The following is a 69,451-nucleotide window of genomic DNA, read 5'->3' as shown; positions in this document are numbered from 1 at the left end:
TACATCGGCAATTTTCGGTCAAAATTAGCCGGATGGACTACATTGACAAATGATCAAGAAATTTATTACTCATTTGAGATAATTAAAAGGTTTATGAATAAATTGGCAAAAGTACATGACTTTCTTAATACTTTTTCCCTTTTTTTAATGGCAGATATTGATCTCTATCTTCTTTTTGCCTTCGTTTATCTGGTGTAGGCCTTGCTTGATCATAAAAGAAATTAAAACAGAATGTGAGTAAAAGTTATCATCTTTCAAATTGCAGTATGGCCTTCTTTGCTCATTCCTCTCCTGGTATCAAGCTCATTCATTTCATAAGCACCGCTCCCTTAGTTGATCTTATTATCGCGTAGTCTTTACTGTTGGAGCCAAAAACATCATTTGATTGAGCCTTTTCATTTGTGCGATTCTCGGTTTTTTTTTTTTTTTCGTGTAGTGGCAAAATTACTGTTCACGGTCCATTTGTCTCGGATGGACCTATGAGTCATCAAATCCGTCGTCGGGTCTACATCGCACATACACAATTGTCGACCTCCTTTCAAGGATCAAACTAGGATCAATAGGAATATAGGATCGATTTCGCCGTAGTTTAGGTGCCGACATTCTCCAAACTCGCGACATTTTCACATACAATAGCTTAATTTGACCGCAGTAGAACGTATGAATCCGTGGGATAGTTCTTAAATGATTTGTATGGAAAGAGACGCAAATCAAGGACCGTTTTCACATTTTGCAGCCTAAAATTGGCACAAAGGTTGGAATCATCCCAACACCATGATCAATCTCAGAGAAAATTTCTTGAATCTCGAGATATCATCGTCTCGGCTAATCCTATAGGAGCAAAGCAGCTACAAGATGATGGAACAGTTACATCAGTCTGAGGTTGGGCCGGTCTCGTTCTGGATGGCCACGCCCACGGCCACTATATCTGTAGGTTTTCTTTTTTCAGAGAACTTTCATCAAACGTATGGCATGCAGCCCATCGTCTTCTTCACCGCTCTAAGTGCATGGCCACTCGACCTCGGCACGTTCTTAGCACTCCTCGTTCCTCTCTTGACCACTTCGACATCGCCGGATCGGAACATGGTCGACGGAGTTTTCCGACTCTGCCTCGTCCTGATGTCGGTCAGCTCCATCTCCGCCGGCAACCTCTTCAGCCCGAACAAGAACAGGTACCACCTCGACTTCAACGGAGGCGTCAGGATCTTCACCTTGGCGAAATCATACTCATCCACGCACTTGTTCGGCATGTACCCATACCCGCACTTGTACTTCTCGAGCTCCAGCGGCAGCGACTTGGAGCTCGACATTCGCCCAGGCCTCGAACAGCTGTTTCTCGATTTGTTGGAGAGGAGAGATCCCCATCTGAACAGGAAGAAGCCTCTTTTCTTCTTGGGTTTGTTCCGGTCCTGATTCTTGCTCTGGGGCTTTTGAGTTTGGTCTGGTGGCAATCTGTACGGGATGATTTTCCCGCAGAAGACGATCTTGTTGTCGGACGGGTAAGTGAAGGAATTCGAGAAGTCCTCGCTCGAGAATTCGAAGAAATCTTGGTCCGCAGCCGAGCTCCGACGCTTGCCCGCGTCAGCGAATTCATCGTCCCAACCGGCCGAGCTGCTGTAGATGGGAAGATCGCAGAGCGAGAGCGCTTCCTCATTCTCTTCGTCCTCTTCTCCGTCTTCCTCGGGCGGGCGATGAGGATCAGCGCTCACTTCGAGTTGCTCCGGATGGAGCTCTCCCGAAGAAACCATGGCGGGCCGGCCGGGTGCACAGTCAGAAGGGAAGTGAAAGAAACGGTCTTTGGTGTCTGGCATCTGCTTGAGGGAAGAGAAGAAGAAGATGACTGGCGTGTGTATATATAGAGGCCATGAATTTTCAAAGGCTGTTTGCAGAGAATTCTTCTGAACCTCATGTTAAAATGGCGATGAGGAGGAGGAGGGGGGCTTCCACAGAGGGCGGGGCCCTCAAAAGAGAAGGACGCTTCTTGTCTGTGGTTGCTCTTCTAGAAGAGCGGGCGAGGTAAAGGCCAAAAGCGTGTTAAACACCTTCACGGAAAAAAAAAAAAAAAACACAAAGTAATCACACCAAGTCAAATTGAAATGTAAGACTTTTAGTGCTTTAAGGGTTTACCATAGATACTTTACGTGTGATTCACGTAATTCGTACTTTTCGAATAATCATCTAGTGAAGTGTAAATTGATCAATATTCGGCTCGAATCGTCGGAATAGAATTGAACACAATTAAAAGTTTAGATCTAATATGATCCGAAAAGGTGGGAATGTACTTTGGCCTTGAAATCGAAGAAGTTAAGTCGGGTTTCAGACTTTAAAAGATGTTGGTTTTGGCACCATTGTTGTCGTTTTCTTTATTTTTCGTTAATGTTTTAGTACAGCCCGATATAATTATTTTAAAACAAATCGATATATATATATTTTTTTTGGAAAATTCATGAAAAAGCAAATGGGAAGATTTCGATTATAGCTCACAATTTGGTTCCATTGGTTTAAGAATCACATTTTTTTTTTTCCAAATCAATCGGGTCGGGTGGGGTCGAATGACGGTCGCTCTTATATCCAAATTTAGATTGAGTGGATCCGAATTACCCCCAATTTTGTGCAAAGAAAATCTAATTGGCAATTCCTAATTTTTTTTTGCTTTTGTACCCTGATTCTCGAGGGCTGCGCCTTAACTGTGTGTATACGAGTCAACAAAAGTAGTTGGCAGGCACACACAGCAATGCATGGCCCCACAATTGGGTGTCGTGTCGCGGACTTGTCTGAAAGCATCTCGTCCGGCCCCACTTGGAGTTACATCCGGAATTAAATTCCCCGATGATGTTACGGCCCGATATTTTTTTTTTTCCACCCGAACCACTCCAAATTAATATATTTATGATAAATTTATCTTAAATTATTTTTTAACCACCAAAAATTCTAAACTAGTACATCTTTGATAAATTTACTCTAAATTGATTCATCTATAACAAATTTATCCTATGTTAATTTTCGTTAAATTTTATTGTCAATTTGCTGATTTGAATGACACGTGACAATTATCGTATGTACACATTTGAGATTTTTACCCTCTATTTATCACATATGTATCAATTTGAGATTTTTCATGGTATTAATCCGATTTAACATAAGCTAACAGAGGATAAATTTGTCATATGTGTACCAGTTTGAGGTTTTTGATGGTCAAAATAATTAGTTTAGGGTAAATTCATCACGGATATACCGGTTTGGGATTTTAAGTAGTGAAAAAAATAGTTTAGAGTAAATTAGTTATAGGTGTACTAGTTTGGAGTTTTTTGTGATCAAACAATTAATTTGGGGTAAAATTATCACATATGTACCAATTTGATATTTTTAGTAGTATTAACCACTTTTTTTTCCTGCTTTTTCCCCTCAAAAGGGTTTTTTTTCTTCTTTTATGAAATATTCCAAAAATTATTTATACGCTCGACTAAATAACAGTTGAAACGTGCGACTCCCTGAAATTACTATATAAAAGAATTATTAAATCCATCCGCAATGCAAAATATAAATTACCCAATAATTAGCATCTGATTTTTACATTCGACTCAGAAAAGATGGGTAAAAGATGGGCCTTTTTTTTTTCTACTTAGTTGCTCGCAAAAATCATTCCTTGGTTCATTTGAATAAGTTTCGCCTCCTCCTCAAGGGGGAGAACCCAAAAGAATGGACATCGAAGTATGGTTCACACGAAGTTATGTGCCTCTTCTTCCATTTGAAATAACAATTTTACTTTTGACCAAAAAAAAAAACATACAAAGGACAAAAAAAAAAAAAAGACATAAAAATGACAAAAGCTATAAGCTCATTTTAAATAATTAATTTTCATGTTGGTAGAGTACTGAAATCATCTCGTGAAATAATTCCTCCGAGATCCCAATAGAAATGGACAGCTGAATTGCAACCCAACGTATGTCGACCGTAGTAATTTTACGTTAGTTAATTGTTGAAAGTTACCCAGCTGAATACATGTAAAAAAAAAAAAATTACGATCAAGATTAACAGAAAATCAGAAATGTTTGACAAAACAACAGACCGCGACAAACAATCCGGACTTGTCCTACTAAGGTATGATCAAGAATGTACAAAGATCAAGACTAGTAGGGTTTGAGTTACCCATATTATCTTAGTATGGTCTATCTCGTATCGGATCTTTTGTAATCTCTAACGCACTGTTTGTTTCGCGAAAAAAATGAATGATTTAAAAAATATTTTCCTAAAAAAATCGCTTGAAATAATTAGTCAATAAAAGATGTTTTCATCATCGAAAATAACTTATGTCTAAACATGTTTGTGGACTATGAAAGTAATGCAAAACCATAATTTTTAGGAAAATACTTTCAAAATAATTGATTTTTTGCAAAATAAATGAAGTCTGAATCTTTGGCATATTTCCTTATCGTCTCCTCCACATTTTTGTAAGTATATCCCCGTTCCTTTCAATCAAATTGTCCGATCCCTAATTGTATCCGCCCTTTGTTTCCTCGAGGCAATAGTTCACTGTACATTTTCAGGTCCGTTCTCTAAATCTTTAATAATTTTGGGAATGACGATTTGTCTAATGAAGTATCATAGCACATGACAATGATGAAAATCTCGACGCAAGTCCAGTTTTCCGATTTGAGCACTTCTGCTCAATTCTTCTATCCCTATTATTCATGTGATTGCATCTTTCCCGTTATCGCTTATCATATCAATGTTAGTCACATTCATCACCTATTTTAGGAATGTAAAGGATTATCAAACAAGCGAGAAAAAGTGCTAAGAAATATGCTATGCATGCATTGTTTGGCTGGAAACTTCATGATAGAGGAAATTATTTCCCATGAAAATTATTTTCAAAGAAAACAGTTAGTTTTCATTTGTTTGATAGCTTAGCAAAAAAATGATACGTTTCTTATTAAAAGGAGCAGTCATTCTTTCCGAATTTAAAGTTGTTTTCTTTTTTCGGATTATGAAAAACGGTTTTCACAAATCGATTAATTTCTTATCATCCAAATCTCGAAAAAATTAACAAAGCAAATTTCGAATCTCCGTCGTACAAACGGACATTAACAATTCCTTCCGTGTCTTCCCAGGCTTAATCTCGCGTTTAATCTTTCTTAAGGTTTGACTTTCGAGCTCTCGAGTTATTGCAGGCCGGCCGCGCAGGTGACTACTGATTCCTCGAGGAAGACGAGCAAATTCAACTAAGACTTCTCGAGCAAGATCGTTGACTATTTGTATCTTTCACCAGCGTGGCTTCTAGAAGGAGGCAGCATCTTTTATTCTCGCTTACCGGGTCGGCCGCCCGGAACGGGCCGGACAAGTGCTGACAAAAAGAAAAACGCTGCATCTCTGCCTCGGGAAAAATATAAAAAAAAAATTCTAAACTTATTACATCGATATCAATTTAGTCCTAAATATTTTAATTAACCCAATTCAGTTCTAAACATTTTTGTATTGATACCAATTCAGTTTATCCGATCAATTTTTGCTTAGAATCGCTAACGTGAACTTCAACGGTGCCGCATAGAATGACCGGTGCTGACGTTGATATTCTTAATAATGTTTTTTGCACAAAATTAATTTTAAATTATTTTTTCTTTTATTCTTGAACTTTGGCTTTGGCGGCTGGCCCTAGCCGGCGGTCGGTGAAGCCTGCGGCCCTCGTCGAAGGGCGAGTGAGGGTTGCCGATGGCCCTCGCCGGCCAAAACCAAAGTTTAAGAAAAAAAAGGAAAAAATAATTACATAATAAGTTTTTACAAAATAATATTACTAAAAAATATCCATGTCAACACTAGCAGTCCTACATGGTATCTTTGGTGTCTACATCGATGATTTCCTGCCAAAAATAGATGGATGGACTAAATTGGTGTCAATGCAAAAAGGTATACGACTAAATTTGTCCAATTAAAAAGTTTAGGACTGAATTGGTACCAATTCAATAGGTCTAGGACTTTTTTAGTGCTTTTCCCTCTCTACCTCGATGCTCATCATCCTTCTCACGTCTTTTGCAAGAATATTTATTCGGCTTGTTTGTTTAAGATTCAGTAAAATCAGATAAATAGATGTTGACTTTCCCATCAAAACGTAAGAGTTCATTCCAATTTGAAGAAATTATTTATAATAAAAAAAAAAGAAAGAAAGAGATGTGCGAATCTATGTGTCGGTATTTGTAAGTTGTGAAAATTACTAGTAATTCGTATTTAAAAAAAAAGCTAAAATGGGAAAGACTAGACAGGTGGTATGAAATATGATATAACGACGTATATTCATCAACTAAACTTTTTTTTTATCGGGCTCCACGTGATATTTTTGTTTCTCGAAAAAATAAATTATTTAAAAAAATATTATTCTGAAAATGATCGCTTGTATCGTTTATAAAATTGAATGAAAGGAAAATATTTTCGATTCTTTACGAAATTATTTAGACATAAATTGTGCGATAATGTGAACTTTTTTCGTCGACTAATTAATTTGGTTGATACAGACGATTATTTATGAGAAAAACATTTTTTTTTAAATTATTTATTTTCCGTGAGACGAACGAAGTCCTGAACTCGTTAAGAGATCCGTCGATCATAAAAGTTCTACACGGGCCCCACATGTTCGACGATTGAATTGCCCTCTGATCTATTAAATCAAGTCATGCAATTATGTCTGTAAGTATTCGAATCGCAGCACCTGATGCTTCGTTTTGGGAGAGAAAGGGCGAGGAAGAAAACGAGAGATGAGATGGAAAATACATGAAAGATTCTAATTTTTTCGCGCTAAGGAATTAGAAGGAAAATGTGAAATTTTCTCCGCCTACCTGGTCCTTCCTTGGGGTGACAATTATTCATGTTCTAAGAAGCACCGACATACCGTGTCGGACATTGAGACGAGGGTCAACGAGCGGTCAACGCGCGTTGGATTCCCGGCATGCAATCGACACGCGTGTCGGGAATGGAGCCTTTTTCAGAAATGACGTGTCGGCACGTCGTATCGTTTATCGCGGGTCGGTGCTACTTAATTCCTGCTAAATCGAGAACCGCATCGAACCAGCCTTACCAGTCCAAATCAATGCTGGTTCGCCGGAGAATCGAGTAGGTCCACGATTTCAAGACCTGGGAACCGGCGGAGGTTAGTTTCATTCCTTATTTTGAGCCTCGAGTCCAAAGATTCTGCCTGGGAGCCAAACAAACCGGGCCGGTTCCCGGGTAAAACAATTCTGGACCGGCTCTATATCGTTCAATACATATTAAGAGCAATGAGCCGGAAATGGATCAAGAAGAAAACTGTGTCTGAAAATTTGCCTTTTGTCACAGAATTTAAATTAGTCCCTGCTCAGGACCCTTCACTTCCATCACCGGAACTTAGGACGAGCAATTGGATCGTGCCATGCCGGGCCGAGCCTGGCGCGGCCCCTCGTCTCTCCGACGCCGGCGCCTGGACAGAGGCCTGCCACACCCATGGGCTCTAATGGCCGGCCCAGGTCCATTTCTTCATATTTGATTAGTGTCTTCTTGGGAACTAAGAGTGTAGTTTCGATGGAAAATAGAAAGCTGAATGTCCTTCCGCCATTTAATATTATAACCCGTGTTTTGGACATACAAGCAAATTTGAAATTAGAGTGAAAGTTAATGGTTTTTTTTTAATATACAATATGTATCAACATATTAGAATTTTACATTTTTTGAGAAATGATGTGTCGACCTGTTGTGTCACGGTATCGCGTGTCGATGCTACTTAGGTTGTCGCCGGAGACATCAACCTCGTCTTACGATCTGGAGAAGCTTTCTCGATGTCGCCATCTCCGTCCTCTGTCTTCACCTGCTTGTCCATCATCCCCATCGCATTGTGGAGCTGTGGGCAACCAAAGCGTGGGAAAATTTCTCGGGCTCGTTGGGTCCTCGGCTTATGAATAGTTCAAGTCCAAAACAAAACGAGGATGCTCCGTGGCTTCTCTAATCCAAAACAAACTAATGGTGCCCGAGTCCTTCTCCCTCTAGACTCGCTCTCGCTCCCTCTCTTGGACGGCTATATATTAGACTTGCCCTCCTCGATAGATATTCTTCGATTCTAGCATTAACCAAAATATCCAACCCGAGTTGAACGAGAACTTCGATCCTTTGATGAACTCCGATCCTCCGAGGAATTTGCGCTGGGCGACGGGCCAACCAAAAATATTTTTGCCATTTGGCAAGGAGAATCTCATTAGATTTTCTTCTTCATCGTTTGGTTGAAAATTGTGGACCCGGCCTATCCTACGTGGCACGGCTGGCGTCGATGTGAAATTTATTTGAACTTTAAAAAAATTGAATTTTTTAATAGCCTTTGTATCTTTAAATATTTTTTTTATTCTTCCATTTTTATATATTTTTTAATAAATATTTTATAATTTTAATATTTTCACATATTTTATATGTGAGGCTCCACCTCGCCCGTGGCTTGCAAAGGAGGCTGAGCCTTGGCGAACTCGGGTGACGCGAGGCAAGGCCTCGTCAACCTCAAGCTTGGCCTCACTTGGCCAAATCTAGCGAGGCGAACCTCACCGGCCTCGAGCAAGTTGAGCTTAGCCTTGAAAGATCCGGCTAGGAGAGGCGAGGCCGAGCTCGTGCCTCGCTCGTGGTCGATCGCCAGCCATTGTTCTGGCCGGCAACCGATCGAAGAAGAAAGAAAAGAAATAAAGAAAAGCAATGCAAAGAAAAGATAAATTTATTTAAAATTTATTCAAAAATTAGAAAAAAAAGTACTAAAAAAATCGATTTTTTTTAAATACTTGAAAAGGTAAAGAACTGTGAAGGAGTGGAGGAAGGAAAGAGAGGAAAAATGCTCTCCTCTTTTCAAAAAGAAAAAAAAAACATTTTCCCCACTTTTGAATGTGTTTTTTTCCGTGTGAAAAATATTTTCATTGATTAGCTTATTTTCTGCGAACCAAACCTTGAATAATCCGGAAAACATTTTCTCGAAAGTTACTTTTCGCGAAACAAACGGAGCCTAATTTCTCACCTAACTTTTCCCGAACAATGTGAAAAGCACCCTTCATTCCATCACCGAAACTTAGGACGAGCAATTGGACCGTGTCGGGCCGCACCCAAAAGAAACAACGTGCCTGGACAGAGGCCTGCCACATCCATGGGCCTTAATGGCTAGCCCGGGCCCATTTCCTAATATTTGACTAGGGTCTTCTTGGCCGTAAGGTTCACCACTACTTAAGGCAATCGCTAAGTTCTTGATCTTTCTCCAAATTGTGTTGTCCGGACTCGTTGCCTTTTATATCTTTCGAATCCGCAACTCTTTCCATTAGATAAGTAAGAGAGTAGAGAGTATCTTGGCAACGAAACGTGTAGTTTCGGTGTGAAAATAAAGGTTACTTGTGGAAGCTAAATGTCGGAAGAAATACTGTTCTGACCATGCAAAACTAGCAACATTAAGAATGCATCTCTGGCCAGCCAACTGGAAGAATAGTGGCAAGTTACTCTCGGTTCAAAAGTATCTTAGGCAAAATGGAGGCAACCCACAATCACCATCACAATCCAAGGCATTCTAAAGACTATTAAAACAGTAGGGTTCAACCTTCTACCAACTCTTACACCGGTGCATATTGGAAACAGCGTTGGTCACCAAACACCGATATATTGGGAATGAGTCACCAATTAATCATTGATTACGATACCATTTGTTGAGAGCGTGCGGCGAAAAACCGATATCTTTACCGGGTTGAATCGCCAAGAGGGAGCCCAAGTCCGATCCCGTTAACATATCTAGTTGGACCCACCTTCACTCAAAAGCTTAAGTTAATGAGTTATAGGTCAATTAGGATATATTAATTGCTCAACACCACATCAATTCTTCGATATGAAACTTCCTTAACGCAACTCACACGTGCATCCCGACACGTTGATGATAATTCCATTTGATTTTGCAAGCTTTTTTCGATAGTCTCTCAAATTTCACCACAAACGAAGAAGAGAGGAAGTAGAAAAATTTGGGGCAAACCATAGACGAAGAAGAGATTTAGGACGTATCAAAATGAACCGGACAAAGAAGATGACCATATGAAGAAGAGATATTTGGTTTGGTCGGTTTTGTTCAATTTAGGGCTTGACGAGCGATTTGCTTTAACTTGGTTATGGGAAAAAGATGCTATTTTGGATTAGTAAAGGCTCCAAAACGGCATCATTTTGTACAGGTAGAGCTTATCAATTACGTTATTTGTCACGTGGGATGGAGAAATGAATAAAAAAAGTCACATTCGTGTTTTTCGTTAGCCAAATAGGAAGAAGTTAGCAGAGAAACTTGATCGCATCGACTTAATAAATTTTAGTACTCGATTACATTTTTCTCAAATTTTAAGAATCAATTGCACTTTCGCGACAAGTTTTAAAAATTCAGGTGCACTTACTTATTATCCCAACCTATAATTAGAAACCAGAAGAAACCCAACCTCAGCTTCTCTCATTCTCATCTCTCGGGTCTCAGCCTCTCTCACTCTCTCATTGAATAGTAAATGACAAAAAGAAAAAAAAAAGGGTATCAGTTTAATGTTCTTCTATCCGGTAATCAACTTCGAGAAACCTGAAACCCCCCAATTTGGTTTCTGATCACAAAGCTTGACCCGAGACACCTGGATCATTCTACTCCCTAATTTTCTTCCTCTATCTCTCAAAGATGCGTTTGTTTCGGCGAAAGTGTTCTCTAGGAATCAGTTTTCGGACATTTACTCGTTTAGTTCGCCGAAAATGACTTAGTACTGCTTCTATAGAGCTTCAGCACTACAACAGCAGTTCACTAACTCACAGCGCCTCGCTATGAGAATCTAGCTTAGCTAATGTTGGATTAAGTTTTCAACCTTTGTGCTGACCGCAATGCAAAATACTTTTTTGAAAAAAAAAGTCGAAAAACACTTTTCGGTCAACAGTAAATTCATGCACGAAACAAGTAAAGTAAATTCCTAAATCTGAAGAGGTGAAAACACTTTACGAAATTGTTCATATCGATTTTTCTATATTTTAATATTTTATATTTTTTTTACATGTTATGTGTTATTTTTTATTTTTTCTTTTTTTTCTTCCTCCGCCCATCGTCGGGCCTGTGACAGTTGGTAATCGGCTATAGACGTGCGTTAGTGAGCTGGAGGCTCACCCGATCTTGGCGAGCTCAAGGCCGCCCGGCGACAGTAAGCTCAAGCTCACAAATGGCTACCACCGACCGGTCACGATGTAGGGAGAAAGAAAAAGAAAAAGAAAAAGAAAAACATTGAAAATTCGAAAAAAAAAATTGCTCGAGATAAAGTAATGGGATTGAAATCATTTTCCAAATAAGATCCAAACACCAAAAAATGACAGAGGAAAACTAACCGCTTTCCTGAAAAATAATTTTCCGAAAAGCATTTTCTTTTTTCATGAAATTTTCCCCCAACCAAACACACTCTTAGACTCAAATTGCTCGGTAATCTACCTGAGGAAGAAAATCGATAAAAAGGGATACAAAGGACATGGAGAGAAAAGAAACCAAAGGAAGTCAAAGTTCCTTTGATATGTTTGAACGCAAATTGAAGTGAAAGGTAATCTACGCATTTTTCTATTTTTCTCCATTTTCTGATGGAAATAAAAGGTGTTTCCGGAGGGAAGTATTTCTGTTGACATAAAAAAAAAAAACAATTTTTGGTTATTTATTGACAAGTAACAAACTGAGTTGACAAAGACACCGACAACTTATCGATGAAGCCATGGACACACAATATGAAAGTTTTCAACAAGAGCTTTCATTGAAAGTTGAGAAATTGATTGATAAAGTCATCAACGACGACACCGACACGAATATAACTGTTGGATAGTTACATCCATTGCCGCTAATTTAGGGGCTTCATAACTTCATGTGAATAAGTGTTTTACGTAATAAAAATTAATAGATAATGTAACTTTTTGTGATCGCCATTGGGCAGTTATTTGATATCTAAAGCATTAATTGCAGTACGTAAATGTCTACAGAGTGTTGTAGTTCCCCAAATGTATTCATTGTAAATGGATTCCTAATCAATCACAAAACTCAACGTTCTTTTATCTCTACTTTCCTGCAATTTACGTGGTTGGGCACATTGCCTCTAGTCTTTATACCTTGAAAATTTCTCGTCATTTACATTCATGTCCAAAATCAATAAAAGACCTTTCGCAATTTTTGTCTATTGATATCGATCCACCAATATTCTCGAAGGATATTTCATCCATACTTTTTGATAAGACAATATTTTCACCTGTTTAAAACAATTTCCATTTTCTCCCTTCCTAGCTTAAACAGCCAAACCATGACAGAAATTTCCCTAGGTTATTTTTTCTATCCACCTCCCTCCACCTCCCTCCATCCAAACACATCGGCAGACAAATTCAGCAACTGGTGACTCTCTCGTGCTTGACTCGTCGCCCACTCGAGATCGGGGGGCAATCATTTTCGAGCTCAAGCCGAGTTCGACCTAAAAGAACATCGATTCGATCCTCTTGCAAGCCTGATGGAGTATGTCACGAGTTCGAGCACATCAAATCATATATGAATACAAATTATATTGGACCAAAGCATAGGCTCGGGGCCAAATTTCAGGATTTTCGTGGGCCAAAATAGCTAAATCACGGAATTTGCCCCCACTCGGCATCTCTCCTTCAACCCCGGGAATAAACCCCGGCCCCCGTTCAATCCACGTAGGATTCGCATATTCCTCTCCCTCGCGAGCGCGTGACGCACAGTTCCCAGTCACTGGAGTCCCCCGACCGCCGGGCACGCGCGGGGGCGCGAGTGACGGGACTGCTCGAGGTAGGAAGCCGCCCAAGGAGAGGGATATCCGATGGAATTAGGTGCACAGTTCGAGGTCAAAAGCGGAAGTACGGAAAGAGCGATGGGCGGGTATAAAACCGTCTCCCCACAAACCCTAGACGCCTCGCTCATTTCCCCTCCATTCGTTTCATTTGCTCTCGAGCGGCCAAAGGGTTTTTGGTTTTGGCGGCTGAGGCATCTGAAGGTGAGTCCTCGACTCGATTTCGCTTTCCTTTGAAGTTTCGTCTTCGTGTTTGTTGGTTGTTTTCCTGCTTCGTTTTGCTTGTGATGTCCGAATCGCGTGGTGGATTCTACTTTTCTTGGTCGTAATGGATGGATCGGGTGGTCTTGTTTGGATGTGTGCTTTGTACTTGTGAGATTCTGGCTCGTGGAATCGAGAGCCCTTTTCTTGATCATTGTCGAATCAGTTGAATCTGATGGTAGTGTTTAGATCTGTGTGGTGATTAGATTTGTCTCGCGAATCGTGTTGTATGTTCCTGTTTACATGCGGCCGACACTGGTCTGGTTCCTGAAAAAAGTTATTGATTGGACCAACCGCTTTCAATATAATCAATCCATGTTGTTTTTAAGCGCTAAGGTATTCACGTGTGTTTGATATATTCAAGACGATTTTCAGCTACTACTTGTTTACGTATCTCAACAACTTGCTGGGTTCTGCATATTCAATATCATCAAGTTCTTCTTGTTTGGACAAAGATTTCTTCTTTGATGAATTTTCTTTCTGGTGTCTAAAGCTAGCGAAGCCTTAAATTTCTGCGCCTTGTCTGTCGTTCTAGTATGATCGAGTACATGGGTGCATAGCATGATTTGTGGGTTCCTTTAGCTTTTATTTCTAAAGTTACAAAGAATATGGCTGAATTTTAGTCCGGTGCCAACGTGAAGACTTCAGTGACTTACTCTCTGAATGAATGTTTGGTGTGCTTGTGATCGTTCGATGAAATTCATTATTAAGATTTTTGTTGTGATAAATTTTGTTCCCTAAGTCTAAGAATCATTTTTTTCTGGACAGAATTAAGCATTACGATTCGAAATGGGTAAGGAAAAGGTCCACATCAACATCGTGGTCATTGGCCATGTCGACTCTGGTAAGTCAACTACCACTGGACACTTGATTTACAAGCTTGGAGGAATTGACAAGCGTGTGATTGAGAGATTTGAGAAGGAAGCTGCTGAGATGAACAAGAGATCATTCAAGTATGCTTGGGTGCTTGACAAGCTCAAGGCTGAGCGCGAGCGTGGTATCACCATTGATATTGCCTTGTGGAAGTTCGAGACCACTAAGTACTACTGCACCGTCATCGATGCTCCTGGACATCGTGACTTTATCAAGAACATGATTACGGGAACCTCCCAGGCTGACTGCGCTGTTCTCATCATTGATTCCACCACTGGTGGTTTTGAAGCTGGCATCTCCAAGGATGGCCAGACCCGTGAACATGCTCTCCTGGCCTTCACCCTCGGTGTGAGGCAAATGATTTGCTGCTGTAACAAGGTGTGCTGGTTATTCCAGGGTGCTGTTAGTATATTGCTGTGTGTGTGTTGATTTAGAACTGAACTTATTATCCTTTTATAACAGATGGATGCCACCACCCCCAAGTACTCTAAGGCTAGGTATGATGAAATTGTGAAGGAAGTCTCTTCTTACATGAAGAAGGTGGGATACAATCCTGAGAAGATTCCTTTTGTCCCCATCTCTGGATTTGAGGGAGACAACATGATTGAGAGGTCTACCAACCTTGACTGGTACAAGGGCCCAACATTGCTTGACGCCCTCGACATGATTAACGAGCCCAAGAGACCATCCGACAAGCCTCTCCGTCTCCCACTTCAGGACGTGTACAAGATTGGTGGTATCGGAACTGTCCCTGTCGGTCGAGTTGAGACCGGTGTTGTCAAGCCCGGTATGGTTGTCACTTTTGGTCCCACTGGGCTGACCACTGAAGTTAAGTCCGTTGAGATGCACCATGAGGCTCTCCAAGAGGCTCTTCCTGGTGACAACGTTGGGTTTAATGTGAAGAACGTTGCTGTCAAGGATCTCAAGCGTGGCTACGTTGCATCCAACTCAAAGGACGATCCCGCCAAAGAAGCAGCCAACTTCACCTCCCAAGTTATCATCATGAACCACCCTGGACAAATTGGAAGTGGTTATGCCCCCGTTCTGGACTGCCACACCTCCCACATTGCTGTGAGGTTTGCTGAGCTGTTGACCAAGATCGACAGGCGATCGGGTAAGGAGCTTGAGAAGGAGCCGAAGTTCTTGAAGAATGGTGATGCTGGGATGGTGAAGATGCTTCCCACCAAGCCCATGGTTGTCGAGACATTCTCCGAGTATCCTCCACTTGGTCGTTTCGCCGTGAGGGACATGCGCCAGACGGTTGCCGTCGGTGTCATCAAGAGTGTTGAGAAGAAGGATCCTTCCGGTGCCAAGGTCACAAAGTCTGCTGCCAAGAAGGGTGGCAAGTGAATCGTGCAGTTCAGATTCAATATTGTATCACATGGAAGTCATTGCAATAAGGCGTTGGTCATTTTCAGTCGTGTATCTGTTTTTCATTCAGGGGTTTGGTGCCCTGGTTATCGTCTCCTGCTCCTGTCCTCCTCGAGCACGTGGTCGCAGAACTGGGTGCTCGATAGGCGGTGGCAGATTTGGGGTCACCAGCTCGAGTCAATTTTGAGTCTTGTGTTTGTGCAGTGGCACTTCTACTGTACTGTTCTTTTCTGTACCAGCTGAGAGTCTACTTTTGGTGCTTTTTCAATGCAGTTCAGGCGTCTGCCCCTTTGCACGGTATTATCATTTGTCCTTGCCGAAAAATCAATTTGGAACATGCTGACCCGCCAACCCTGAGAGTGAGACTGCGTCATCATAAAACATTGATTCTGCCTGAATCGAACGTCTCGTCGCTGTGATTTTGTTGTTGGGTGCAATCCCTACCACGGTGATGATATGATCTCGCATCGTGTATGATTGTGACGTAATTCTAGGGGCGAAATCTACATTTGGAACATTTCGTTTCTAAGCGTAAGAGTCGTTTCCAAGTGGTTTTCGATCGATTACGTATTCATCAATATTCGATTGAATTGGTATGAGATTATCGACAAAAAAGATTTGTCTAAGTCACTTCGTTTCGTTTTGTCCAAGTTACTTCTCTTGTTGTCCAAGTTTCTTCTCTTTTTGTCTAACTCACTTCATTTTTTCTTTGTGAGTTTTGGGAATACCCCCATTCATAGGTCCGAGATCCACGTCTATGAATTAAAAGGTCCGAATGATCAACTCTGCAATTAGTTGTTAGAGTCAATAGGTCTTCAAATCGTTCATTTGAAAAAATGGAAACCATTATTATTGGATGATCATGATACTTCCCAAAAATCGAAATTATGGATCAATGGAGGAAGAATTCATGTAAGGCATGGTTTCGTTTTTTTTCGGAAAATGAATGATTGAAAAAGCATTTTCTTCGGTAAGGATTTCTTGTATTTTTTTTTACGAAAATGAGTTAACAGAAAATATTTTCATTATTTACGAAAACATGTAGATATAAATTGCTGGTAATAACAAAAATATATCATCATTGATTAATTATTTCAAGTAATACAAGAGATCGATTTTAGGGAAATATTTTTTAAATTATTTATTTTTCGCTAAATAAACGGAGTTTAAATATATTTTCCCTTTTTTAAGGTGACTATAGTAGCAACGAGAAGGAATTTGTTACATGTTGAAAAAATGATTTAATCATGAGTTTCAATTTAGTATAGGTATAAAATTATTGTGAACTAGCTTATGAACGCTGAAAGTATTCTCGATCAAATCAATTCGAGAACTTAATTAATTATTGTAATTACTTGAGGGGAGTCTACTCCGCCTCTTGGAAATATTAGGTGCTTGAAGAGCACATCCAGGGGTTTTACGATACGAATCAACATTTCCAAAGCCAATAATGATATTCGACAACATACGTCCGCTTTCTCGGCCTTTCGAATGGTCTACCTTTTTAGTCCTTGGGAAACTATTAATCTATATCATAAGGCTCTCGGGCCACAAAAACTTTCTAATCCACGATATTCATAGAACGGCGAGTGGAGAGCAAACTCGCAGAGCGAGCTTAACATATTGAACTTGCGGCAAAAAAAAAAAAGAGCTTAACACATTGAACTAACACCCTAACTCTAGACTTCTATTGACATCAAGGAGAGCTAGCTTATTTTTTTTATTTCTTTTATTATTATTATTATTATTATTATAAAGTTAGGTCGGTCCATATGAAATTCATGAGCTAGAAAAATCAGCAAGGCACAAGTCGAAGTCAACCAATGGCAAGCGGGGCAAAGTGGGTCCCACCCCCAACTCCTAAACGTCGCCGCCTTCCTCGAGTTTAGCGTATATATATTTTTTTAACATAGTACGTACGCTCCACGTGTAACCAAGGGAGGGGCCAAGAGAGTCGGTTTGTAGTTTTTCCGACTCTTTTCCAACCGCGGATGCTAAATTCCTGTCTTTACCCTTCCCCATTTTTTTTCTCTTTTTTCTTTTTGCAAAAACTACCAAAAGCCAAAATTATGTCCGCTGTGATACGTTTAGCTTAATTTTCTTTTTTTTTTTGTGATTCCAAAAATTTGAAACTTGTACCTCTTCGACACAATTATCATCCGTCAAAGTTTCATCAATGAGATTCGTTAAAAACCCGTCTGCACAAACGCTAAGAAGCAAACGGTATTGACATGCTCTCCATGTCATTTGAGTGAAATAAAAACGACGTTATTTTGGCTGAAAAATCATATGAAATGACATTGACGGAGGGTAAGTATGTCATTTAAATAAAATTTTGTGATCTTATACGTTACAAGAAAAAATTTAGGATAAATGTGTCAAATCGGACATAGTTCGAGATTTTTAATGTGATAAAAACAAAATTAGAGTAAATGTGCCGCATTTGGCATAGTTTGCGTTTTTTTTTTTTGGCTCTTTCCATTTTATATCCTCTCCCCTTTCATGTATTGTATTTTTTTTTTTTTTGCATTATCATTAGATTATAAAGTCGTTTTAGTTATGTAGTGACATTGACACTATATGGTACATCCGGGAGCATGACTTAGATCTCTGACACTAAATCTAACCGGTGGAGTTCATATAACTGTATCCCTTTAGAAAAATATATGTTTCATCCCTTAGTTTTAACTTAGATACGACACAATGTTCATTGATACCAGTTTTTCTTATGTTGTCCAAAAACGTATAATGAAAATCGGCTCTTAATCGGCGTAGTCGGAGCTAACGATTGAAATTTTTTCAAGTGGATCATAATTGAATAGGCAAATGTTGTGAAAATGTCATTTGTTAATTTTCAATAGGAAAGTACAACGGCATGTAACGTGGGGAAATTTGAAGGGCAATCCCGTCATAATACAAAGCAGACATGGATAATTTATGTAAGACAACTTTCTTAGACGGGAGGATTATGATGATATATTCTTACTATTATTGTTATTATCATAAAGTCAAGTCGGTCTATATATGAAATTCATGAGCTAGAAAAATCGGCAAAACAAAAGCTTCGATTACGTCCGTGATCATTCGCTCCTTCAAGCATCCCTCCTGCCACCAGAATCCTCCCACAAAGTCAAAGTCAAAGTCAACCAATGGCAATCGGGGGCAGGGTGGGTCCCACCCATATATATATATACACGCTCCACGTGTAACGAACGGAGGGGCCAAGAGAGTCGGTTTGTAATTTTTTCGACTCTTTTCCAACCGCGTATGCTAAATCCCTCCCTTTACCCTTCCACCCTTTTTTCCTTTTTTTTTTCCTTTTTTGCAAAAACCACCAAAAAGCCAAAAAGCCAAAATTATGTCGGTTGTGATTCATTTAACTTAAATTTTTTCTGTGATTTTAATCTCCGACACAATTATCATCTGTCAAAGTTTCATCAATGAGATCCGTTAAAAATCTATCTACACAAACGCCGAGAAGCAAATGGTATTGACATGCCCTCCATGTGACTTAAGCGAAATAAAAACGACGTTGTTTTGACTGAAAAATCATATGAAATGACATTGACGGAGGGTAAATGTGTCATTTAAATAAAAGTTTGTGGTCTCATATGTTACAAGAAAAAATTTAGGGTAATTGTGTTAAAGTAGACATAGTTCGATATGTTTAATGTGACAAAAAAAAAAGTTTAGAGTAAATGTTGTTGCATTTGGCATAGTTTGCGTTTTTTTATGGCTCTTTCCATTTTATATCCTCTCCCCTTTCATGTATTGTATTTTTTTTTTTTTGCATTATCATTAGATTATAAAGTCGTTTTAGTTATGTAGTGACATTGACACTATATGGTACATCCGGGAGCACGACTTAGATCTCTGACGATAAATCTAACCGATCGAGTTCATATAACTATATCCCTTTAGAAAATATATGTTTCATCCCTTAGTTTTAACTTCGATACGACACAATGTTCATTGATAATAATTTTTCTTACGCTGTCCAAGAACATATAATGAAAATCAGCTCTTAATCGACGGAGTCGAAGCCGGCGATTGAAATTTTTTCAAGTGGATCATAATTGAATAGACAAATGTTGTGAAAATGTCATTTTTTAATTTTCAATAGGAAAGTACAATGGCACGGAACGTAGAGAAATTTGAAATGCAGATCCTAAGAAAGAAAAGATTGCAAAAAACGCGAGTCTTACTAGTGCGTTCGCATGTAGGTCCTAAGCAAGACCTTAAAAGGCTTAAAGAGAAACAGGAGAAGGAGCTCTCGAAATGGTGGAGGAATCTTCTCGGAAGTTCTTTTTGTATTCCCTCTCTCTAGGGAAGAAAAACATTGAGAGGGAACTTAAGGGGCGATAGCCGGGGAAGGTAAACCCCAAGTCGGCTTCGATCGGCGACTACCCGGTAGGCCGGTATAGTAGCCATCCACGCCGAGAGTCATGCTGATGACTTTGTCGATCAATTTTCTCTTAAGCCTATTGAAGGCTTTCTTCAATCTGCGTTGTCAATTTCCTTAGCCGTCGATAACCTTGTTGTTCGTCGATCATCTTGTTCTCCGAGGGCTTTTCTTTTTCTAGACCAAAATTTGTTCTTATCAACCAAGTCCAACACTCGTCGATAATAAAGAGTCGGTCATTTATTTAGCGTTCAACATTTTGCACATGACTTACTGATTCATTTTCTTCCGACTCGCATGTTGCAAGCTACACGACTCAACTCTAACATTATGACTTCGATCTAACGGGGTTCTTTTAGGTACTCTAATGTGCTCAAACTGCTCCAAGCCATTTATGGTCACAATTTCGAGCCTTTCGACGGACACAGACGATATTGTATCGTCCTTAGATATTTTGCAATCTTTGCATGATGCTCTTTTTATTAGAAGTAAACTAGGATCTCGGATTTTTAATTGGGAAGGATGGCTGTAGAGGAGCATCTCTATAATGGATGCAATACGAATTATTTTATCGGTACATTATTGCGTTGCTTTTCCGATTCTTTTCCAAAGAAACTGCAAGCGAATAAAAAAAAAAATTGATTTGAGAATTATTTTTGTGCCAGCTGTAATTACAATTGCCAGCAAAATTAGGCAGAGGGTAATGTCGTAATTAGGCATTCAAAACGAGGACAATAGTGGGAATCGGAAATATTGCGAGGGGAGCGCTATAAAAGCGTCCTGAAACCCTACCTCAACCGCCCGATTCACGTCATTTGCTTCTGCTCTCTCGTTCACTGGGTTGGGAAGATTCTCGGCAGAGCTGAGATTTCTGAGGTGAGTAGGGGTCGATGAACTCGCCTTCTTCTTCTTGTCTGTGTGCGTTCTTCGTCTGTGCGATAGCTTGCCGTTGATGTTGTTCGATTGCTTTGCTTGAACTGAGATGTGCTGGACTCTGTGTTTGGCTTTTCGAACGTGCTTTTTTGTTTCCTTTTTCCCATTCTGTGTTTTTCGTCGAATTGATCGGTGGTCGCAGTCCGATGGTGGAAACATGGATCGCGTGAAATCGTTTCTTCTAGTACGTGATGAATTTTGGGCGAAAATGATTCTAGTTGATCGCTCGTGCTCTAACTTTGCGAACCTAGCCGTGTCTGATTGCTGTGCGGAGTCAGAGGATTTGATTGAGTTGTTACTTTTTTCTCTCTTTGCGAATCTAGCCGTATTGCATGGTCTCCAGAAAGATCGACGGGAGGTTTCAGGATGTGTGATCTGGTTTCCCTATCGTTTCCTCTCTTTGTACTTATGAATCGGTTATAGCCCTAGTAGTGCACGCTAACTCGGTGTGCGATGAGTTGACAACCACTTTCCCTAGTTGGGTTTTCGTGGTAATTTCATCTTGTGCTGCAATTGGTTCTTGTCAAATGGAAATGGGGTCCCAACCTGTAAAAAGCTAGTTTGTTCAGATAGAATCTTTGGTGCGTTCTAAAATAGGCTTCACTTTGCTGGTAATGGAGGTGACATCGTGATGTTTTACTTTATTCCATGTCATCATCCATGATAATACGTGGATTTCAGTAGCATAGCATCGCGTCCTGTATACTCCCCGTTTTTATCTTTCCTTTTGCTGATTTGGTTATACTGCGGAAGCTAAAGTCTCTTGTCAATGTTGTTCGAATTTCAACCCGGGAGTCACAGGAAATGGGGTGTGCAGAAATTTTTAATTAACAATATGGATGTTGATATGTGGGGCTGAATTTGTGATCTTAGAAGAAATTAAATTTTTCTTTATTACATATCTTTATTGTGTCTTCGAATTTATCTGCGTCCACTTTATTTCAGTTTGTTGCCGTATTTTCCTTTCCTCTCTTTACACGTCATCCATTTCTATCCAATTTTGGAATAATTTTTCTTCCTTTTCGCAGCTTTAAGCTTATCTCAAAATGGGTAAGGAAAAGGTTCACATCAATATCGTGGTCATTGGCCATGTCGACTCTGGTAAATCAACTACCACTGGACACTTGATTTACAAGCTTGGGGGAATTGACAAGCGTGTGATTGAGAGATTTGAGAAGGAAGCTGCTGAGATGAACAAGAGATCATTCAAGTATGCTTGGGTGCTTGACAAGCTCAAGGCTGAGCGCGAGCGTGGTATCACCATTGATATTGCCTTGTGGAAGTTCGAGACCACTAAGTACTACTGCACAGTGATCGATGCTCCTGGACATCGTGACTTTATCAAGAACATGATTACGGGAACCTCCCAGGCTGACTGCGCTGTTCTCATCATTGATTCCACCACTGGTGGTTTTGAGGCTGGTATCTCCAAGGATGGCCAGACCCGTGAACATGCTCTCCTCGCCTTCACCCTCGGTGTGAGGCAAATGATTTGCTGCTGTAACAAGGTGTACTGGTTATTCCATGGTGCTGTTAGTATATTGCTGTGTGTGTGTTGATTTAGAACTGAACTTATTATCCTTTTATAACAGATGGATGCCACCACCCCCAAGTACTCTAAGGCTAGGTATGATGAAATTGTGAAGGAAGTCTCTTCTTACATGAAGAAGGTGGGATACAATCCTGAGAAGATTCCTTTTGTCCCCATCTCTGGATTTGAGGGAGACAACATGATTGAGAGGTCTACCAACCTTGACTGGTACAAGGGCCCAACATTGCTTGACGCCCTCGACATGATTAACGAACCCAAGAGACCATCCGACAAGCCCCTCCGTCTCCCACTTCAGGACGTGTACAAGATCGGTGGTATCGGAACTGTCCCTGTCGGTCGAGTTGAGACGGGTATTGTGAAGCCCGGTATGGTTGTCACTTTTGGTCCCACTGGGCTGACCACTGAAGTTAAGTCCGTCGAGATGCATCATGAGGCTCTCCAAGAGGCTCTTCCTGGTGACAACGTTGGGTTTAATGTGAAGAATGTTGCTGTCAAGGATCTCAAGCGTGGCTATGTTGCATCCAACTCAAAGGACGATCCCGCCAAGGAAGCAGCCAACTTCACCTCCCAAGTTATCATCATGAACCACCCTGGACAAATTGGAAGTGGTTATGCCCCCGTTCTGGACTGCCACACCTCCCACATTGCTGTGAGGTTTGCTGAGCTGTTGACCAAGATCGACAGGCGATCGGGTAAGGAGCTTGAGAAGGAGCCGAAGTTCTTGAAGAATGGTGATGCTGGGATGGTGAAGATGCTTCCCACCAAGCCCATGGTCGTTGAGACATTCTCCGAGTATCCTCCACTTGGTCGTTTCGCCGTGAGGGACATGCGCCAGACGGTTGCCGTTGGTGTCATCAAGAGTGTCGAGAAGAAGGATCCTTCCGGTGCCAAGGTCACAAAGTCTGCTGCCAAGAAGAGTGGCAAGTGAATCGTGCGGTCCATTGTCAGCACTTCAACATGTGAGCACCGTATCTGCAGTGGGAGTAATAAAGCTTTGGTAGTCGTTGGCTATGTCCGTGTCGGTCGGGTAGACGAATGGTTTGCTGGTTGTGGCCTCACGTCCCTGTCCTCGTCGAGTTGCTGGTTGCAGAACTGGGTGCTCGATAGGCGGTGGCAGCGCTGCACTTCTTCTATGAGTCTGTTTTGAGTGTTTCTTTTACTAGTTTTCTATCTTTTGGGGCCAAACAAATGTGTTTTTGAGTCTGTTTTGCTTTCTGGTTATCGGTATCGACATTCTGTGGTCTCATTCTGTTGAAGTGCAGTGCAGGAGATTGGTGAGCTCCTGTGCTCTATTATATGCCTATGTATGCTTTTACCGACGTTTTGTGTTCTATTATGTGTGTTTATGATGAGTCACCGCGAGCATTTTTTGGGCTATTGGATTTGATATTGGAAGCACGATGACCTTTAATTTGCCAATTGGAAAGATATAAACGAGGTATGATTGGACCATAGAGCTTATTCAGTTGCGTAGTTCCTCTTCAGATGAGCTCTCGACGGCAAAATGACCAATGAAGATGGTCTAATTGGATTTATGTTTGCCATTTGTCACCTTACCTAGAGAGCTAGATAAATTCTTATTCAAAGGACATGTGATGGTTTTGTTGAGGACTTATAGTTTGGTTCGGCTTTCTGAAAGCCCATTGGAGCCTCAAAGCTACTTTAGAAAAATGCAGGGCATTTGGTAACTGCATTTTTTGGAGAGGCTTTGGAATGAAAGTAGAATGCTGAAAGTTCAATGTTGATAGGGATAAGCATTGGACTTTCAATATTTGGTCAAATACTGAGTCAGGGTTTTTTCTTTCAAAACCATTCTCACTATTTTTTTTCTTTCAAATTTCGATTTTGTCCCTTATTTTTTATTGAAGCTGCCAAGGGTATGCGATCCCCAGCAGCCCTTGGGCCGCACGACCCCAAGCTAGGGTCGCCCGACCTCGGCGATTAGACATGGCCAAATGAAACCATGGGCTTGGAACCGGCCCGTTGACGGGGCCTATGGTTTCGACCGTTTTTTTAAAAAAAAAAAAAAGGAAAGAGGCCCGAGGGAAAAGAGTCATTGGGTCTAGGAACAGGCGATTCCGAACCGGAACCGGCCACGTCTATCGGTGATGGTCGCCTAGGGTCGTGGGACCAAAGCGACAGCCGTTTGGGGTTGCGGGACCTCGGTGACGGCCCGGGCGACCATTGCCGGAGGTTGTTTGACCCTTAGCCGCCCGAGCCGACCGCCGCCGACCTTTGACCTAGGTTTGATTTTCCTTTTTTATTTTTAATTATATTTTGTTTAAAAATAAATATAGTAAGAAATCCCATTTATAAATTTTTCTTGCCAAATACTAATTAGACCAAAGTTGCTTTTCAAAGTATTTTTTACCAAATACTATTTATATTTTTTTTCAAAGTCTCTTAAGCTAAAGATATTTATATTTCTTCAAAATCCATTCGTAAAGCGGAACCAAATCCACCTTAGAGACCACGAAAAAGGCATCTGAAAAGGCGGGCAGCGAAGGAATGCACCATATTGTAGATGCTCGAAATAAGTTAAAAGGAGTAAAAAGAAAAAACCCATTTAGCCGAATTTAAGTAAAATAATATTTACGTGGGACAAGACAACTATAGTAGAAATATTTTAGTATATGCCAAAATATTAACTTGAAAATGCAATAACCAATCCATACTAAATCTTGACTCATTAGTTGAAAATCTTAGGCAAAATGACAGAAATAGTCCTTGAATTTTGATTCAATATTCAATATAGTTCATGAACTTTTAATTTGATCAATTTGATCCATGAACTTGAACCCAATATGCAATATGGTCCTTAAACTTTAAATTTGATCAATAAAGTCCTTGAATTTTTTAGACATGTTCAATTTAGTCCCCGAACTATAGAAAGATATTCAATATAGTCCTTCCATTGATTCAAGTTCAGGAACTAAATTAAATATATTCCAAAAGTTTGGAGATCATATTGGTTAAATTAAAAATTGAGAAAATTTCAAATAAAGGCATGAGTGTCTTTGTTTTCTCAAATAAAGGCCCGAAGTGAACCTTGTTTCAAATAAAAGCCCGAAGTGAACCTTGCTTCAAATAAAGGCCTAAAGTACCATTTTTATTTCAAAGAAGGGCCTGATTAAAAGGCATTTTTGTTTTTGTTTTTTTTTTATATTATCAAATTTTTTTCTTTTTCTATTTTTCTCTTTCCCTTTTCTTTTCTTTCTTTTTTCCTTTTTCTTCTTCCCCTCCACTCCCCCACGTCTTCCGCAACTTCTTCAACCCGACGTCTTTTGCAACCTTTCGACGATCATCCCGGCGGAGTACTGCAGTGGTCGGCAGCCGTCGTCAACCACGACCACGGCGGCGAGGGCATTCGATGCCGGTCCCAGCGAGGACATTGAAGAAGTCGTGACGGAGATGTGGGGGTTGCTGGTCTTAAGGCGGATCCGGTCCTCGAGATTAGGGGTGCGCATGGTCCAGGCCGGTGCGGTCTCGGTATGGAGCCGGGGATCGGACCCAGAATCCCGGTCCCCAAATTTTTGGGACCAAGGACCGAATCGGCGGTCCGGTCCGGTCCCTGTCCTAGCCTAGTGGGACCGCTAAAATCTAACCATTGAATTACAATATACTTTGGTTGTATGTTAATTTACAATTTATACCCCCGGTTGAATACAAAAACACGCTAGTCCAGTTTGCTTACCTTCATAATAAATGTGTGTCTTTATGGTAGGTTTAATAGTAACATTGGTCTAATCGCTAACACGATAAAGATATATAAAGGACAGAATCGAAAAAACCTAGTCGGCGAATACATACTTATAGTGGTGTTGTTTACTAAACGGATTCCACATCCAAGCAATGTACAGAAACAAAATACGGGATTACTCATTGAAATGAACAGCCAAAACGCATGAACAGTAAGAAATTGCTACCACTATATTAAATAAATCGATTGAATCATTTTTTTCCGAAAAGAACATGCCAGTGTATACTCACCACACAATGCACTAGAAAAAACCATAATAAATAGGATATATCACATTTATAACATTGAGGGACTGTCCGAGTTTCAAGAATGTACATATTAACAATGGAAATGGCTCAATAAATGAACATTAAAAACAAATGAAAGCTTCATTTTTTTAATTGTATATATCTATATATAAATAATTATATATATTATGGGTAGTCCCGGTCCGGACGGTCAGGGCGGTCCCATCCACCTGGATCCGAGGATCGGACCACCCGGCCACTGGTCCCATTTATTGGGACCGGGTACCGGACCACCCCTCTCAAAGATCAAACCAACCCGCCTGGTCCGGTCCGGGCTAGTCCGGTCTAATTTGCTCACCCCTACTCGAGGTGGACGAGGGCAGCACCGGCAACAATGCAAGTGGTCCAACCGTCATCGATGCAGAGGAGGCGGATGCGCTTGGCGGCCTCGTCACAGTGGGACAGCCATTTCTGCTACCTTTTAACACACTGAATGTCTCGCATTATCACACCACTGAGAGAGAGAAAAGGCAGCCATTTTTGCTCGAGCTTGGCGGCCGATGCCTAGAGGAATCACCGGACGTGGTCGAGAACTTCCTAGTCATGGCCGAACAGATGGGACGTGGTCGAGAACTTCTCTTGCCTTCGGTCTCGAGTGCGGCTGTGGGACGAGAGCAGATGCGGGAGCGGGAGATTGGGCGGCTCACAATGCACGGTGTGGTAGGTGTAGGGGTAGATAGTCAGAAGCTATGGTAGTCGGCGGCTCGTGCAATAATAGCTCGGTGGTTCAGGACCAGGCGTGTGAATTTTTACTTTTTTGGGGTGCTTAGGTTGTAATTGAATATAACTTCGTCGATTAGAACAGCTAGAAAACCAGAGATGACATGAATGCAATACTCTCGAGTTGCAGATTCTGTTCTTGCTCTCATTTTACTGTTTCTCTTCGATCCGGGGCATGCGTGAACAGATTGATTTTTCTTTGAATTTGTGTTGTAGAACGGAGTTTGATGAACCCGCCACTCAAAGAACCCACGAGCTTACTGGTTCAGAGTGCGAAGAGGTAACAGAAATGGCTGTCCCATTGTGTGGCCGCCAAGCGCACCCGCCTGCTCTGCATCGACGGAAGCTGGACCACTTGCATTGTCTCTAGCGCCGCCCTCGTCTGCCTCGAGAACCAGATCCTCCTTAGGATCGACGACCCCCACACCTCCATCACGATTTCTTCAATCAGGACCGGCGTCGGGGGCATCCTCACCGCCATGGTCGCGGTCGACGATGGCTCCGGCCGCGCGCTGTACTCTGCCAGGATGACCGGTTGCAGGAGACGTCGGGTTGAAGAAGTTGCAGAAGACGTTGGGGAGGGAAGGGGAAAGAAGAAAAAGGAAAAAAAGAAAGAAAAGAGAAGGGAAAAAGAAAAAAATTCAAAAATATGAGAAAGACAAAAAAACCCTTTAGTCAGGTCCTTCTTTGAAATAAAAATGATACTTCACGCCCTTATTTCAAGCAAAGTTTACTTCGGGCTTTTATTTGAGAAAACAAAGACACTTTAAGACCTTTTTTTGAAAATTTTCCTTAAAAATTTAGGGACCACATTATTTATCAAGTTAAAGTTCAAAAACCATATTAGTCAAATTAAAAAGTATAAATATTATATTGCATATTGATTTAAAGTTCATAAACTATTTATATCGTTATCTCAAAATTTTAAATGCAAATTTCAGCACTATTTCAGACACATTCCAATCTGCCCTAATTTCTGAGGCGGCACCCATTTGGCACGGGGTAAACGCAACAGTAACTATTAGAAGATGCCGCATTGGCCTTGATATGAAATAAATATGCAAATTCTTCGTTGATTGCCCATTTGTCCTTTTAGGCCAAATGTTTTGTACCTTTTGATGTAACTAATTATGTAATTATTTCCATTTACTAGGAAGTCGTAGGGAGCACGATCTTCAAAAGGGACAAAACTATGACCAAAAAAAAAAAAAAAAAAAGGGACAAAACAGCATCAGTCCATGCATGTCACGAATTTAACTGAATTTAATTAAGAATACACAAAACGCAAAAATTCGATAATTTCATCATCTGAAAAAATAGGAACAAGGTTTAAATTAATGTAAGTACAAGTATCTATAGAAAGATACATAGAGATTCCATATGTCCTTATGAAAGCACTTATACTCCTCGTCACCCAAGCTTTCTGCTGGATAGAACCAGATCGAGGTTCACAGATTAATGAACAAAGATCACGGAGCCGTTGAGATTTGAAAGACCAGAGATTTGAGAGGATTTGTTTGCCAGTACAATCAAATCCTTGAATCCACTCATCAAACTTTTAATAAAGGAAGTTATCTACGGGGTGATTGCCAATCAATTAAAATTCCTCATATGAAAAGTTACGAGAATGATCTTTTATATTGTGGTCAATCAATAAAACTTAGGAAGGGAATACCTAACCAAATCATGAACTGTTAGTGAGGAAATTTTTTACCCAATACGCAATGAGGATTGCATGAAGATCCATAGTATATCTCATCACAAGTAACTAGATGGAGTCCGCTTTTGTCCACGAAATCTGCTTCTATAGTAATATAAGCATTTAGCAGTTTGTATATAAAGCGTAATGATATATTCATGTAATGTCCTCAGAGTAATTCACAAAATCTTTTCAATGTAATATAACAGTTTTATTTCCTTCAAAATCTAATAATTTTTTTCAACATTGTGTAATTATTTCCATTGACTTGGGAGTCGTCGCACACAATCTTAAAAAGGAGAAAAAAAAAAACAACATTAGTCCATGCATGGCACGGATTTAACTGAATTTAATCAAGAGTACACGAATGCAAAAAATTGATAATTTTATCCATCTAAGAAAATAAGAACAAGATTGAGATTAATGTGAGTACAAGTATCTATACATAGAGTTTCTAGATATTCTTATGAAATCACTAAGACTTAAGAGAAGGAATATCAACTCCATACAATTCTAAATGAGATTTTACTTTTATGATCATAGAGAACATAAGCTGAAGTATACTTAAATGGAATGCTAAATATTACTATCGTAATATGTGTAACATAAAAAAGTAAAGGAACTAACAGCAAGATAGCTTTTTTTTTTTTTTTTTTTTTTGTTGAGAAACTGGATTGAAATGAAAGTGTAATTATGAAAATAATGAATAGTATGAATGAATAATTTGACTTTGTTACAGAAGTTGGGGGCCTAGATTGGGTTAACTGAAAGTTTAAGTATTTAGATTGCACATTTAACAATAGTTTGGAGATTAGATTTCGCATTTTAGCAACATTTTAGGGACTTGCGACTCTCTCTCTCTCTCTTTCTTGCTTGTTCAATCAAAAGAAGCACGTGAACGTTTATGATTAATTCAAGGAACACAATGAAAAAATTAAAAATTTAGGAATGACATCTCACATTCGGTCAAAATTAAAGAACAATTAGTTTTTTTTTTTGTGCATTTTTAAGTAAAAGAAACTCAATGTGGGAGATTGGAAAAGCGGCCTTGACACTTGACATATCCGAACTTTTGGAATATGCTTAACTTAGTTTCCGAACTATATGAAAATATTCGGTATTGTTCTTTCATTAATTCAACCTCAATGATGACATTGAACTTTTTTTTTTATAGTTCAATGACAAACTTGAGAAGTTTAGGAATCACATTGAACAAATTAAAAGTTTAAGGAGTACATTGTATATTGGACTAAAGTTCAGGGATAATTTTGAATAAATTAAAATTTGTGGGATCATATTGGATATTATGTTAAAATTCACGGACTATTTGTGCAATTTTCCAAAGTAGTAAATGCACTAAGGTAGATTGGGGGAGGGTATTCGGTAATTACCGAGAGAAATGAGGATGAAAGTGAAACGAAGATGCTTCCAAGGCCAATGTTGAGATTATGAGCGCACGATGAGGACACTCCTGGGAAACGAAATGGCATTGCGGGGTGCTATATAAGCCAGAACTGGTTGTCCTCGGTCCCAAACCCTATCGCAACCCTTCACTTCTGCTCATCATCTCTCTGGCGGCCAGGGTTTTGGAGCTCGACAGCTGAGATTTCAAAGGTGAGCCTCCAATCTGCTGCCGGTCTTGTTTTTTGATCGGCCTTGTCGTTTAATCATCAGTGTTCGTGCTCGGTTTGTTTTGTTTGTTTGTTTGTTTGGTTTTCTGAGCTCGAGATTGTTGGAACTCGGCTGGGTTGATATGATCTTTTCAGCGTTTTCTGTGATTGGAATATGCTGCGTTTGCGTCTGTAGAATTTCGAAGTCACCGATGGTTGGAGTTTGAGCATTTGATGATTGAAACGGAGCGATTCGAAGCTTTCGCTTCGAGTCTGTTGAGGAATATGGTCGTGGATTTGCTGTTATGGATGATTTTTTGCTTGGTCTGATTTCTTAATGATGTTATGACTCTAGAAGCCTAGGAAGGCGTTCTTCGATGCTTGGTTCTATGTTTCTGGGGATCTGATCTGATCTGATTTCCTTTTGCCGCCCTTATGTTTGCATGCGAGATTAGTGTGTAACGTTTCGTGACTTTTGCTTTGCCTTTCCTATGTCTGCTTTGGTTTTTGAGAAGCTAAAGAATCTGGTCTTTATCAATTATCACTTAGCCTGCATTCAGATGCCTATTGTTCCAGATGCTCATTATAAATTTTAGATGTACATTTCCAAAGTGGTTCGTTCAACTCCCTAAAACGCGCTTACTGGGGAGACTCTACATCAGTGCCTTGGGTAAATACCTGCCTCTGGGAGAATCTTACCGAACACATTTCAAACCTGTGCTCTTTGCTTCCTTTGATATGCAGGCGTCGTGTCGGTCATGAAGACCAAACTTTGAACTTTGGCTCTATGTCTCATCATTGTCATATGACTGAATTTGATTAGTGTTTTATGGGTAATGATAATCATTTGCATAATTTCTTGTTGATCTCCTGACTTTGACAAGCTGGAGACATGGTGTTAAAAGATGCTGCGATTAGCAACAAGGATATGTTTAATTGAAATAGATGTGTCCCTACTAATATGAGTTTTCTTGTTTTCCCATTTATTTCAAGCTACTTTAAATTCTCATCCTAAGATCTAAGAATTTCCTCTTTGATCATTGGACAGTATTTGAGCCTCATACATCAATATGGGTAAGGAAAAGGTTCACATCAACATTGTGGTCATTGGCCATGTCGACTCGGGTAAATCAACTACCACTGGACACTTGATTTACAAGCTTGGAGGAATTGACAAGCGTGTGATTGAGAGATTCGAGAAGGAAGCTGCTGAGATGAACAAGAGATCATTCAAGTATGCTTGGGTGCTTGACAAGCTCAAGGCTGAGCGCGAGCGTGGTATCACCATTGATATTGCCTTGTGGAAGTTCGAGACCACTAAGTACTACTGCACCGTCATCGATGCTCCTGGACATCGTGACTTTATCAAGAACATGATTACAGGAACATCCCAGGCTGACTGCGCTGTTCTCATCATTGATTCCACCACTGGTGGTTTTGAAGCTGGTATCTCCAAGGATGGCCAGACCCGTGAACATGCTCTCCTGGCCTTCACCCTCGGTGTGAGGCAAATGATTTGCTGCTGTAACAAGGTGTAGTGGTTATTCCAGGGTGCTGTTGGTATATTGCTGTGTGTGTGTTGATTTAGAACTGAACTTATTATCCTTTTATAACAGATGGATGCCACTACCCCCAAGTACTCTAAGGCTAGGTATGATGAAATTGTGAAGGAAGTCTCTTCTTACATGAAGAAGGTGGGATACAATCCTGAGAAGATTCCTTTTGTCCCCATCTCTGGATTTGAGGGAGACAACATGATTGAGAGGTCTACCAACCTTGACTGGTACAAGGGCCCAACATTGCTTGACGCCCTCGACATGATTAACGAGCCCAAGAGACCATCCGACAAGCCCCTCCGTCTCCCACTTCAGGACGTGTACAAGATCGGTGGTATCGGAACTGTCCCTGTTGGTCGAGTTGAGACGGGTATTGTCAAGCCTGGTATGGTTGTCACTTTTGGTCCCACTGGGTTGACCACTGAAGTTAAGTCCGTTGAGATGCACCATGAGGCTCTCCAAGAGGCTCTTCCCGGTGACAACGTTGGGTTTAATGTGAAGAATGTCGCTGTTAAGGATCTCAAGCGTGGCTACGTTGCATCCAACTCAAAGGACGATCCCGCCAAGGAAGCAGCCAACTTCACCTCCCAAGTTATCATCATGAACCACCCTGGACAAATTGGAAGTGGTTATGCCCCCGTTCTCGACTGCCACACCTCCCACATTGCTGTGAGGTTTGCTGAGCTGTTGACCAAGATCGACAGGCGATCGGGTAAGGAGCTTGAGAAGGAGCCGAAGTTCTTGAAGAATGGTGATGCTGGGATGGTGAAGATGCTTCCCACCAAGCCCATGGTCGTCGAGACTTTCTCCGAGTATCCTCCACTTGGTCGTTTTGCCGTGAGGGACATGCGCCAGACTGTCGCTGTCGGTGTCATCAAGAGTGTTGAGAAGAAGGATCCTTCCGGTGCCAAGGTCACAAAGTCTGCTGCCAAGAAGGGTGGCAAGTGAACCGTGCAGTCCAGCTCGGGCGCTTCAATACTTGAAAATCATCTCTATAGTATTTGGAATAAAGCTTGGGCTACCTTTAGCCTCTTCTCTCTTGGTCATTTAGGCGTGTCATTTGCAGGTTGTGGCGTCGTCTATCTGTCCTCATCTTGTGGCTGGTTGCAAAACTGGGTGCTCGATAGGCGGTGGCATGGTTTGGCCATGACCTTGAGTCAGATTTGAGTCCCTTTTGCTTTCTGGAATGTACTTTTTAGAACCCTGGGATTCGTTTCATTTGGACTAGTCTGTTATTTTTACATGTCATACGCTGTCTCATATCCTGTTTACCAATTCTTCTTTGTGAGTCATATCATCGCTGTTGTGCATCTAAACTAGAGCGGTCGTTTGGCAAAACCGCTACACCCCTTTTTAGCTGTTGGGCCTTGGAAGTTGGATTGCAACTATGGTTTTGCTTTGTGTGAGTACGGCATAACTAGTTCCGGTCAGGGATTTCGAGAGAAGAAATGGTAAGTATGTCTGGGTTGGTCTGAAAATCTTATGCCACTACAGAATTGATCTGCAGTAAACACATCATTTGCGCATAATATGGCTAGTTCATATTCGTTGTTGCTTGCAAAAAATCATATCTTCAGTTAAGTCTACGGGCCCTTATTGTACTCAAAAGTAGCGGATGAAGAGCTTGTAGGGAAGAAACAAGCATTTTAATGAACGTTGGATTTGATCCTTCAAATTCCTTTTCTTTCCAATAGAACTATGGGTGTTCAAAACGCCTTGCCATCGGATTGTCTGTCGTCCGATCATCCTCGTCGCACAATGTACCGGGACAAAAGGGTAGAGTCCGTAGTGGTACATATGTTCCTGTCTAGGTTTTTGCTTTTGTTTTTTGTTTTTAAATAACAGAAGGAAAACGTAGCACGTTCCGAATTCCAGTTGAACGAAGAACTTCTCAGGGAGTAGATTGAACGTCCGCAACAGTTCAAAAGGATAATGGTGTCCGTGTGCTAAAAGTGGCAGGAAATTGATCTGCGTTTGAGTGCTACGCCCTTCCAATGTCTAATTTCACTTGAAGTTTTCCGTCTTTGAAATTTTCTAATAGCCCAAATTTCGCGCAACCGTTGTCTATGGAACTTCTCCTTCCAGAACCAGAACCTTCCTTGACCATTCCTTTCGCCTGATGCCAACAAGAGATCTCTTGATTGTTGTAATAGCCTCGGACCTGAGTCACAACATAAACTGAGCGACGCATGACCGACCCGATACCGAATGCCCATTTTTCACAACAAAATGTCGGCGAAAATTTTCTGCACAATTTCGAAACAGCAAAACGGAGAAACTACTCGCCTCTTCCTGGAGAGTCAGTGAATTTCCTTTTTCCTGTTGCAACTGACATCGCGTGCGGGGTGAATCTCATCTCGACTTGAGATTGAGTATAATCAGCATCAACGACACAGATCCCCACCTATGATAGTTCTCATGAGCTTAATTTCCCTGAAGATACTTGAGATGTGGCAATTCCAATCATCTTTATTTTATGCAGAATGCAAATATAGCCAGTCAAAAGACAACAAAAATCTCCAATGTGATTTCATAGAGCTCAAAAACCCTCTAGAAGTGCAGAAAAGAGAAGAAGATATCCGGGTTACCATTCTACGCAGTTGTCTCTTGAAGCTCATCAGAAGGAAAAAGCGACAGCAAAGCCTTGAACGAAATATCCTCCAAAGTTTCCCATGGTTCAATTACAAGTTCTTAAAAGCAGACTGATGAACTGGAGGTTTCTGTGGGGTCAGCCTGGCCAACAAAGCCTTATTATGGCAGTGGCTTTCGTCAACGAAGTAGAAATCACCATTCGCCTTGAATGTCACAAAGGGCCTGTTAGTCTCTGGAGGTTTAATATCCGAGAACTTGATTGTCCTCGGAATATAGCTCGCTAACCATGACATCATCTCCACCTCGAAGCTATCAGAGCCAGGCTGCCATTTCAATTTGTGAACGTATGGGTTGACAAACCAGTGAAGAGCCGCGGTGGTTGAAGCGCTGAGGAATATTACAGAAGATGCCACGGCACCCTTCAAGATCACGTTCATTTCCGGTGATGTCATGAAGGTTATGACTGGTCCCAAGGATACAGAGAGGCAGCATGTGGAGAGTGATAGGAGTTTCACTTTCTTAATAGTGGATGAAATTGGACCATAGTAAACAATGCTGTTGTCTTTCTCATCTTCTCCAGGTGCGACCCCCCTTCGCGGTCCAATGCTGATCTTGTTTTCTTCTTCAGCAGCTGGGCTCTGAGATAGCCATCTTCTGTTACCAGCTGAAAATTTGGTGGCAGTATTGAAACTAGGTCTGGAACTCCATTTATGAGGTGATGCTAAAGATCTACACAATAGGTTTCCTGAAATATGGGAAGAACACAGAAATTTACATATTGGAATAAAAAGAGAAACAGAACTCAAGCAAAGTATTTCATTTGTAGCATAAGAATGATATTGCCAGAGATTGACTAAAAACTGCTTTTCAATTTGAATTTAACATCAACATAATTCTATATGAACATATGAAGTTCCTTCCATCATTTACGGCGATAAACAATCTTCTCGGCCACATTTTTAAGATACTTCTGTAACTTCCATGAAGCAAGATAAAAAAAATCACCATTTTGCTTGGGTAGGCAATCATTATGTCATCTAAACTTAATATTACTCTCTTATTGTTTAAGCTGTCATCTATGGAGGGGGAGGGGGTTGCTCATGCTTGCAGGAGAGATTCATGGGGCAGTTGATACATTAGTTGACACGGCTACAAAAAATAAAAAAAGATACAAATGGGAGAACAGTGTAGTAGAGAGCTAAGAGAACAAGCTACTGGGGTGCTGCAGTCACAACAACAATGAATTGAACAATTCAAGTACTCGAACTCAGACATCGATGCAGTGGCACTGCAAAGGATGCATTCAGATAGAAAATTCCAAGGAACATAATAACTCCACTCGATAACAAATGATGCCAAACATCACAAGAAAATGAGTTCTTGTAATGCATGCTTGGACTCCATCTCAGACGTATTGAGTTGATGTACAGTTACCCGCAAAGTATACTTCACCAAAGTGACAAAAAACTGTGAAGTATGAATGTCGGTAAAGAACATTAAAGAATCAGTACCTTCTCTTACCCACATCGAGAATTAGAATGGATGTAGATTGCACCCATTGCATCACATTTTTTTTTCTCGAAAATTCCACATGAGCACAAAAGATGGGCTAAGAGTGAATATAGCAATCACAACTAGGTTCATAGCCAGCCCTCTTCTTACAACACAACCTCTTCATCGACCCAATAGCATATCTTCTGCGATGTTGAGGCAAAACCTTACAGAACCCCTCAACACCTTCGACCAAATCATGAAACAAACAATTGAAGTGCAAGAGATGTTTAACCACACCACCGAATCAAAAGGGTCATGCCTGTTTTCGAAGCCTACCCTCGACAATGAAAGTTCAATCAAACGCAAACCCACATCCACTGAGCAGCAGAATCTCTCCAGTAAAGGAGCGCCCCAAAGGAAGCGACTTTCTTCTGTCCTTTTAGGTTAATGGATTGGACGAACACGGCTTGACCACTAGAACAGAGAGGAGGGACGAAAGAGGGAGAGAGAAGCGAGAAGATAACCTGAGGAAAGATGGTGCTTCGACTGAGTGCGGAGCAAGTGGAGGAGAGCTGATCTCGCCATTTTCGATATGCACTCTCCGGGTTCAGGTTCGCAGCAGGGAGGGGAGCGAGGGTTTTGGGTTTGTGGGAACGCCTTGGGCTTAGTACAACTGTGTTGTCTTTGGGCTTTTCGTAAATTTCGCTTCTTTAAGGTAGATGTTGAACTAGATGTTTATTTTTATTTTTTGGTCGAAGTTGAACTAGATGTTGAACTGACTATTTTGCAGGAAAAAAAATTGAAAAAAAGGTCTCTATACTTGTTTATTCTTCAAATGGAAATAGCCGTCTTCGATCAAATGAAAGTTGCACAGACGATATCGATTTCGAGCAACTGGGCGCCAACATCATTCTCGTTTCCCCAAACTCAGGAATGAGGATTGAGAATTGGATTCTTTTCCTGGTAGTCACAATGTCAGTTAAGTTCAGGGCATTTCAAGAATCAAGAACCAGAACCATGCAAACACTATCCCATTCCTAATTGCCGATTCTCTGCGGCGACTCGGAGAAGTAGATGCGAAATCATTGCTGTGAACTATCCAGTAACGACAAGACAGAGAAACCAATGGCCATTTTCCGGAGACTAGCAGTGAAAAGATGATTTCGGTCACGGGCACTTGACCATTCATGTAGCAAGTGCCAATCTTTGTTGTTTGGAAACATATCTTGTCAAAAGATGAAACAAAAATCCCGGACATGGTTTCACAAAGATCTAAAAGGGTATAGATGCATGAAACGAAAGAAGATCTCTGCTCAAAGTTCGTCAGAAGGAAAAACTGGAAGCCATAGCCCTCGAGATCTCCTCCAAAGCTCCCACCAGCCCTGTTCCAACTACGAGTTGCTAAAAGGAGGCTCAGGAACTGGAGGTTTCTGTTGGGGTCAGCCTGGCCAACAAAGCCTTGTCATGGCAGTGCTCTTCATCCACGTAATAGAATTTCCCATTCGCCTTGAATGTCACGACGGGCCTGTTAGTTTCTGGAGGCCTAATGTCCGAGAACTTGATCGTCCTTGGAACATAAGTCGCTAACCATGACATCATCTCCACCTCGAAACTATCGGAACCTGGCCGCCACTTCATTTTATGAATGTATGGGCTTACAACCCAATGAAGAGCCGCAGTTGTTGAAGCGCTGATGAGTAAGACGGAAGATGCCATCATGCCCTTCAGGATCATGCTCATATTTGGTAATGTCATGAAAGTTATAACAGGTCCCAGTAATACCGAGAAAAAGCAACTAGAGAGTGATAGGAGTTTCACTTTCCTAATGGTGGTTGAAACTGGACCATGGTAAACAACAATGTCAACTTTCTCATCTTCTCCAGTTTGGCCCCCTGAACGTGGCGCATCACTGAACTTTCTTTCTTCAGCTGCTGTGCTCTGAGACAGCCATCTTCTGTGACCAGCTGAAAGCTGGATGGCAGAGGTCAAACTGGGTCTGCAACTCCATGTTCGAGGCGATGCTAAAGATCTACACAACCGTTGGCCTGAAACATGGGAAGAGCATAAAAATTCCGTAAGAACAGGATGAAGAGAACTCAATCAAATTAAATTGACTTGCAGAATAAGATCGATGATTTTGAGTAATTGAGTGGAAACTACTTTTGAAAATGATTAAGTCACCATCATCATTTCAACATCTGTGGACTCATCTACCCATTAAGTACAACGATGATCAGCCTTCTCAGCCTCAATTTGCATAACTTTTTATGTTACTTCAGCAAGCTTGCCAAAGAGCCAAAAGTTGACTCCAACCATTCGGGGTGAAAAGATTACTTGCTTGTATTAGTAACCTTAAGAGGGATAAAGCAACGGCCATTTCGCTCATGTAGCCAATGGTCACACCGTCTAAAGCTTCAATGACTCTCTTTTCTACTTAAGTTGTCTTCAAGCACAGATGAGCTCAAGTGATCGAGCTTCTGAGAGAGCCTAAAAGAATGAGCTTCCGAAGTGCATCCGTAAGGAGATGAACAGAACAGCGCAAGTACTTTGGACTGAGGTATCAACATTGACAATTATGCTATATGCAATGGCCGCACTCGGTATAACAACATGCTGAACATCAAAGCGAAAAGGTTTCAAGCAATGCTTGGACTCCATCTGCAGAAACATTGAACGACGTCCTACAAACCACCAACTATGAATTTGCCAAGGAACCAAAAAGATAGTGAAGTTCCTATTAAGCAAAGAACATTTACACCATCAGCAGTGAATCGGAAAGAATTGATCGCATCAATAGCATATCCTTTTCCTTGATATCCGACACAAGATCAAAAAATGACCACCGTTACAGCGCGAATACAGCAAAAGCGATTAACTTTCCAGCAAGCCTGTCTTTAAATAATCTTTTCACAAGATAGCAAAAGATCTAACCTTTTCTCGTTCGGTGGCACAAAACGGACTCAGCCACCGAATGAGAATTGGCGTCACGGGCTAATCGAAACTCGAGCAATTCGTGACATCGCAGGTCCCAAAAGCGCAATTTGCGACACATCATTTCTGAAGCCGCAAGCAAAGTGGTCTTCCAAAAAGCTGGAGCGAGCGGGAGCAAAGCACACACTCTCTCGAAAAAGGAAAAAAAAAGCACCAGAAACAGCGCTAACTTCCTGTTGGGGGCAGTCAAACGAAAACGATGATGCAGAATATCTCTTCCCTTTCCTTTCACGATTGCACACATTTTAACCTTCGAGAGACAGAGTAACAAAGGTCGAAGTTAAGGTGGAGAGAGAGATAGAAAGACCTGTGTAGAAGTAGGTGGAGGAGAGACGATGCTTCGACTGGGAGCGCAGTAGGTGGAGAAGAGCTGATCTCGCCATTTCCTTCTCTCCGCACTTCCACTCTCCTCGCCGAGGTTTTGGTTCGCACCTCGCTGATGACGAACAGGAGACCCAGACAAGGTTTTGCGTCCCACGGACTATTGGCAACTTTAAATGTTTTATTTCGATGGAACAAGGCACAGCCATGGGCATTTGGTCTAGTGGTATGATTCTCGCTTAGGGTGCGAGAGGTCCCGAGTTCAATTCTCGGAATGCCCCCCAAAGCCTTTCCTCTTTTTTTTTTTTAGTTTTTTGGCCGATGGATATGCCACTTGATGGTTTCATTTTCAAATATTTTCAATTTCAATTAGAATAAGATCTCAAGAGTTACTAATTAAAAAAAATGACGAGTACAATTATAAATTTTTCGGCCAGTCCATTCGAATTGTAAACTTTTTTTTATCTTTAAATAGTGAAATCAAGTACTTGAACGAGCTAAAGTTGGGTTTGAATATGTTCATTTGAAATCTGGATTCTTATACTTCATTTTCATCTACTTATTTTTTTTTTTTTATCTTTTCCTCTCTTTTTTATTTATTTATTTTATTTTTTTATTCCCTTCCATCATTCCTTAAGTTCTATAGATTTGATCTTGTAGAATCTAATCCATTTTTTGATTGAGCGAAGCGTTCCTTTTTATCTTCAAATAGTGCAATTAAGCATTTTCGATGAACGAGCTAAAGCTGCTTGTGCGACACTCAAAAACTGAATATTCAATATTCTTTAATTTTACCCTACGATGTAAGTTTTGGAATTTAATTGATCGATTGCATTTCACAAAAAGACTTAGCCCTTGAGGTGCGCTTTTTCCATCAATGGAAGGAAGGCAAATCAAGAGCATAGCTGAAGGAACCAAACATGATTTTAGGGAAAAACAAGAGCATATTGGGTCTCCATATATACGTTATTCTTCGAACTGGCCTTCGAACAAGATTTATGCAATCAATCTCTCGAAATATTTGTGAACATTCAAGTCTCTTGATATTTAGTTTTGAAAAATTAGAATTGATGTGGTTGACAATGTCGATTAAAGGTATGGTTGAAAGAAAGTTAATGTCACGATGCCTACCTAATTATACGAAACATTGTCTTCGGAAAAAATAAAAAATAAAGAATGAAATGGAAAAAGTCATTAAAAAAAAACCTCAAACTATATTCACTGTGAGCCTATAACACATTCACTCTAAACATTTTGTTTATGACACCGTCAATCCCAGATTTGTATTTGTATGACCCATTTATCCTCTTTTAAAATTCAATTAACAAATGCCGCTAAAGATCTTATATGGCTGGCTACATAGATGACGAAAAGTAAACGTGCTCACTTGGCAAAAATATGTCAAGGCCATTATATCATTTTTTTTCCTTGTTTTCTTTTTCATTTTTTGGTACTTCCTCCTTCGTTTTTTCCTTGGTTGGCGACAGTGAGGACGACAATGTAAGGGCAACGGCTGCGGTAGCCGGCGAGCTCCCCTAGTGGCCGGCGAGGGTGCCTAGGCCCTTGTCGGCCACAAAAATAAGAAAAAGAAATAGAAAAAAAAATGAAATGAACACTTTAGATCCTTATTTTAAAAAAAACGAGGACACTTTAGGCTTTTATGTGATTTTTTTTTCAAAATCCAATACTTGAAATCTCGAAATAAACTCAAGAAGGGCCTTGGAATTTTCTCCCAAAAAACTTAAACATATGCTTAAACAGGGCTTAAGTACACCCCACGTGCTATAAGTTGTGTACGGCGCTCACTTTAGTGCCAAAACTTTCAAATCGATCACTTTAGTGCTAAGTTTTTGTAACTTCGATCACTTCAAGGCCAAAACTTTCAAAACGATTACTTAAGTGCCAACTTTTTTTAAAAATGATCATTTAAGTGCCAATGTTTTTAAAAAAACGATCACTTTAGTGTCAAATGCACCGAGCCACGTCATCTCAAATAATAATAAAAAATGGCACGTGTCGAATTTTCAGCAAGCCACGTCGCCTCCGGCACTAAAATGATCGTTTTTAAAAGAAGTTGGCACTTAAGTGATCGAAGTTACAAAAACTTAGCACTAAAGTGATCGATTTGGAAATTTTGACACTAAAGTGAGCGCCGTACACAACTTATGGCACTTGTGGTGTACTTAAGCCCTTAAACAGCATAAATCTAAAACAAAAAAAAAAGGAAAAAGAAAAAGATTATCCTTTTATCGAGCCCAGACCGGAGAACTCTCCTCCACGGGCAAAATCGCCTCGGAGTCTCACTTTCATCTTCGCTTCGGTAAGAAATCTTCTTTCAAATGCTCAAACATCGATCTTCCCTCCTTCTTCGTGTTCGATTCGATTCCGTTTTCTTCGCTCTGTGTTCGCTCTTCCACATTCATGCCATCGGGTACACTTCATCGCGATTTACTGGTCGGAGCGGAAATCGCCAGCAGAATGGTGCTGTGGAGCTCGCACGAGCCCCGACGATCTCCGTCCCAATGCTCGTTCGATCGCCGGACGGGGCAATTTGGGATCTTTTTCATACCTGCATCGTCTGGTCATTTAGAGGCTCTTCTCGTTGAGGAGTTCATCACTGGCGTTGCTCGAATTGATATCTCGACGATGGTCGTTTGAAATTTCGCTTATTTCTTGATCTCATCGTACTGACTAAACGTTAATTGTGCAAACCAAACAAAAAAAATAGTTTAATTTAAGCGTCTTCCATTGGTGACGATGTTTTTCCCAAGTCTACGCGCTTCCTTGATTAGGTGGTTTGTATTGGAAACGATTTAGCTGGGTTCGTTAGGTTTCTGTTGTTCGATGAGAATGTCGCTTTAATTTGTAAGTGCATCTGCCCGTGACTCCATTCTCGCCATACATTTCCTCGATGCTGTGGTTGCAGCCTGAGCGGACGCCGGTGGAAACTTTCGCATTGTGTTTGTCCATGTCGAACATTGTTCTGCCTTTGCAATTAGGACTTAGTAGTCATCATGATTTTGAAATGACATTGATTTGTTATGGTAACAGATGGAAGTGATGGGTGCGTCGGTAGACTCTGCACAAGACAATGATATAGCTGGAACAGGAAAACACGAGGCCAATGTATCAGAGTTGGACGGTTTTAAGCACCGTGTAGATGAGATTCTCATGAAAGTCGATCAGGTAAAATATGCAGGTTTTGAAAGGATGCTTTTCCCTTGTTGATCAGGATTTGAAGGAATTGTGTGGGTTGCTCGTGTATATGCTCTGCCAAGCATCTTTAGATGATTTTTGTTTGGGTTGGGGGGGGGGAGGGGGGTTGGGGAGCCGTTTATTCGCGTGGCTCAAATTTTAATTATGCATACCTGTTACAGGCTCATCAAAGATATCGAGGCAATGTTGGATTTTCTTTTGCTTGTGAAGTTGCCATGTTCTTTCTTCTTGACGCTCCCCCTTTTGTACATATAGCTGAATAATACAATGATGAAGAAGCATATGCAGGTTACTTTCACATTGTGAGTAGCATCTGCCGTTATGCACTTTATCTTACAGTAAAGTGCAAGCTTTTTCGAGTCTGGCAAAAAATGGTCAATTTATGTTAATGATTGCTTTTTCCTCCGCAGCTCGAGCAAAGAGTCAACGGAGTTGAGCAGTTCTATCTCAACGCAAGTAAAAAGCAAGTGAACACTTTGAAAGGTAGCTCAGTAGTTAAGGATAAAGATAAAGAGAGGCAAATCCCTAGCTTAAAGAAGCAGCAACTGGATGCATCTCGCAGAGAAGCAGCTGCTACAAAGAGAATGCAGGAGCTTATGCGCCAATTTGGCACAATATTGCGCCAGGCAATCATCTAATGTTTATGCGCATTTTGTGTATAATGCAGTACACTGCAGTGACTCCTTTAACCAAGTAAATTAACGAGTTGCCATAGCATGCGTCCTGTTTTGGCCTCTCTATTAGAACATGATGGTTTTGTGTTTACATGAATATATTACTTTGGCGATGGTTTACAATTTTATCCTATCAACTTTTAAGATGACTGTTGTAATCGCTGGCTAGCTTAATGAACTTGCCGTTCATTTTGCATCATTGTCAGGTTTTCATGTCTAAACTTTTGGTTCTGACATAGCTTTTAGAAGATACTCTTTAGGTATAAATCCATTGCTTAGTTGGATTGATCAAATTAGTTTCTTTACATGCACATCCTTATAAGTCGTGGGTTTCTTGGAAGTGCAGAGCCAGGTTGTGATAATTCTGATCTTTTTACACTTCCGAGCAGTTAGATCCCATAGACTCTGGGTTTTTAGCATGGAAGAAGAGACAGGTTGGAATTAGCTAACTTCTTTACTATGTTAATATACTGGGTGAATTTGTCCAGCTGTTAACTGGCTATATTATGATGGATTATCCTGATTAGACCTCTTCTATTTTCCCCCCTTCTTTTTTCCTTTCTATGTCCATGTTAACGTGTTCCCATGTTTGTATCGATTGGAGGGGGTTTTCTTTTTCTTTTGTTTTTGCCGGGGGGGGGTGTGTGGAGAAGTTCTTTGAACTGTCTTTATCTTTCTAAAATGTTTGTTTCATTGGTGTTTTATTTAATTGATCAGTGTTTTGCTTAACTGAACCTCTGGCCTGTTTTAACTTTCCTCATGGCTTTTGGCCTCAATTTTCTTGCACAAGAAAGTATGTTTTTCCATTAGTAGAGATAGAGGAATCCTCATTTTATATTTAATCTGTTTCTATGTTTGGTGTCAGATCACTCAACACAAATGGGCATGGCCTTTTATGCAACCCGTAGATGTTAAGGGTCTTGGCTTGGACGATTATTATGAGGTACATATAATCATCTCTTTCTCAATACCAATGATTGCTATGCACTTCCAGGCGCCTCATGCAATATTTCCCAGGATTATCCAATGAAACAAGATGGGAAAGTTTTATAATTTGAACACATTGCAGATGGATCTCTGATCTTAAGATATTTTAGCAGTGATAGTTTGATTGCTTATCAAAACGTAACACTGCTTCATGGTCATTTGATATCTGAAAAGGGTATTTGCTTTCCTTTATGCTTGCATAAGCCCACTCATTAATATCATTAACTAATCGACACCAGTCTTATCAATTTAGTATGAGTTAAAAGATGTTCACCATGAATATATTGTTGACTTGTAGGCAATTTTATTTATTTATTTATTTATTCTATTTGCCTATATTCTGGATATAAGATTTTGAGAATTCAGAATATTGTATCAAGAGGCAGCCTTGTTGTTCTTCTTATTTTCCTACTCTATATGCAAATCCTGTTCCATATGGCCTCCATAATGATTCGTTTTCTATTATGTTTTTGTCATTCAGTCGCTTGATGCATATGTCTGCTTATTATGGTTGTTGGCATGAAGTCTTGTAGGCATGGCTGGTTTGGGAAGTTTTTGTGTTTAGTACATCTTCTTTCTTGGTCCACTAATAAAGATACAAAATTCAAGCATATATATCATCATATAAGTTTATCTTAGAAATCCTTATCATCTGGACAAAAGATGAAAGCATTTGGATCTTGGATTTGGATCTTAAAATATCATTTTTCATATACTAGTGGTCCGTTCACTTTCCAACTGGTTGGCCTTGTCTTTCTTCTTTTTTCATTGATCTTGTGGGATCTGATGTACTTGTGGTGTTGTCAGTACAATGGACAGTTCTAGGGTGTACTTTTTGGTTCTTGCAGTTCCTTTTTTGACAGTTTTACCTTTTGTTCTGGATGATCTGTTTTAGGTGATTGATAAGCCAATGGACTTCAGTACAATAAAAAATCAAATGGAGGCTAAAGATGGTACTGGTTACAAAAATGTCCGTGAAATATGTGCTGATGTGAGGTTAGTTTTCAAGAATGCAATGAAATATAATGCTGAAAAAAGTGACGTTCACGTAATGGCCAAAACTTTGCTGGAAAAATTTGAGGAGAGGTGGCTGCAGCTATTGCCCAAGGTTACCGAGGAGGTTAGTTGGCATCTGGCTATCAGATTGAAACTTTTCCCTAGGTTCATTAACATTAGAGCCATGACTTCCTTGGATGGACTGTCATGATTCTTCAAATATCCTTGTGATTTTTTCAATCTAACATACTCTTGCTCTTTTTAATGTTCTTAATATCATAATTCATACTTATTTAGGAGAAAAGACGGGATGAGGAGGAGTCAGTTGCGCAGATGGACATGCAGCTTGCTCAGGAGGCTGCTTATGCAAAGTTGGCAAGAGACATAAGTAATGAGGTATTGCACTCGTCAATATGCATAATATGTGTTTGATAATTGGAATTAACATGTTCCTTTACATACACATCCATAGACAACCAAGTTGCTTTCTTTTAATTGCAAATTCCTTTTTCTGTTAAATATGCTTTTTCTAGGATTCTTGAGAATAATAAGGGATGTTTTCTCCTGTTTTTCCATGAAATTTCAGCTCTATGAGGTTGATTTGCATTTGGAAGAGCTCAGGGAAATGGTTGTTCGGAAATGCAGGTGTGTTTCATATGAGTGCATTTTTGTTGTGGAGAATTTAAATGAAATCGGCTTTATGATGATTGCTCCCATTCTGGTTTATGCCTTTGACTCTATACATATGGAGCTTCTAGATGAAACTATATCAATCCTTTTTTAGCTTTGAGATTGTGTTTTCTAGCTTCTGGGCTTATATACTGATATCCATTTGACTGCTTTCAGCATATACATTATTTGCGCCAAGACTATGCAGCTGTTAAATGAAATGAACCATTGAATAATATATTGTCCTGACTAAAAATGCACGACGGTTGATGCTACCCTGAAAGTGGGTGCCTTCACCATGAATTGTTGGCCTGTACTATCATTGTTATGCCTTGTTCAAGCTTATAACATGGTCTAAGTATGATGAATTATTTGGAGTATCCCGGTGCCATTGATGAATTCAGGTACACAAAGGAGGCGCAATGATTAATTTGAAGGACTTTTAGATCTTGCTAGTTGGGTGATGAAACATTAGATTTTCAGGATTGTTCATGTTTACATGTGGGAGTGGAAACCTCCATTGAGTTTACCCTAGTACTTGATTAAACCTGCCTCAGAAACCACCGTCTGAGAATCTTGATTGCCCAAATTTGTGTGTCTGAGTTCGACAACTTGAGTTCCATACTGAGTATGGCTGAGAAAAATTGTGACAGGATGTTATCTTTCGCTCATCTTTCAGATTATAATAATTACTGATTGTTTGGATTCTCAAGTTATGTATGCAATTGACTCGATGAGGCCCCCGCTGTTCTGCTGGCTTGGTGGTTCAATGAATATAGCACCAGGTAGATAGAAGAGATGTTTGATGCATGTAACGAGGGTGCATAAAGTTCTACATAGATTATACACAGGGAATTTGTTGTAAATAACTAAAATTGGAGGAGCTTAAGCCTAGTCATTAGTTGGTTGGAGTACCATGGAGTCCTTTTCGCACCAGCTCCTTTTCTTAAGGAAACAATGGTTTCAATATGCTTTATATTCATCTTTGATATCTTTAGGTTTCTTCATTGTTAGAGCTTGCTTTACAAATAAGGCTGATAAGATTCCTGCCAATTTCTCTCTTCTAGATGAGGAGGAACTCATGAGAAATTCATTTCAGGAAAATATCGACTGAAGATAAAAGAAACATCGGCACAGCCCTTAGTTTATTGTCTCCTGAAGATCTCCTCAAGGCATTGGAGATTGTCGCTCAGAATAATCCAAGCTTCCAATCAACAGCTGAGGAAATAAATCTGGACATGGATGCTCAGGTCCTGATCTGTCCCTTGTCATGAAAGGCTTGTTTTCTATAATTTGACGGTTTTTATTTGCTGGACATAGTCATGGACAATTCATGATCTTCGGTTATGTGACTTCTGCAGAGTGAATCTACTTTATGGAGGTTGAAATTCTTCGTGAAGGATGCTTTGGAAGTTCAGGGGAAGACTTCATTAAGTACTGGGGCAGATAACAACAATACCAACAACTCGAATAAGAACAAAAATAACCACAGTAACAGCAACCAGAAGGTCCAGAACAACAAGAGGAAAAGAGAGATATGTGATGCCATCGCGATATCTGCCAAGAAAAGGAGTAAGAAACCTCATGATCGCATCACAGAGAACATAGTCAAGGGAGATGCAGAGTTTCACATGAATTCCGAAAGGGCTTTCAGCTGATCAGAATTGTTGACCCGCGCTGTAACAGTTCTCCCCTGTCCTGTCTACTGAGTCGTAGTTTATGCAGCTAAGTGTTGGCATCAAGCAGAAACTTGTTCTAGACACTGACATTGTAAATTCTCCCTCTGTTGTTGCTAAGATTTTGTTTTGCTCTCCTCAATTCTTTCATATCTTTTCTTTTTGCACCGAACCGTGAACTCCAGTATCGTTTAAACCTGCACTGTTTTAGGGCGAGTTATCTCACAGCACCTACAGATGGCCATACACTCAGTAAGTTACTTACTCGTCAACATGGACTGAAAGAAGAAGAAACATTTGTCAGTCTCGTGTTAAAACTTCCGTTGATGCAGGTGATGCATTGGGTTATCATCTACTTTGCCATCACTTAGCCAGCTTGTGCTCCACTGACCTTTGCAATGACCGGACAGTACTCCCGGAGCACCGGTCAACGGTCATTAATCTGATAAATACCTATGATCGGAAGCTCCGAGACATGTAACATTTTTTTTTTCTTCGTGGTTTTCTATTTTTCTTTTTCAACATGTGCAAAAAAATGGCATGGCAACTCGCGTGACAGATTTGCCCATCGGTACAAGTCTGGAGTTTCGATGTCGAGCTTCCCAGATAAACCATCTGGAGTTCATTTGCTTGTTGAGTTTGTACTTGTGGTATGATTTTTCTCATGTGTGATGACAAAGGCTTGAGATTAAGCTGGGGTGATGCCGCCATGCTTGCTGAAAGTGCAAGACCATAGGCGAACTAAGCACAATTTGCCAACACTAGTAGATTAAAATCTATTTCTGTGGGAGAAAATGAAAGGGAAACTGAGTCTATCTCGCATGAATTTTTTAGGACCCGGTCATTCCTTTATAATTAAGGGTGTGTTTGAGTGAAAGTGTTTTTTCTGGAGTTGATTTTTTGGATTTTCACTCTTTTGTCGTTAAAAATGATTTAGTCAACGGAAAGTACTTTTCAGTTAATGGATAATTTATGTATAAAATTAGAAAAATGAATTCCTAAATCTAAAGAGGTGAAAAAACTTTTCGAAATTCCTCCCATCGAATTTTTTAATATTCCACTTTCTATTTTAGCTTATATGTTTTATACCATTTATATATTTTTCTTTTTCTTCTTCCTTCGCCTTGGCGACGGCCAGTGATTGGCCACGCGAGGCGCAGCCTTGTCATATCTGACGAGCAGTGATTTTTTGATCACAAAAAATCTTGAACCGGTACACCTATAACAAAATTACCCTAAACTAATTTTTTGACAACAAAAAATTTCAAACGGGTACACATGTAACAAATTTATCATCCATTAAATTTGGTTAATACCGTGAAAAACTTCAAAACTGGTATACTTGTGATAAACGAAGGGTAAAAAACTCAAATTGATACACCCGTCAACCGCCACTTGTCATCCAACTTAATAATTTGACTATAACATTTAACGAAAATTAAATGAGAGTAAATTTCTCACAGGTATACTAGTTTGGAATTTTTGGTAGTCAAATAATTAGTTTGGAATAAATTTATCATATGTGTACCGACTTGTGTTTTTCATGGAGTTACTCCCTTAAGCAACGCACCTGAAATGATACTCATATTTTGGCACGTGCTATTTACGCGTACGGAGATAACAATCTTAATTAACTTTTCAAGTCATGAATTTGTTTAGTACTTGATGTTTTTTCTTGACATGTGTATGCAATAAAAACGTTAAAATTGAAGATCTGGATCAAACTAATGACCGTGAACAATGATGAGCGCACAAGAATCATTAAACGCCTAAATTAATGAAGAGTTGTTATGAAGCATCAATAACCGCTCCTTGACACCATTATAAAAGCACCCGTATGTCTCCTATCAAACACATCCTTCAAATAGAAACCAAATAAAGAAAAGTGAGATACAGCATTCGAGGAAAAAAAAAAAAAGAACATGGCCAAATCCACCATTGCCTTTTCTGCGCTTCTTCTTGCGTGCTTTGCCCTGTTCGAGCTGGGATCTGCCGAACATATCCCTCAACCTGCGCCGGGTTACGACAGCTCCCTCGAGCAATGTATCAAGAACATGACTGAAGAATGCGGGATCGAGATCTTTCAGAACATCTTTCACAAGGGCCCTGAGATCACCGACTCTTGTTGCGGTGTCCTGCTGAAGTTTAGTCATCCTTGTCATTCCGAGCTCGTTTTGGCCGCGCTCAGCACCGGCAAATTCGCTTCTCGCGAAGTGAAGATCTTGCAGAAAAGCACGGCCGCATGGAAGCGTTGCCGTTCGATAGTCGAAGGACACTGATATATATAATCATTTGTTTATGATGCATTAAATGTTATGACTGTCGTACACATTATTCTTTTGTGGAGATGGTGATAGGGAGAGGAACTTATTAAAGCGCATGATTACCATATTCGAGCACGCCTGCGTAATAAGTATACAATATGTAATACAGATCGTATGTTATATCAATTATGAAGGAGTTCATCAGATAACGTGGAAAAAAGTTAACATAGGATTAGTCAGAAAATAAAAAGGGAAAAGAAGAGTTGCTGAGTTCATGAATTTAATTTTTTTAAAATCTAAACTTGTCATTCAAATGAATTAATGACTGATCCTTTATAATGGCAAAAGTGTACTAAATTTTATTATTTATGAGGCTTGAGATTTATCTGGGGTGATTTAAGTGCAAAGGCCAAAATTGTCAAGCTAAGTTCAACCTTTCAACACGATTTGTCAAACCGTTAAAGCGATATTGACACTATTGGTCTCTGATCTTCTATGCAATACCCAATGTTATCCCTAAATGCTCCATCATTTTCAATTAGGTTTCTGAAGTTTCGTTCAATGTGCAATATCTTTTTTGAACTTTCAATTAATCTAATTTTGTCTCCCTCTATATTGAAACGCGTTGAAGAACAACCTTCTAAATCAGAACAAAAACAACTCGCTGGATATTAATAATGTCATTATTGTTGAAGTTGTTGTCCCACATCGTTTGAGAATGGGTTGTATATGCTCTTTATATTCACGTGTTTTCCCTTCATTTATCAGTTTAAGCTTTTGATTGGACTTTCTAACATGGTATCAGAGCAGGAGGTCTTGACTTGAAAACTTTCCAAACCCCTATTTGCCTCCCTAATGAAATATGTCCCCACTTTATACTAGGCAAAAAGATGCGACTCAAAATAAGGCTTTAGAAAGTTCTCCATATAATTTTTTTACGAGCAGATATGTTACTGTTCTTATTCTTTTACGAATTTTTGCTATATGAAAATGTCCATTTAAAGTGATTGAGTGAAGTAAAGTTTTTTATTTGAAGGGAAACATACGGGAAACGTATACGTAGACTTTCACGAAAAATTAATAATAAAATATTGTTCGAAATTATCGTTTGTATTGGTTGCAAAAGTCAATAAACGAAGAATATTTTCATCATCCATGAAAATATTTAGACAAATTGTTATCAATATTGAAAATATTTCCTTTTAATCATTATTTAACTTGATACAATTTATTGTCTTTAGGAATTTTTTTTTCAAATAATTTATTTTTCACGAGATAAATGTAGTAGTGGAGAAGGACCACATGCTCTTTCTGTAATATGAGTGCTTTTTTGAGCATATGAAATCCACATGTATAATTCTCTCTAATTCTATGGTAGTTTTACTAAATTGGTGTCCTTAATGAATATTGTTAGCACCGAACATCAGTAAAAGGGAAAATTTCAAATAAGGGCCCCAAGTACCTTCATTTTTTCAAATAAGAGTCCGAAGTGGTTCTTATTTCGAATAAAGGTTTGAAGTGCCCTCATAGTTTCAAATAAAGGCCTGAAGTGGCTATGACCGTTTCAAATAAGGACATCACCTTGTCGACCGGCTAAAAATTCCAACGAATCAGGGGTATTTTTGTCAAAATACACTTTTAACCTAATTTTTAGTTAAATTAAATTAAAAATTTTAAAAATTGAAAAAAAAGAAAAGAAGAAGAAAAACACAGGCGAGTGGGGGTTGCCCTCTTGCTTATGGCCGCCATCCCAACATCGGTGGGGCAACGGCTCTGGTTGGTAGGGTCGTCGATGCCTCCGCCCCGCCGAGCGGAGGCGAGGGGCGGCAGGCCCTCACCTCGGCGAGGAGAGGGCCCCGAAGCAAGGGTCGAGGGTCGGTCGCCGTTATCCCGGATTGGCCGAGGACAGCACCCCCGGACCTAGGCGAGAGCCGGCGACCCTCACCCAGATTGGGAGAGGGTCGGGACGACAACCGCCCCTCGCCTCTACTTGGTGATCCCGCCGGCCCTCGCCGAGGAGCCGGCAACCCCGCCGGCCAGAATTGCAGCCCCACCGATGTTAGGGTGGTAGCCACGGGCGGGAGGGCAGCCCCCTTCCGCCTACGTTTTCTATTGAAAAATTCAAAAAGAGAAAATTAATAATAAAAATTTATTAAATGACTAAAATGCCACCAAGAATCGTTGACTCAAGCCATTTTTTGAGACTGATAAGGTCACTTCAAGCCCTTATTTAAAATAATATCTATTTTAGGTCCTTATTTGAGACAATGAGGACACTTCAGACCCTTACTTAAAAAAATGAAGACACTTCGAGCCTTTTTTTGAAATTTTCCCTCGAGAAAATGATGGTAAACATTTTAACGTACAATGATAGCGCAAATACCTGAAATTTTGCAGGTCTTACAACCGAGTACCTAAAACAATTTTTTTTTGTTCAATCAAGTACCTCGACTTTTCAAATTTGACTCAATATGTGGTCTCCATTTTAAAAGAAAAAAAATTCCAAAAAAGAGCACGGAATGTCTTCATTTTCTCAATACGGCCATTAAGTAGATCTTGTTTCAAATAAGAGCCCGAAGTTCCGAAATAGTTTCAAAGAAGGGACTGATCGAAGGGTATTTTGGTCTTTGACTTTTTTTTTTTTTTTTTGCATTTTCCTTTCTTTTTTCTCGGTATTCCCTTTACTTTTTTTTCCTTTTTTTTTCCCTTCTTGTTTTCCCCTCCCCCTTCCGGCCATTGCCGGGCTCGGGCGGCCCTCGCCTTGACCGGCATTAGGCGATCCTCACCCGGGCTAGCGTCTGGTAACAGTTACCCTCGCTTGGGTTATGCTTGGTCGGCGAGGGTGATCCTCGCCTTGGGGAGAGGTAGGCGGAGGGTCGATTGGTGTTTTTCTTGTCTTTCTTCGGGGATCCACGATCTAAAAACGGAAAAGAAAAAGTCGGGTGTATGCGATTATTGTCGAAAAGATCGGATTGATCGAGAACGTTTCGGGGCGATTCAAGGCTAAAAAAGTTATCTACTTGTTACTCAACAAGGCTTGGAGATGAATGATCATACCTCCTTCATGGGGTGGGAGAAGCTACCCCTCTTGATTCCTGGTCTGAGGTAGTTTGTCCACCTGAGCCTGCAGCTCTTCCTGCACCTCAACAACCTTTTTGCACCTCTCAAAAAAGAAAAAAAAAATAGATAATCAGCAAATTGTGAGATTAATGTAACTCGTGCAAGATCGATCGAGGTCGAACTTGGATCTGCGTGAACAGGGTATGCCGACCGTTATCTGTATTGGTCGGGACGGATCTCCAGTTCCTGGGGGCATCCAAGGTCGATCGAGGGTGACCGTCTCGATGCTAGCCCGGGCAAGTGTCGTCCGACACCATTCAAGGCAAGGGCCGCTCGAGCCTGAGCTTGGCGATGGTCGGGGGGGGGACGAGAAAAGACTTGCCGGAGGGGAGGGGAAAAGAATGCGGAAAAGAAAAGAAAAGAAAAGAAAAAGAAAGGTAAGGGGAAAATCAGAAGAAAGGAAAAAATGCAAAAGAAAGTAAAAAATCAAAATGCCCTTTGGTCGACGCCTTTTTGAAATAATTTGAGCACTTCAACCCTTTATAAAATAAGGTTTACTTCAGTCTCTTATTTGAAAAAAAGAAGTCACTTCAGACCCTTATTTGAATTTCTTTCATAAATAAATCACCATACCATGTGATTTTGCTTGCACACCTCACCTAGGGGTGAGCATGAGTCGGGTGGATAGGTTCTGAATCTAGATCCTAAAACCGACCCTATTATAAGCGATTCCAAATTTTTGAAACTTGGAACCTACGTTGTTTGTCCCGAAACTTATTTTGAAACCTATCTTGTTTTTTCGGTCCAGTTCTAGGATCTACCCGAGAACCTATTTTTCTTTATTTTTATTTTATTTTTTAGTAAAATAATATGAGTAGCAATGAAACGATTTAAAGTAAAAGATGAATAATAAAACTCACTATTCGTCAAAAGCAACAATTCATGATATGAGCAGTAGAAATTACAATCCACCAAAAATAAAGAAGGTGAGGCGAGCAAGATTAGAGTTTTTTTTTTTATAACAGTAGCTAAAAATCAATCGGCTAGGTACTTGGAATCGAGAACCAGCCTAGTTCCAACCAGTTCCTAGAATTTAGAATCGATTCCCGGACCGGTTTGAATGAGAACCGATATTCGGACCTATTTTTTAGGTGATCCGATCTGATCTGAATTTTGAATAAACCCGATCCGTTTGCACACCTCTAACCTCAACTATCTCACTGTTTTTTTTTTTTTGGTGACGTAGCTAACTTTTTTTTTTTTTGTTGGTCCAAGACCTAGCTCACTTACTTGGCAAAAGTTAGGCACATTTAGTGGCATGACTCTCTTCCTCAGGAAAAATCTATGTAACACGGACACTCCTCCAAAGCAAATTTTCGCGTGTCGGTTTCCGACATGGGTCGGACAAATACGAACACTTCTAGACACGCGGTCAATGCGCATCCGAATTTCGACACGCGGTTAACACTAGTGACACGTGTGTTCGGAGGGGGATCTGGTGGAGATCGGAGGAGGAGAGGAGCTGGAGGAACACACGGTAGTGGAGGACGTTGGCGAGGGAGGTGGCGGGGGGAGGCAGCATGTGAGGTTGGAGGAGGCGAGGTAGGCGTTGCGAAGACGGTGATGGCGCAGCAGGGCCAGATGCCGCCGCGTGAAAAGAAGTGACTTTGTCGAGATAAAATCGGCGAAATTTGAGGGAGAGGATCAAAGTTGAAAAGGGCTGGAGGATGCGTTCGATCGTTACCTGAGATTTGGTTCTGGTGATCGTACTACCTTATCTTCAATCGGAAACGTCGACTGTGATCTAGCCAGGAAGAAATCTGTGCTCGGAGGGAGGGAGATGATGGAGATTATAGAGAGAGAAAGTAAGGAAGACGACAGGATTTTGCGATATAGTTAAAATGGTGCAAACAGAAGAAGACATCGTCCCGTCATGTGATGTGAGCTGCAACGCACGAAGCAGCCGAAGAGAAAAATATTTATTTACTCAATCTTTATTTTTTTTTGGATCTTATGTTGATTTTTCTCATTTTTGGTCAGAGTTAACAAGGCTAAAATTTATCCCATTTCTAATATAAATTTATTTTAAGCTCTTTTTTTTATTTGTTAATTTATGAATTTGAATTAAATCAATTTAATTGAAATAATCATAAAATTCAAAATTTTAAAATATATATTTAATATAAAACGTGTCTGAATGTGTCACAGAATTCTCTATTTTTTGAGAAATAATGTGTCAGCGCATCATGTCATGTCGCATGTTGCCTTTCGTGTCGGTTCTACAAAGGCAAAAACTATGCCATGTTCATTTCAGTGTCAGGCGATGAGAGGAGAGGGATTGAGAGTGCCAGTTTGGACGAATTTTAATAATTTAACATGTCTTCAGTGAAGTGACATCTTCTCAAGAGGCATAACTGATGCTAATGTGGACAAATAATAGCTATGTTCTGTCGTTGTCGTCCACATTGGTATTTTTTCTTGATTGCAACAGAGGCTTCACACTGATCCACATTTGAATAGTTGAGGTACTTAATTGAAAAAAGCACAAAATTAGGTACTCCATTGTAAAACGAGAAAACAATGACATGTTAAGGTTCTAATTGAATCAGTTGAAAGTTTCGAGAGATATTGTTGTTGGGAAAATTTGCTACAACGTTTTGAAGATGGCAAAGTAATCAAAGGTTACTGATGTGTGCATTATTGATGGAACATCATTTGATAGATGCACAATATGCGGATCAAGTCCTAATAAGTTTGTAAGAAGCTAGGATTGCGCTGCCTCTATAAAGGGTGAACAATCTATTATGCGCAAAAGGCGTTTGAAAGTTGGATGGACCCGAGTAGAGGGTGAAAAAGTAGCAGAATGGGGAAGTTCCTGAAGATTTGGATGAACAAAAAAAAGGTGAAGTACTGAGTAGAACCAGCGTCGTCAATACCAATTGGAAGGGCCAAAGGATAGACCGTGAAGAACAAGTGTAGTCATTATTTGTGGAGCACCATTTTATAGATGCTCAAGTGATGTGCTGATCGTGTCCCATTAGGATCGTTACAAGCTAGAATTGCTCTACCTCTATAAAGCAATCTATTCGCTACTCTCTAGGTTGTTGTGCTCAAATTCAACGGGAGATTACAAGACACATGTTTGACATGCTAGCAGAATTTTATCCTAACACCTTGAATGCCAATACCACGAGAAATGGTGAGTCTGACGACATGATTTTGTTTGTAAGTGCATTCTATTTTGTCGACTTGTGTATGTGGCGAAAGTAAGAATGCCATTATGGTTTAATTAATGAGGTAACTTGAAGATTTCAACCGGACTAATGATCATGAACAATGATGAACTCGCAAGAATTATTGAAGGCCAGAATTTGTAACTTGCTATCCGCCTAGTAATTAATTTTTTTTTTTGGTCGAAGCCTAGTAATTACTTGAAGAGTTGTTATGAAGCATCAATAACCACTCCTTGACACCATTATAAAAGCACCCGCATATCTCCCATCAAGCACATCCTTCAAATAGAAACCAAATAAAGAAAAGGAAGATACAGCATTCGTAAAAAAAAAAAAAAAACATGGCCAAATTCACCATTGCCTTTTCTGCGCTTCTTCTTGCGTGCTTTGCCCTGTTCGAGCTGGGATCTGCCGAACATATTCCTCAAACAGCGCCGGGCTACGACAGCTCCCTCGAGCTATGTATCAAGAACATGACCGAAGAATGCGGGATAGAGATCTTTCGGAACATCTTTCACAAGGGCCCTGAGATCACCGACTCTTGCTGCGGTGTCCTGCTGAAGTTCGGTCATCCTTGTCACTCCGAGCTCATTCTGACTCTGCTCAGCACCGGTAAGTTTGCGTCGCGCGAATTGGAGATCTTGCAGAAAAGCAAGGCCGCATGGAAGCGTTGCCGTTCGATCGTCGAAGGACACTGATGTAATCACTTGGTTATGATGCACTAAATGTTATGACTGTCTTACACGTTGTTCATTTGTGGAGAAGGGGATAGGGAGAGGAGCTTCTCCCTTGACAGTGTATTCCGCATGCTAAATTATATACACTTGATATTGAGCTTTTTTTAGTATTGTATCTTTTGCTTATGTGGACTAGAATCCATTAAAGCGCAAGATCACCATATTCGCACCTGCCTGTACAAGTATACGATGCATAATACATGTCGCATGCCTAATCAATTGTGAAAGAGTTTATCAAATAACGTGATAAAGTTAAGATATGAAAAGTGAGAAAATAAAAAGGGAAAGAAGAGTTGCTGAGTTCATGAATTTAATTATCTTTTTTTCCATCTTTTGATCTTAACTTGTCATTCAGATGAATTTAATGACAGATCATTTATAATGGCAGGAGGGTACTTAATTTTGTCCATTGATAAGGCTTGAGATTTATGTGGGGTGATTTCATACATGTTAAAAGTGCAAAGGCAAAATAGTCCCGTTAAATTCAATCTTTCAACCCGATTTGTTAAGCGGTTAAAGCGGTGATGACATTAATCTGTCTCCGATCTTCTATCTAATGCTCAATGTCATTCCTAAATCGACTATTGTTTAATGAGGTTTCTCAAATTTTGTTCAATGTGCAATAACTTCCTTAAACTTTCAATTGATCTAATTTCATCTCTCGCTGTATTGAAACGTTCGATGTGATATTTATGTTAAAGAACAACCATCTAAATTGGAACAAAAACAGCTCGCTGGATATAGATAATGTCATTTTGTTCCTGAAAATATGGCCCGGGGACGCGTAAAATGGAGAGTGAATGAATGGCTGTTTGCTATGGCTCGAACAAAAACAACTAAGTTGTCCATACATTTTACCAACAGACATGTCGCTGTTCTTATTCATTTACGGATTTTTGCTATCACGGAGTGTAAGATAGAAGAAAATGTCCATTTAAAGTGACTGAGTGAAGAAATTTTTTTATTTATTTGAAGGGAAACGTTATGGAATATGTATACGTAGACTCCATTTGTTTTGCGAAAAATTAATAATTTCGAAAATATTTTCCTAAAGATGATCGCTTGTATCGCTTACAAAAGTAATAATTTTCATCATCTACGAAAATGTCTAGATATAAATTGTTATGATACTGAAATAATTTCCCATTGACTAATTATTTTAATTCACTACAAAAAAACAAGGTTTTAGCCTTGAAATTTGCGACGTAAATTTTGGCAAAATTCGTCGCTAATTGATTTTGCGACGAAAAAACATTTGTGGCTAATACGGTGTTGCAAAATTTAGCGACGAAACATTGACCATTCGTCACCTTTGCGATGAAATTTGTGATGAAAAAATATCCATCGCAAATTAGCGACGAAATTGTTCATCGCAAATTAGCAAAGCACTTTCCGACGGAATACATGCGTGGCAAATTAACACAAAAAAGTTCTTCGTCGCAAATTTATTGACGAATTATTTTCCGTAGCAAATTAGCGATAAAAAATTTAGCGACGTAAAGGTTTTGTGGCAAATTAGCGATGAACTTTGCGACGAAGGTTTTTCCGTAGCAAATTATAGCTTTGCGACGAACAGTTTTCCGTAGCAAAGTAGTGACGAACTTGTTCGTCACAAAGTTTGGCGACGACGTTTGCGACGAATTATTTTCGTTGGTAATTATGTTTTGCTACCAATTTCGTCGCTAATGCCACATTGCTGTTCAAAGATTTAGCGACGAATGTTTGGCATTTGCGACGAAAAGTTTCGTGGCTAAAGTGATTTGTGATGAAAATAGCAACGAAGTGGCTGAAATTAGCGACATCATAATTTTTTTTGGCAAAGAATTTTTGTTTATTCTTTAGCGATGAATTTTGCGACGAAAAAACGGATGACGGATTTAGCCACAAAATTTGCGACGACCAAGCATGGGATAACCAGGCACGGGACGATTTTATAATTTGTGATGATCGCATGGTAAGATAATTTTTTCATTTTTCGATTTTAAATCTAACTAAAAGAAAAATTAATTTCTAGAATTTATATTTACCATTGAGTAAGCAAGTAATAAAACGTAAATATTCAAGGACAGATGTTATAGGCACCAAAAGAAGAAATTGTAACATCTTAATCAAAAGTAAATACCGACCGATACAGTATATCTTTACATCTATATCATCAATAGGAGATCAGGAAAATGATACAGTATTAGATTTTCCTAATAGAAATCCCGAAAGTAATGGAGAACACTTTCATGATTGCACATGATGAAATTAATTGAAGCATACAAAATAACTTATAACATTTTAACCCAAAGCAAATGCCAACTGATACAATATATCTTTACATTACCCTTTGGTTACTCCATGTTAACTTGGTACTTATAACTCCACAGCCAATCTTCAAGAGATATCCCCAGCAGCTAGTTTCTGTCGAAGTCTTTCAACTTGATTCCGTGGAAAAAGGAAACAGAAAAGGTAAAGAAAAAGAAGATGCCGGTTAAAGTTGACTCCAACATAATGGAAAGGAAGACACCATAAGTAAATGGCTTATACAGCTCGATTAAATGGTTCATTAGTCGTCACTAAATGGAAATGTCAAAATCAATGTAGGTTTTAGTAAATATTTTCAACTATCAGAATAGACTGAACAAAACAGCCCTACATACTAACAGAGACAACTACAACATCATTTAGCAAATCAATGAACATAAGAAAATTAAAAAAAATGAAACTGGCTAAAAAGAAATACCTTGTCAACTCCAATTCCTCTTCTGCTAGAAATCTGCACATATGACAAGAGATATCTCAGGAAAAAAAGCAAAGAAAACTACATATTTACCATGTGATTGGCACTTGTCAAAATAGAGGTGTGAACCCTGACCAATGATCACTCAATTTAGAGAAAGCAAGTCATTGGATCTCTCTATGAATGGAAAAGGGATGCTTCAGATCGGGACAGCGAACATAATACCTCCAAATTCTGCACTAACAGATTCTTGTGCATGGCTTGAGATAGCCATGAGTAAGTTAGATCACTAGCCTCTGCATCTGCATCAAGAGCATATAACATGAGCAGTTGCATCCTTTAGCAAGCACAAAATTAAGCGAGCACAGTCTCTCCGACTATGCATATATAGGCTAATCTGCGATTCAATGCATGCAACCAAATAAGTAGCTGTGCACAAAAGAACGAAACCTGAGGTACAATATCAACAATGATAAATTTGCAAAATACAAGCCAGAAAAAATGAAACAGTAATGGCCACTAAAGGTGGAAAAGGACTTAAATGAAAAAAACGATGTCAACAACTTAAATCACAATATCATTACAGCTGTTGAGAAGTTTCGAAACAGGCTAAAAAGCAAGTCCACACAATCCTTGAGCAGCATATTTACCATAATCATCACTATGACAGGAGCAATGACACCATTCAGAGTATTGTGAGTTTGCCTATCGTGCCCAAGAGTGATTTCTGACAGGAATTAACAAGTAGGCTAAAAGTTAACAATGATATTCATCGGCATGCCACGCAACATACATGCGCAGATTTATAGATAAGATCACCAATAGAAATGTACAACATATAGCTTCTTTAAATACCTTCTCCAATAAGCTCTTGATCTCCACAAGACGAGGTATAACAGGATGATCACGAACTGGTTGCCAATAGGCCAGCAGCAGAATCTGCTTCACTTCCAACTAGAATGATCCTCCTTTCATTGTACTTTCCCTATTTTTAACCTTATAGAATAGAAGACACATGTCCAACAACAAGAAAATATGAGCTGCAAATTCCACATTCAACACAAACGGGGAGGCAGCAACTAATAAAGAAAAAATGCGGGAAAAGTACACTAGAAGTGCCATAACTTGTATATGGCGTTCACTTGAGTGCCAAAATTTTCAAAACGTTCACTTAAGTGCCATAACTTTTAAAAATCATTCACTTGAGTGCTACGTCGGAGCAAAATCGTTCACTTGAGTACTACAGTAACTTTTCGGGCGTGCCACGTCGGCTTTCCAGCGTGCCACGGTAACTTTTTTGGCGTGCTACAGTAATTTTTCCGGTGTCTACAGTAACTTTTCCGGCTGCCACATCAGCTTTTCCGGCTAACACGTCAACATGGCACTCCAATGACCGATTTTTAAAAGTTATGGCACTTAAGTGAATGTTTTGAAAGTTATGGCACTCAAGTGAATGCCGTACAAAAGTTATGGCACTTCTAGTGTACTTTTTCCAAAAAATGCCGTATACGAGCAGAGTGGACTTGAAACGTCATAGGAATACAGGTCATACAATCAAAAACATTAAAGACCAAAGCAAAGAAAACTTCAAAGTGAGACACCATACTATTCTACCAAAAGCATTAACAAAATATATTGGATAACTACAATTCATCCCCTTTAGTGAGATACTTCCTAGGGACCTTCAAAGTGATCGGTGTAGAGAAATAAATTTCTGCGAATAAAACTTGAAGAAATCTTGAGTGTAATCATTCCACACTCGAGAGATTCAAAGAACCAGTCATCTGTTAGCACGTGCTTCTTTGACAGACGATAAGTACCTTGCTTAGAAGCACGTTGATTCTACTTTCAAGCTCTTCAACTGCATCATTCAGCTCGGCCAGCAGTCCCACTAATTCTGGAGCAAAACTACAACAAAAACATTGTATAAAATAGAGAGATAGGAACATAAAGTACATAAACAACACGCGTATTCCCTTTCCCTGGTAAGTAGGAAATTCATTCAACGCAGGAGACTTACTTCATGCATATCACTTATGTGAGAATGGTAGAACAAAGAAGATAAAGTAGAACAGCCATGAAAAACTCAGTGATCAATTCCAATGACCAAAGCAGTTTCTTATGCTCTTGTTAAAAGCTAATTTACCATATCTCTTAAACTGATTATTCCAATCACCAAATAGTCTGTCGATAAAAGGTCTTGAGATAAAAACAATTATAGATTATCTGGGAAAATAGGAAAAAACTTTAATTGGCAGACTAATGGTTTTTCCAATGACTCAGGCAATATATATTTGTAAACTTTGAAGGTGCATGAAAAGAAACAATGAGGGAGCTTGAAAGTTATCGTACTACATATAGTTGAGATAGAGGATTATCACCAAAGGTAGTAAGCCTTCCAAAACATTACTAATAAAAATCAATAAAGCTATAGACAGCTGCAAAAACTGTTCTAACCTGACTGCCAAACAAAAAAGAACTATGATGTCGGCAAACATGATGTTTATGGAATTAAATCAAGGAGAAGATCCTTAGCATCAATGTCATCATCATTGCATCGCTCCTCGTCATGCCCATGATCTATTTGATTAGCTGGAGGTACAGGAGGAACTTGAGCTGAATTTATGTTGAGGGTTTGCAAGACCATTGCCATTTGAGCATGCAGAGATCTGATTTGGTCATCATTCTGTGACAATTGTTCTTTTGCCGTTTCATTTGTTCATCCTTCTCTGCAAGCAAAAGTGTCGGTCGGCTCACTTGTTGTGCTGTTTCCTCATTGAGTCGTCTCCTCCTTGAAGCAGCCGCATTGGAGGATGAACTTCCACCATCCTTTGCAACCAATTCCCTTGACAAGTTCCCTCACCCATATTGTCGTATTGTCGGCCTTTGGCTTAGACGCAGCCCCATCATCACCGCCACTAACCACACTCATTAAGAGCTTGTCATATTTTTCTTTCATCAACAAAATAGATATGAAAATAAAATAAATTCATATATGTAACTGCCATAAATATTGCAAGCATTCATGGTTTTCATTCTAGTTTCCATAAAGTTAAAAGTATAACCTCACATACCTTAACAGATTTTGCTTGGTCGCCAACCCACGTCTTATCTTTCTTTTGAAAAATGCGTTTGAATGTAGCTGGATACGTCGGTTCGGTCCCCAAATCATGTGCCAACAAAATTGAAACATAAATGAGTAATTGAATTAAATTAACTTACAACATGTTTAACAAACTTACCAATCTTTTCCTATGCTCCCCAATGTTGATAGAACCCCTAGCATATGTTGCGGACGAAGAAGACCCTTCTCTAGAACTGGAAGCTCGATTCTTGGCATTTTGTTCACTCCTTTGCTTCATTTTTTCACCTTCCCAAGTTATGTTCATTTTAGTCCAATCTTCACCAGTAATAAAGTATGGCTTCACCTTTTTTGTCTTTGCTTTATTCATCACATTGCGGATGTGATCACTAGCTTTTTTCTTAAATATTCTTTTAATTTCATGCTCTTGCGATTCATCCCACTGAATTTCCACTTGTAATCAATAGAAAAACAGCTGGCTTATAACATCGAACTTAGTTTTTGAGAAAATTGAAATAGAAAACTTACCTTGAACTCGTTGCACCACAACTCTTTTACTTCTTCCGGCACGCTGCTAATCCACGGGCCTCTTCAATAGTTATTCGTTATTTTATTAAGTTCCCGCACGACATCCGTAGCATCTTCAAATCTGCAAACAAGGACAATTCAGTTCACATCCATATTTACCACCGAAACGATACCCTAAATATTACATTTACTTAAAAAATTGAAGTACTTACGAGTCTCCCTGTGGGCATATCACACGTCGGCTATCTTATGCAGCTAAGCTCTCCCGATCATTCGATTGTGCCACTAGAGAAGGTGGAACCGAGGCAGATGGAGGGTTAACATGTAGTGGTGGAGGGTGAGATGAAAGGGAAGGGGAAGATTACTGGGACGGGGATGAGGACGAGGAAGGGGAAGGCGAATGTGAAGGGGCCGCTCGCTTTCCTTGTGAAAATGCACCACGCATGTGACCTCCACGTCTATAATACTGACAAATAGAAATGTTAGACAAATATCAACAAAAATAGACACATGTAATGACGTACATTACGAAGCTTATCATTTTAGTTCGGAGTGCACGTGAGAAACTTGAGAAATCGAAAGAATCAATGGTTGTCTTTGATAAGGAAATCATATTGAAAGTTAATCGTAAGTTCCATCTAAATAATATAACCAATACCATATAAAGCATAATGCCAAGAGTTAAAACTCACCTAGGTTTTTCCTAAGCGAGATTTGAGGTCCACTTCGTAATCTCTATGCTTCAATGGCTTCCTTTGCACAGGTAGAACTTTTGCTGCACATAAATATCCACATTACTCCTCCAACATCTACACTCCTTTAACACACACAAGCACCAGCTACCAATCTATACCATCTCACACCATAAGTGCCAATCTATCCTACTTTTAGCATCATCGCAACTAGTCCAACAGATTCATCCATTCCAAACCCGAAATAGAAATTTCCCAACTAGTCTAACCAATTCATCCATTCCAAACCCGAAATAGAAATTTCCACTCAAAGCCTTTCAATTCAATCCTAGTATACATCCTTCATATGACCCGAACCCGAAATATATCATGTGAAGAATTCAACTACAAGTCAATGTCTAGGGAAGCAACAGAGCAACGCAAAAGAAAGTGGCCAACATGGTCTTAATCGGAGTTACTATAAGCAACGCAAAAGAAAGGCACTGACCGAAACCCTCATAGTCTTAATCTGAGTTACCAGAAGCAACGCAAAAGAAAGTGGCATACTATCTTGATCCAACTCGAGCAGAGGCGCGAGCAGAGGAGGGGGAGCAGAGGAGGGTGATACCTTGAGGCGACGAGCCGAGGCCGGAGTAGGGTTTGGAGAATAAACAAAAGTGGCCGATTTGATCCCGAAAGAAGAAAATAAATGGGATGAATAGACCCTGTGCCGGCTATTCGACGAGCAAATGGTTAGTGAAGTACTAATGATTCCTTTGAAGACTCAATTTTCACACGATGGACCGGTGTGGATAGGAAGAAGATCGGGTTAGTTTAATGTGAATAGTGCATATACCATGGACAGAGCTGCGGTAGATCAGAATTTCACAAGACAAGCCTCATCATCATACCACACCCCGCAAGTTAGGGAAAAGTATTTGGCATTTAGATATCCCACCCAAAATCAGAATATTCCTAACCGGTTTATGCCAAAATGCAATCTCGACCATAGACAACCTATTCAGGAGAAACATATTACCTCGGCCTACATGCCCTCTTTGCAATCAAGATGCCAAAACAGTGGAGCACTCGTTCTTGCTTTGTCCTTGGACAGATTTGGTCCGGACTAAACCTTCCCTACAAATCAAAATTTCAAGTCAAGGGGGAGTAAGGATTCGATATTTGGCTGCAATCTTACAGTACCCACTCGACAAACCCATCTTCCCTTGACAATGTGGCTTGCATTCGTTTGGCACCAACTCCCAACTCCCGCTACCGTAGTGGAATCAACACACATACTCAGAAATTTTCGAAGATGGAATGCAAAAAAGGGCGAGAACTAGTAGGAGATCGGAGACTTACCTCAACGCAGGACTCCATCGAAAGACAAAAACTTTTGACGGAGCGAGCACCGGAGCTATAGCCAGCTTGGTGGGTGACTCATCGGGAATGCTTGTCGATGGTTTTGCCGGATCGGTTCCAGCGGCTCCTACTCTCCAAGTTGAAGCCCTAGCACTTGTTGAAGTATTCTCTCCGCACACGGCCAAAGCAAAGTGGGAGAGGGAGGCTAGAGTCGACACTTGGGCTGAGACCGCGAGTGGGAGGCATTGAGCGAGAGGGACGCAAGTTGAGGCAATCGGGCTATTAGGGTTGTTCTCCACACGGCCAAAGCAGAACAAGCTTTTCGGCGCTACTTTATTAGTGGACGTTTAGCGACAAACTAAGATGTTCATCGCTAATTAGCGACGAAAAAAATTTTCGTCACTAATTTCTACGAAGTACATTTGTGACGAACAAAATGTTTGTTGCTAATTTAAAAGTAATTAGCGATGAACATAGTTTTCATCGCTAATTTCTATGAAGTAAAGTAGCGACAAATAGGCTTTTCGTCGCGAATTTATCAATGGACGTTTAGCGATGAAATAATATATTCGTCGCTAATTAGCAACGAACAAAATTGTCGTCGCTAATTTATATGTAGATGGTTAGCAACGAATTACACTATTCGTCGCTAAGTAGCGACGAACATATTAGTTCATCGCTAATTTATCGAGACTTAGCAACGAACATAGTTTTCATCGCTAATTTCTATGAAGTAAATTAGCGACAAAAATAACGTTCGTCGCAAATTAGTGATGAATGTATATGTTCGTGGCTAATTAGCGACGAACGTTATGTTCGTCACTAATTTATATGTAGACGATTAGCGACGAATTTATATGTTCGTCACTAATTAGCGACGAACCATTTTTTCGTCGCCAATTTATAAGCCAAATTACAGACAAAAAATATGGTTCGTCGCTAATGTTGAGACGCACGCCCTCTTTTCATCGCTATTCCCGCGACGAATTCTTTTTTTTTTTTTTTTTAATTTTGTGACGAATTGCTTTTGGTTGCAAAATTAGCCATGAATTTTATATTCATCGCTAACTTTGGTGATGCATAACAATTGTCTTCCACATCAAAGCAATAAAAATATATAATAATAATAACATTTAAATTCACAAACGTCGTAGTAATAGTAACAAGTACACATAATTAGTTAAAAGTGTCAAAAGGTCTAATCTTCGTCTTCATCATCATCTTCATCTTGACTTTCGTCTTCTTCTTGATCTTGATCTTCTTCATGAGCATCATCTTCATCCTCTCTCGCAAAATTAGATTCTTCATCACCATATACATTTGATTTACGAATTTCAGTTGGATCCACATCTATCACTGCTCCACATGGATCTCGTAAAATCGGAACGTTATATTTCTCAACTTCAACCGTGTTACAAACTTCCTCTTGTTGATACGATATATCCTTCCAGTGTGCCTCAATTTTCCTTTGTGCTTTGGTTTTACATACAGCCCCCCAATCAGCTTGGTCGCGTTTCAAACTAGGATATGATGGATAATATACTTGAATTGCTTGTTGTGCTAAGACAAATGATTCATATTTCATATACATTTTTTTGTGATTTACTTCAACCAAATTAAACTTCATATGCACCTTCATTCCTCCGACGAGGTCGAGCTACATGCACTTAAATAACATAACCCGCATTGATGGTCCGGGGTACTCTATCTCTATGATTTCATCCAACAAGCCATGAAAATTATCTTTCGCATTGCCACCATTGGATAATCGAACACACACACTACTAGTCATTGTGGCTTTTCCTATTCCGTACTCTCAAGTGTGAAAATTGTACCCATTTATGAAATATGCTGGCCAAGTTCGTACCCTTCTTTGTGGACCCCATGACAGATGGTTTAGCAATTCTTGCTCTTCGACTTGATCATGATTGCTATGAATCGGAAGTCACATACGCAAAGTCAAAAATATTTTTTAATTAATGATTTATAAAACATTAATAACTTGCTTTTCGTCCATAGACAACTTACATATATTTTGAACCATGTTGCAAATTGTTCATCGCACAAACGGTCAAACTCATTTGGTGGTAGTCCATACATTGAAGTTTGAAAAATCCTATTAACAAATACCATTTATATATTAGCAAATGTTTGACACACAATAAATATATTTGCAGAAGTACACTTACTCGAAGTATAACCCTACTTCGGGACAGTTCATCAAAATATATGTATGGGATGCTCGCCATTCTTTATCTATTAAGTAACGAAACTTACATGCACCGCTTGGTTGACCAAGATAATTGAAAATAGAGAATGATTTGCAATTGGGATCAATGAGCCTCTCATCATTTCTTCCTGCTCTCCGCCTCTTGCAATGCACGTGTGGCTCAAAATAGTATGATGCAAATGTTGTCACTTTTTCCACAATATATGCATTACAAATTGAAACTTCAACACATACCTTGTTATTTGCTTTTCTCTTCAAATGATAAAAGAACCTAGTTGTAATAGGAAAAAGTTCGTAAGAACATAATAAATAATAAAGTAATTTCAAACTTATTAAAAAAAATATTTTACCTTTCAAATAGATACATCCAGTGAAATTGGACGGGACTTGCAACTTTGGCCTCATAAGGCAAGTGAACTAAGATATGCTCCATTGAATCAAAGAACGATAAAGGGAATATCCTTTCTAAGTTGCAAAGAATGATTGGAATATCTCCCTCTAGCTTCTCTATGTGTGATGTTTTTAACATCGTTGAGCAAATATCATGAAAAAAATTACTTAACTCTGTAATAACGCTCTATACAAAGTTTGGTAGAAGTTCCTTGAAAGCTATTGGAATTAGTCTTTTCATAAATATGTAGCAATCGTGGCTCTTCGGACCTGTCAACTTACATTCATTCAAATCAACACATCTCCCGAGGTTCGAAGCGGGTCCATCAAGAAATCGCACAGATTTCAACTATTGACAAACAACCCGTCTCCGCTCTCTGTCCAATGTGTAAACTGTTTTTGGTTTTGGTCTCTTGCTGCTTGCATCCACATCTAGTGTTGGTCAATCACAAATAACTCTCATATCTTTTCTCGCATTCAAGTTGTCTTTCATTTTTCCAGTGACATCCATCGCAAGATTGATGACATTATCGAAAACATTTTTTTCCACGTGTATGAAGTCAAGATTATGACAAATAAGATGGGTCTTCCAATATGGTAGATCCCAAAATATACTGTGCTTAGTCCACGTATGTGCGCTTTCGTACACAATAGTCTTGCCATAGGGGTTTTCAATAATAGTCGGGAAGTCATGCACTCGCTCCCAAATTTGATCATCGATCAACCTTAATGGTGGGGGTGTTCTTTCAATCCTATTTTTGATAAACACTTTTTTATTCATTCGGAATGTATGATTTCTCAGCAAAAATTGTCTGTGACAGTCAAAATAGCTAGCCTTCTTACCGTGTTTTAATCTGGATGACTTTGATCTTTCCATACATATCGGACATCCTAAGATCCCAGCGGTACTCCATCCAGATAGCATCCTATAAGCTATAAAGTCATTTATCGTCCAAAGAAGTGCAACCTTCATTACAAATGTTTGATCAAGAGAAACATCATACGTAAGAACACCTTCATCACATAGCTGTTGTAACTTCGCAATCAATGGTTGCATATAAACATCTATCAATTTTTTCGGATTTTGCGAGCCAAACATGATAATGTAAAAAACATATAAGGTGTCTTTATGCACATACCGGATGGCAGATTGTATGGAGTTAAGATAACTGGCCAACATGAATAACTTTTTCTTGATTTTTCAAATGGGGCAAATCCATCAGCATAGAGACCTAACCCGATGTTTCGAGGCTCTATCATAAACTCAAGGTATGTTCTATCAAAACATTTCCATGCCTCTGCATTTGAAGGATGGCACATTAGACCCTTCTCGGTTTCATGATTTGCATGCCAAGTCAAGTATTTAGCACCGGCTTGAGATGCATAAAGCCTTTGCAATATGGGGATTAAGGGCGGATAAAACAATTGCTTGTATGATCTACGCTTCTGATTACGACCCTGCCTCTTGCTAATCTTGTACCTCGGTTAGTCATAGAATTTGCAAGATTCGTCATTTTCATCATCCCCCCAATATAACATACAACCCTTACTACATGCATCAATCCTTACAACTGGAAGACCTAAGTCATCAACTAGCTTCTTCATGTCATAAAAATCACCTAGTATGATATTATCGTGAGGTATTGCTTCCCGCATTACATCAACAAAAGAATTGATGCAATTCTCGGACACATTATGCTCTGCCTTGATGTTTAATAGTCTC

General features: G+C 39.8%; 9 protein-coding genes, 2 long non-coding RNA genes and 1 other non-coding gene across 15 annotated transcripts; 7 read left to right on the top strand and 5 right to left on the bottom strand.

Moving 5' to 3' along the window:
- Positions 1–959: 959 nt before the first annotated feature.
- Positions 960–1,748, bottom strand: LOC115754101. The gene has a single exon (XM_030693030.1). It carries the CDS (start codon positions 1,746–1,748, stop codon positions 960–962), a length of 789 nt encoding a protein of 262 aa, XP_030548890.1.
- Positions 1,749–12,871: 11,123 nt separating this feature from the next.
- Positions 12,872–23,514, top strand: LOC115754085 (elongation factor 1-alpha-like). Of its 2 annotated transcripts, XM_048284027.1 has the most exons (4): positions 12,872–13,010; positions 13,836–14,318; positions 14,403–15,279; positions 23,119–23,514. In XM_048284027.1, the coding sequence occupies exons 2-4, from the start codon at positions 13,857–13,859 to the stop codon at positions 23,124–23,126; spliced, it is 1,347 nt and encodes a 448-aa protein (XP_048139984.1). In that variant the 5' UTR covers positions 12,872–13,010; positions 13,836–13,856; the 3' UTR covers positions 23,127–23,514. The 2 variants fall into 2 exon arrangements, with proteins under 2 accessions (XP_048139984.1, XP_048139983.1); XM_048284026.1 differs by lacking the exon at positions 23,119–23,514 and having other exon boundaries at positions 14,403–15,602.
- LOC125312518 (elongation factor 1-alpha-like) lies at positions 20,440–23,071 on the top strand. Its single transcript, XM_048284029.1, has 4 exons — positions 20,440–20,589; positions 21,675–22,154; positions 22,239–22,563; positions 22,883–23,071. Exons 2-4 carry the CDS (start codon positions 21,693–21,695, stop codon positions 22,921–22,923), a joined length of 828 nt encoding a protein of 275 aa, XP_048139986.1. The 5' UTR covers positions 20,440–20,589; positions 21,675–21,692; the 3' UTR covers positions 22,924–23,071.
- A 6,612-nt stretch (positions 23,515–30,126) lies between the features above and the next one.
- On the top strand, positions 30,127–33,140 carry LOC115754084 (elongation factor 1-alpha-like). Its single transcript, XM_030693006.2, has 3 exons — positions 30,127–30,278; positions 31,323–31,806; positions 31,891–33,140. The coding sequence occupies exons 2-3, from the start codon at positions 31,345–31,347 to the stop codon at positions 32,776–32,778; spliced, it is 1,350 nt and encodes a 449-aa protein (XP_030548866.2). The 5' UTR covers positions 30,127–30,278; positions 31,323–31,344; the 3' UTR covers positions 32,779–33,140.
- Positions 33,141–34,270: 1,130 nt separating this feature from the next.
- On the bottom strand, positions 34,271–36,603 carry LOC115754086. Its single transcript, XM_030693008.2, has 2 exons — positions 36,441–36,603; positions 34,271–35,167 (listed from the first exon to the last, which is right to left on the bottom strand). The coding sequence occupies exons 1-2, from the start codon at positions 36,499–36,501 to the stop codon at positions 34,512–34,514; spliced, it is 717 nt and encodes a 238-aa protein (XP_030548868.1). The 5' UTR covers positions 36,502–36,603; the 3' UTR covers positions 34,271–34,511.
- Positions 36,604–37,079: 476 nt separating this feature from the next.
- Positions 37,080–39,347, bottom strand: LOC115754087. Its single transcript, XM_030693009.2, has 2 exons — positions 39,215–39,347; positions 37,080–37,961 (listed from the first exon to the last, which is right to left on the bottom strand). Exons 1-2 carry the CDS (start codon positions 39,288–39,290, stop codon positions 37,330–37,332), a joined length of 708 nt encoding a protein of 235 aa, XP_030548869.1. The 5' UTR covers positions 39,291–39,347; the 3' UTR covers positions 37,080–37,329.
- Positions 39,348–39,437: 90 nt separating this feature from the next.
- On the top strand, positions 39,438–39,509 carry TRNAP-AGG. Its single transcript has one exon. It is a non-coding gene; the product is annotated as a tRNA-Pro (tRNA).
- Positions 39,510–41,450: 1,941 nt separating this feature from the next.
- On the top strand, positions 41,451–47,588 carry LOC115754095 (transcription factor GTE1-like). Of its 3 annotated transcripts, none has more exons than XM_030693025.2 (9): positions 41,451–41,548; positions 42,280–42,414; positions 42,855–43,070; positions 43,984–44,061; positions 45,001–45,225; positions 45,399–45,497; positions 45,688–45,746; positions 46,870–47,020; positions 47,132–47,588. In XM_030693025.2, exons 2-9 carry the CDS (start codon positions 42,280–42,282, stop codon positions 47,426–47,428), a joined length of 1,260 nt encoding a protein of 419 aa, XP_030548885.1. In that variant the 5' UTR covers positions 41,451–41,548; the 3' UTR covers positions 47,429–47,588. The 3 variants fall into 3 exon arrangements, with proteins under 3 accessions (XP_030548885.1, XP_048140121.1, XP_048140122.1); XM_048284164.1 differs by lacking the exon at positions 41,451–41,548 and adding an exon at positions 41,555–41,877; XM_048284165.1 differs by lacking the exons at positions 41,451–41,548; positions 42,280–42,414 and adding an exon at positions 42,632–42,746.
- On the bottom strand, positions 46,253–46,539 carry LOC125316250. The gene is made up of 2 exons (XR_007199556.1): positions 46,332–46,539; positions 46,253–46,285 (listed from the first exon to the last, which is right to left on the bottom strand). It is a non-coding gene; the product is annotated as an uncharacterized LOC125316250 (long non-coding RNA).
- A 1,780-nt stretch (positions 47,589–49,368) lies between the features above and the next one.
- LOC115754100 lies at positions 49,369–49,725 on the top strand. Its single transcript, XM_030693029.1, has one exon. The coding sequence runs from the start codon at positions 49,369–49,371 to the stop codon at positions 49,723–49,725; it is 357 nt and encodes a 118-aa protein (XP_030548889.1).
- Positions 49,726–56,344: 6,619 nt separating this feature from the next.
- LOC115754099 (protein DOWN-REGULATED IN DIF1 11-like) lies at positions 56,345–56,701 on the top strand. The gene has a single exon (XM_030693028.1). It carries the CDS (start codon positions 56,345–56,347, stop codon positions 56,699–56,701), a length of 357 nt encoding a protein of 118 aa, XP_030548888.1.
- Positions 56,702–60,790: 4,089 nt separating this feature from the next.
- On the bottom strand, positions 60,791–63,584 carry LOC125316246. The gene is made up of 3 exons (XR_007199553.1): positions 63,284–63,584; positions 63,118–63,196; positions 60,791–60,800 (listed from the first exon to the last, which is right to left on the bottom strand). It is a non-coding gene; the product is annotated as an uncharacterized LOC125316246 (long non-coding RNA).
- Positions 63,585–69,451: the final 5,867 nt, after the last annotated feature.

This window comes from Rhodamnia argentea, chromosome 8, assembly GCF_020921035.1.
Source record: "Rhodamnia argentea isolate NSW1041297 chromosome 8, ASM2092103v1, whole genome shotgun sequence".
Lineage (NCBI taxonomy): Eukaryota > Viridiplantae > Streptophyta > Magnoliopsida > Myrtales > Myrtaceae > Rhodamnia > Rhodamnia argentea.
This window is presented reverse-complemented; position numbering and strand designations above follow the sequence as displayed.

Coding starts and splice junctions, on each gene's coding strand:
- LOC115754095 (XM_048284164.1), top strand. CDS start 41,650: ATGCCATCGGGTACACTTCATCGCGATTTACTGGTCGGAGCGGAAATC. Junction 43,071..43,983: donor TTGGCACAATATTGCGCCAG/GCAATCATCTAA, acceptor GTTTGGTGTCAG/ATCACTCAACACAAATGGGC. Junction 47,021..47,131: donor ATCTGGACATGGATGCTCAG/GTCCTGATCTGT, acceptor TGACTTCTGCAG/AGTGAATCTACTTTATGGAG.
- LOC115754100 (XM_030693029.1), top strand. CDS start 49,369: ATGGCCAAATCCACCATTGCCTTTTCTGCGCTTCTTCTTGCGTGCTTT.
- LOC115754101 (XM_030693030.1), bottom strand. CDS start 1,748: ATGGTTTCTTCGGGAGAGCTCCATCCGGAGCAACTCGAAGTGAGCGCT.
- LOC115754084 (XM_030693006.2), top strand. CDS start 31,345: ATGGGTAAGGAAAAGGTTCACATCAACATTGTGGTCATTGGCCATGTC. Junction 31,807..31,890: donor TGATTTGCTGCTGTAACAAG/GTGTAGTGGTTA, acceptor CTTTTATAACAG/ATGGATGCCACTACCCCCAA.
- LOC115754087 (XM_030693009.2), bottom strand. CDS start 39,290: ATGGCGAGATCAGCTCTTCTCCACCTACTGCGCTCCCAGTCGAAGCAT. Junction 37,962..39,214: donor CTCCACCTACTTCTACACAG/GTCTTTCTATCT, acceptor CCCATGTTTCAG/GCCAACGGTTGTGTAGATCT.
- LOC125312518 (XM_048284029.1), top strand. CDS start 21,693: ATGGGTAAGGAAAAGGTTCACATCAATATCGTGGTCATTGGCCATGTC. Junction 22,155..22,238: donor TGATTTGCTGCTGTAACAAG/GTGTACTGGTTA, acceptor CTTTTATAACAG/ATGGATGCCACCACCCCCAA. Junction 22,564..22,882: donor GACGGGTATTGTGAAGCCCG/GTATGGTTGTCA, acceptor CAAGATCGACAG/GCGATCGGGTAAGGAGCTTG.
- LOC115754085 (XM_048284026.1), top strand. CDS start 13,857: ATGGGTAAGGAAAAGGTCCACATCAACATCGTGGTCATTGGCCATGTC. Junction 14,319..14,402: donor TGATTTGCTGCTGTAACAAG/GTGTGCTGGTTA, acceptor CTTTTATAACAG/ATGGATGCCACCACCCCCAA.
- LOC115754086 (XM_030693008.2), bottom strand. CDS start 36,501: ATGGCGAGATCAGCTCTCCTCCACTTGCTCCGCACTCAGTCGAAGCAC. Junction 35,168..36,440: donor GAAGCACCATCTTTCCTCAG/GTTATCTTCTCG, acceptor CCCATATTTCAG/GAAACCTATTGTGTAGATCT.
- LOC115754099 (XM_030693028.1), top strand. CDS start 56,345: ATGGCCAAATTCACCATTGCCTTTTCTGCGCTTCTTCTTGCGTGCTTT.